Here is a 72,089-nt window from a genome sequence, read left to right on the forward strand (position 1 = left end):
AAAAAAGCATGCATATTAATTTTGCCACTAATGAAACCGAAACTGAAAGGGATGCTAATAATGATAATTATATTTTTGTTCATACCCTGGTTAGACTTTCGTGATGGTCATACCTTTTAAACGACTTGCCCTTGCACACCTACGAGAAACAAGCATTGAGACTTGGTTTACAGCTACAAGGAAACGCAAAGAAAAGTAAATACTACAGTAACTGGAGTTTTCGCCGTTACTCTTATGTTAATGTAACGGATCAGAGCCAGAGCCGCAGGTCACAGCTCAGTCCTCGGCAAATAAAAGAGGAAAGCATCTCAACCTGTTGCTTTTGAGGAAAGCTGTTTGTCGGTTTTGCAGCCACTCAGAGCGACAATACCAGGAAACATGAGGCGGCAGCTGCTGTTGTGAGGAGGGCTGGCCTCACGGTAATGACTGGAGTCAGGTAACCGCCGGACAGACCGACTCTGGTCCTCCTCACACACGCATACACTCCAAAAAAGCGGGTTTGGAAGAGCAGGAGAGCGCCGAAAGGCAGGACTCTTTCACTTTTTCAAGCGCTTTCTGTTTGACGAGGACTTTATTTTCTTTCAAAGTAAAAAGTTTCACACATTTGACGACGCGTCGTCCAGCCTCCATGTGACGACTGTCACATTTTGGGGCCAGCTCCGCGCTGAAGCTACTCAGGTGTACAGTTACACTACCCGGGGAGTTTGTGTCGCATTTTTTGTAACTCTTCTTGCTCTCTTCATAAAATTGATTGAGCCGGAAGAAGGGTCACTTTTTTTTCTCCCCGCATTTTTTTTTAACTTTTCTATTTTGTGTAATTCAGCTTTCCCACCGTGTTGGACTTATAATATCATCAAGCGGGCAAGCCTGAGCTGGTGAGTAACAGCGTAATGTTTTCATTTTCCCCGTGAATATTCTTTGCATGATTTGCAACAAGTATTTGGTGTACGTGGTCGGTTGACACCTTTTGAGTTTGAGCCAAGAGGTGGAAGTGAGCCCAGCCACAGTGTTGGGACAGCCCATGCTGCTGTTGACTTGTCTGACCTCTGTTAAGCATTCTACATTAATGAGTTACATTTTGATTAAAGCCATTAAGAAATAATTTTAAAAGGGTCGCATATGTTATTTTTTTCGGACCCTCTTTAGTTTCTTTAATCCTGATCAAAAACATTAATACAACTCACAGAGAAAATTTTGGTCCTGCATATTAGGACTTTATCATTTAACCCCCCACCAAAAAAACCCCAACTTTTCACAGTTAAGTATCAGACTATTTGCGTCTCTGTTCTCCAATATCTTTCTATCAGTTTTGAGAGATAGGGTAATTACGCCCATGAGGCACAAGTCTGCAGTTCATTTAGAGTAGCTTCAAGAAATGTGGTTTGAGATAGAGGCTCCATCTTTTTGCATGTTTGTAGTTATTGTTGCAGCTGCATGTCACCAGCGGTGCTCGCAGACACCCCGCACACGGATACACAGCAGGCAGATTTTAAGGTGTGCATATCAGACCAACCACACATTTGTTTTTCTCGCTCTCATGACTCACTAACTTACAGCGGAACACATTGCTGTTTCATCATTTTCGCCAACAGCCATGCAGGATCTGTGTTCTGAGTTTCGCTTTTAAACAACCAGTATTTAACTTGCAGCCTATCAAACAAAGGCTGCTTAGCATGCAGCTGAGTATACTGATTTACAAGCCGAGCGCCCAGCAGGAGCTCCAGACATGGCTCGTCTTCTGTCAGGTTGAAGGACTGAGGGCCTTGAGGCCATTTGGAGAAAGAAGGAGACTGAAATGTCAACCAAGAGCAAGTTGTGCTGCATTCAGCTGCTGTCACATTTTCATCTGTTTGATTCCAACTTGTGTTTTTCTGCTCTTGCACAGTGACAGTTTTATTTTTATCTTAAATAACCATTAAACTCGCTAATATCTTCTGTGAGAAGCCAGACAGCACATCTGTCTAAGATAGCCTTCGAATGTTCCACATTATGTGGACACAAATGAAACATGCATGAAGGGTATTTTTTAATTTCATACTTTTAATGGTGTGGATGTCTTTGTTGCATTTTGGCTGTCACAGCAGTCTCTCTTGCTTTGTGTCATAGTAATAAAGCCAACTCCTGTGTAGCAAAAAGTGACGGCCTGTTTGTTGTTGTTCAGCTGAAAAGTTTTATCTTTGATGCACAAACAATATACCATAGCAGCCAGATCCGCATGCACGTCGCTTGCAGAGCATTTAGATTTTATATGAATCTGCAGAAATCTACACAAATGTGCAAAAAGGAAGAGAGAGCGGGCTGTTAAAGGCAGATAAAAGGACAGGAGAGACTGTGTGGTCGTCAGCACCACCAATCAGCAAGAGTTTTATCTTTTCAAATCCTGTTGAAAAGAGCATTGGAGAGTTAGACTCTGACAAGGCAGAGGGAGATTAAAAAACAGAAAGATAAAGGGGAGGAGACAAAAGTGTAGCTGGGAGTGATGAAACCCACCACTTCTTTGCTTGGCAAACTGGGTGATGGATGAATTTCCAGCAGGAGGGAAATTCCTCACTGTCAAATCGCCTCAAGCATTTCTCCGTGAAAGTCTGTCCATCCCTGGTTTAAGTGAGATTGGATTTACACATTTCTTTGCCCCTCACTGAAGCATTGACACCAGTAACCAACTCCTCCATGATTTTTAGCACATTGTCAAATTTTAGCTGAGCTTTTTACACAAGTGCAACTTTTTCCATTAAAAGTATGTTCTGTGGAGCTTTGCCTGATTAATGATTCCCTCTGCTCACTGTGTGGTACTGCTTGGGCGTACTACCTCACACACACTCTGTGCCTCATGCTTCTATCTCAGTGTGCAAAATGCACATCTTGCTTCAGGTTATTTTTTTGGCTAAACAGAGAATTAGACTCAGATTGCAGAGCATGGGCAGAGCTGGTTCCTGTGCAAACAACAGATTACTATGATAATGGTCACATGTAAAGCTTTTTTTTAGTCTTTCCTATTGCGAGAGAAAGGTCTCAGCATTCTAGTATTATTTGGTTTAGGTTTCATTTGCCAGTATTTAAATTTTAGCAACTGGAATTCGAATTTTAGGCAAAGCTGTTGTGTCCCACTATGACTTTATGACTCATACTGCAGTTCCTCCACCAATTAGGTATTGCATCAAAGACATCATACATGGATAGATTCTTACTTAGTTCCTAATATGGGCCAAGCTTTAAAACAGAACTTAAAAGCGTCCCTGGTTAGAGCCTTCCAGCTTTTTGCACTGCTATGTTTTTAAAACTTGACATGCCCTGTTTGTAACACAGGCTTTCTTGTTAGAAATCTTTTTGCCCAAGCCAGCATAACCTTCAAGATATAACCTAGTTTAACTTTTCCGATTTTAGTAGTGAAGATATTGATTTGTGTAAAAGGATGGATTCTCCCTTTAAGAAGAGTTCATCCTAGAATATTGTTTCCTAGTTTGCTTACATGACCTTGGAGGATGTTTCAGCGATATGTCACCATGTCACTTCGAAGATGCCTCACATGGCAACCATTCCCTAATACTGAGCTATCAACAGTGGTATAAGATTCATCTTTTTGTCAGGTCTCTTTAGCTTGTCTTGTTTAGGCACAGACGACTGTTTTTCTCTTCAAATCAACGCCTGTGTGTGGTATTCCTTTCTTTTGCAATAATAATGACTTAAAGCCTCAGAAAATCCTCGCTGACAGTACGAACAGGGAGGGGGTGGATGGAAAAACATTTACTATCTTCAGTTTACTGGGTAAAGAGTAAAGATCCCTTCTTTTGTCTGCACAAGAAAAGTATTAATCAAGCGGTCAAGGATTAGGGAGTTAAGTAATGTGTTATGGCAGCGAAGGAGTCTGAGGAGATAACAAGAAATATCAGAGCTGCCTGAAAGCTGTCTGAATACTTTAGCTTCTTAGCTTGCCAGCATTTAAAACATCCCTCTAATGCATTTCTTTTTAAATTGTGGTGTAAGATTGCAGTCTTCATTAAGATGTCACCTGTGCCTTTGTGGCTTTTATCATATATTAAACGTTGGAGGAAAGTCAACTTGTAAAATTCAAATTTATACATAGAAAAGGAATGTTAATGAACCGCCACAGGATAATCTGGCCTTTCTGATGGACATACAATGGTAATTAACAGCAAATTAAGCTGCTGCTTGTGCAAAACTGTTGATCATTTAAGTACATTTTCAAGCAAAAATCCAAAAATTTTATCTGAATCAGTGTCTCAGTTGTGATTTTTCTTTGTGTTACTCTTTATATGATAATAAATTAACAACACAAGCGCTCCATGACAAACCTTGTGCTTTTAGAAATGTGGGAGGGTGATACGAACCAAACAACTGATCAATAATGGAGAACAATGAGAGTAACTGCTAGCTGCAGCTCTGTTCCAGAAACTAGAATGATTTGGTGTTTCTATCTGCAAATGAAACAAAGATGATAACATAAGTAATACAACCACAAGACATCAGAAAAAAAAAAAAAAAAAAAGCCCACAGTTGTGGTTACTAGGTTACAAAGTCAGGTTGGCCATCAAGCAATGCACAGATGTAACAAAAGAATCCCACTAATGCACACTGTACGCAACAATTACTCTGAACAATGTGGTAATCTTTATCTGAAGTATTGGATGTTTAAAACACTGGAATAGCATGGTTGCAAAACAGGAACTGGATATGTTTTAGATTATGTGCACTAAAGTGGTTTAACAAAACAGCCCAATTAAAAAAAACAAAACTGAAAGGACTGTGTCCACATTTTTGGTGAGTCTGTGTCTTTGTGGTGGGAGAAGCTGAAGTCTTCTCACATTTTTGTGATTCCAGAAATCAGTCTAATGTTAGGCATCCTTCCATAGCTGCAGCCAATGTGTGATGCTCTTGTCTAGTCAATTATATGGTAAACCACATCTTCTCACTGGCACTTCACAACTAATTTTGGAAGAACCTCACCTGTAGCTGAACTGCACAAACTGCCAGTGACAGATCTACATCCCACACTGAAAATATAACTGATGTACCAAGCATAGTTTGTCTGTAGGGGCTTGGTGGCTGTGGTTTAGTCCTGGCAGAAATGCTTATTGCAATCACAGCATAAACACGGTATTTTCATCATCAGAGGGGGTTGACATGTGTTGTTTTCTTTTGCTGCCTAGAGGTATGTGTCCTTGTCCGCTATTCAGTAAAATACAATTAGTACAACTACTGCTAGGTCAAGAAAGGTCCTATGCTCTTACGTCTGCCCCTCCCAGTAAAGAAAGGTCCAGAACACATGATGATGTCTGTACCTGGAAACCCATCCATATTACTTGTTCCCTTATTATTGAAGTTTATTTTGTATAATTGTTTGCAGTCACGAGTTTTTATACCAATTAATGTTCAACATGTTGTTTTGAAGTTGCATTTAAACCCCTTTTCCGTGTCTAATGGCAACCATGAGAGATTGTGAGCTGTAACCTTTCTGGATATTTGAAGAAACGTGTGTATCATACCTGCTCTGAAAGGTTTTGTTCTTACTGGACTCTTCACTCTTACTGGATTTCTGTCAATAAGTCTAACTAGACACAGAGCTTGTGATGGAGTTGCAGGTGTTACGTGCCAGACTTTAATGGCCAACTCCAAAGTTTGGCTCTGTAGATAAAGAGAGTTATTACCTTCATACATTGACTAATAGCCTGTTTAGTGTGGTAAAGTGTTATTGAGTCAGCTGCTATTGAAACCCTTGCCAAGCCTATACTTCTGCTACAAAAGACTTTTCAAGCATATATGGTTGGAAATAATATTCATTTACACCATTTTAATAGATTTCAGTACTGCAAAGAACCAAACATTCTTGTACAGAATAAGGTGGTGTAGTTAAGTTTTGGCCGTACGTAAAACATTTTCCAACCAGGTAGGCTCAGTCCACAAACTGACAAGCTAAGGGACCAAAATCATTTCACAACTTGCTGCCACTAAATTAACAAACAACGGGGATACAATGAGTCAGTGATGGAAAACTATTTATTCGTTGACCTCCTCTCCCCTCCAAAAGTATGCAGTTTGCAGCCAGTCACAGAGGCGTCCTTCCTAATCAGTTGATTATGTCTGTTTGTGTCAGCAGGTCTGATTCTGCATCCCCAGCAGATCACAGCAAAGTATACTGCACTCACTAATGGACTTTTGGAAGAAATCTCCAACATTTTGCTGCTTGTATTAAAGGATCTGAATTTCCTTAAGAAACAGAGCCTGCTCATCTCGTTCTTGTATGCAGCCTTAACTTGTATACAGCACTGGTCTTCCAGCCCGTTGTTGATGTGGACGCCCAGGTACTTGTACTCTTCCACCATATCAACATCCTGCGCCAGGATAGACATGGGTTGTGTAGCTGTCCTCTTCCTTCTGAGGTCATCTCTCTGGTCTTATTCACATTCATAAGCAGATTATTTCTCCCAGACCACTCCACAAAACCACCCACTAGTGTTGTATACTTCTTCTCATGCCCATAACTAATGCATCCAACCACTGCAGACACCTTAAAGGACAGTCTGTGAAAATATTGTCGGGCATAAACCGGTCCGTGGCGCAAAAAAGGTTGGGGACCGCTGGTTTAAGTGACAGATTTCCCTAACTGTCTATGACTATGTTTAAAAAATATTTAAAAATGTTAGACTCTTTGGTAGGGTAAACCAGGTTTGTCAAACATAATGCCCCAGGGCTAGAATCGGCCCGGCAAGGACACTTTGAAAAATGTGAAGCTTAAATTGTAGACTTTTTCATTTTTCCCCACCATCTACTATAGAAATTTAACTATAGTACATGTTTTGTTTTCTACAACGGGCCCCCATTTAACAAAACAGAAAAAGAAGGGATTTTTCTTCTGTGAAATAACAAAAACTAGCTATGTTACCAGAACTTCACCTGTAATTTTATGCATTTGTTTGTTACAATTTAAGCACAAATGACGGATGTCTTTCATTCACTGCCATGACACAGCATTTTAATGTGTAGTTAAACATCTTTACAAGTTTGACTCATCTGGCCGTCCTTAGATCAAAGTAAGCTGTATGTGGCCCTCTGTGTAAAACGAGTTTGACATCCGGGGATAAACTATACCATAATAACTAAATCAGCCTAGCTAAGTCTGGCACTGATAATGCCCAAATGAAATGCAGCAAAATCATGTCACATTTCTAACATTGTGTTTACACAATGGTAAGCTGAGAGTGTTGACAGCTATGGATTGAAGGATCAGTGTATTGTCTTTAACGTATTTAATGATTGGTTGAAATTGTGTTTGCTTGTCCACAATGATTACAAGGAAGGAGGGAAGTTAAACATTAAGTTGCCTGACTAGACATTTGCAAGGTGACTGGATATCCTCCAGAACAAATTTAAACAAACACCACTTTGAAACTCCAAGGTCATTTTGTTACCTTAGTGAACTGTATCCTTAGGTTATTTCAAAACTTGAAATTTAAAGATCTTTTAAGAGTTCTTTTCACTGTATCTACAGATTGCTTTTCTAATGATGTGTTGTCCCGTTGTTGTTTTAAAAACGATTTAGGCTGCAGTACTATATGTGAGAATATGTCTGTAGTCATGACTGAGCTATGGGGCCCTGTGGCAAACAGGCCTACAGGCTTTTGACTCGGTGACAATAGCGAAAATGAACCGAGACTGGATTACAACAGTCCTGCATTCCTCTCCAAACCTGCCTGACACACACACATACACGCACTAATCCGGCACACAAGCAGACAGATCACAGAAGCAAGCCAATACATGTCTAACACACTCTTGCCTAAAGTGCAAAGAGAGTACTTAGGACAAGAATTGTGTGGGAATAGAAAGTCTGAAAATACTTGAGTAGAACATCCTAAAATAACACAATCATAAGTCTTAGTAACCAAAAAGAGGTCAAATCATTGATAACGATCATTAGATGTGTTTCACTGTACTCGCTCAGTTCTACTCCCAGACTTTTCTGTGCTGACTTGAAAATAAATGAAGTCCTGGCCCAGTCTGCATCATCAGTACGCTAGCCAAGAAATACATTTTAAAATTGATTAGTATTTAATTCAGAATTTGTTCGCAGCCTTTGTTTATTAGATTCTGCTGCATGAATGCCACCTGTCACGACCTGCTTTCAGTTAACACAGTCGACAGTTTCCTAATGCACAGAGTGGTGAATGATTAAACCACAAAGCAGCACAAACAGATAACCTGAAGGCAGCAATATAAATGAACATCCTCACTGCCTGCGTGCAGAGGAGGCAGAGCCACTTTGGGCTGGGGAGAAAAGAGTCTTCTCCTTCATTTTGATGACATTTTGCCAGTGCACAAGGCTTCTAAAGTGCTCTTTGAAAAGAACAAGCCCAGTCTGTCCAAGCCTAGTTGAAGGCTCCTTTTCACATCAGCTCCTAAATGAAGTCTAAACAAAACAAGAGTAATTGTATTTTCAAACCCAATATGGTTTTATCAGGTTCTAATGAATGAATAGTCAAAAGTACCCAGTATGTTTTCCAAACTAAATTTATGCTTAGTGAACAGTTTCGGTATATAAGCTTGTGTCAAGTTTAAAACTCAGTTTTAGTCCAATATTTTTTATGGAATAGAGCGTTTATAAGAGGATATCATCAAAGGTTATTTCAGGATATTCAGTAATTTACTTACAATGTGAATGTCACTTTTGTATTTCTAGGAAAAATGACTATTTTACAGTTTTAACTGTTAGTGCACTATTGCAGGTGAAATTACTATCGCATTCCTAGTTTTGTTCTAGCTTTGTTGTGAATGTGTCTGCACAGAATGAAGACAGGGGCGTTATAAAGAGTCTTGGTGTGAACTTAATGTGTGCGGGTAGACTGTTAAAAGTGGTGTTACTGCCTCAAGTGTCTTGTCAGGACTTGTCAGAACAGGTGTCTGAAACTCTGATCCCCCTCTTAACTTCACTTCCTCTAATTCTTGTTCTCCCGCTTGTTTTAACCTCTCTACTTCCTTTTATGTCTCCGTCTCATCTGTCTTTTATGCTTTCTTTAATCTCCCCTTACTTTTTTCATTTCTGAAGCTCGCCCTGCTCCTCCAAGTTAGGAGGTTTTAGTCATTTTAAAATTACAGATTCATTTCAAGTTTACACTTCTAGAGCTATTATGTAAACAGTATACGTCTTGCAATGACACTGGCACCATGTACCAAAGTGAAATATATACTGTAAAAGGTTATAATGACTGTAATGACATCGAGTTACCCTCTCTCGCTTTCCTGTGAAGCCTCATCTAACATATAATCTTCACTCATCTGAGTGTAACACCACCCACTCGGTGCATTCCACCTCAGGGTTAAAAACCAGTGGTTTCCTACTTATCGGGAAAACTAATACGTACCTTGACTACCTGTGCACAGTGTTTTGTAGCTGCAGATAGAGGGAATTTGTGCATACCAAAACACTGAAAGCACAGTGATTACGCATCTTACAGTTTAAGGGTGACACTTTATAACTGTCATGCAGGGTCATGACTTAGTCTACATGCAAACAAAAAGCTGGGTGGTAACCCAGCTATTAGCCAGTGCTTTCATGATGGTCATTTTGCAAACATCTTCCTTGTCAATTCGATGGGTTTCACCTAGGCCAGGGAAACACGGCTGAAACCTTTAGTGATATTAATAGGGATATTTTATTAGACCCACATGCTGAACAGTGTGTTGCATTCCTTTGCAGTTTCTGCTGGCCCTGCAGTGGGACAGTGGCTATAGTGTTTGGAAGTGCGTGGGCTTAATTGCAAGCTGTCCACAGCTAAGAAGATGTGGATAAAGGCACACCTTGGGTGGTTTTAGATGGCCACTCATCATGCTCTCATAGCTGTGTTTTTCAAAGCAGTGACTAAGTTGCACTGTCATCGACTGCAGTAAACCAAACAAAACTAGCTGTAAAACTAAAAGTTTAACTACTGGTTTTGTTTTAATTGAAGCTTGAGGCTGGGATTAGGCTCACTTGTGGATGCACACAAACAGCTACAGGCACCACGGATGAGCAGTTACTGTTGTTCACTTTTTCAAGTCCCTGAAGAGTACATCTCGAGTACTGGAGTACAAATTTGAGGGCGCTGATCCTCTGATGACAAAATTCGCATCACTCAAACTGAATCAAGCCTTTATTTATTCATTGAGATGAAAACTCTTAACACATTTTCTGTCATTTGCACAAAAATGTCACAAATAGTAGCAAAAAATGTATATTAAAAATAATTTGTTCAATGTTCAAAAGGTCAATTTAACATTTTGTGCTTCGTTTTAGGTTCAATTCGATTTTCATTTATACAGTCACAGTTCTCAAAAGTTAATGGTTTTCAGTGGTGGCTTAAGGGAAGTGTTCAGTGCATCATGGATGATAAATGAAATGCAATTATTTTATCTTTTTAATAGCCCAATCGCAAAGTCGTTACATTGTATAATGTTAACTTTCCTTAGAGACGTCCAACCCAACATACCATAATTTAAGGCGTGAAGAGATTCACTGACTTTACAGACCAAATAAAAAATACTGAAATTTTACCTTAATCTAGTCCAAATTTAAATATAATCTTTGTGAACATTATGAAATCTTCAGTACAAAATAATAATCCCCTGTTAGCTCTTAATTACATTAAGACTGCCTGAGCTGACTTCACACAAACCTTCAGATCACAGAGGTGTTTCCGCACACTGACACTTCTAAAACTGAGCCATTCTATAAAGTGCGTACAGTTAGACTCTTACAGCAATCTGACTTCTTCACATTTGGATAAAACAGATAATCCTGCATGTTAATCATGCTCAGTAAGCCACGATGACTCATCCAAGCTGCGTCGCGCATTATTCTTCAGCTTCATCATACATATGTATGTTCTGGATGACCGTGTTAATCTCTGCAGCCCCTCTGCTGATTTGATGAGTGGATGACAAGGTCTTAACAAAGGCCTCGCCATGCTGTCGCTTTTGATCAGTCGCTCAGCCTAATGGCTGTGGAACTGATATTTCTCACCCCAAATCCATCTAGACTTAATATTTTAAATGTGTGTGGCAGATGGTGAGTTTGACATAGCCAGTGATCAGAAGCTTGCCCGTCTTGAGAACCACTCGGAGGGCAGCATCGAGCAGTAGGTAGCCATATACGGTATTTAGTATTCTTTCAGCCATCTGTGTTTGCCTGAAGACATAATGGCTGCACAAACTGTAGTTTAACAGCACAGAATATGTCAGTAGGCACAGCAAGGCAGACTTGGTAGATCATTTTGTCAGATACAGGATAACACTATTCAGTCAAGCTGCAGTATTGACTAAAATTGTTCCCAATAAGTATTTCCTGTACCTTTCTGAGCTATTTGTGACACAAAAGAAACTAAACCTTCCATAAAGAAAGAGCCCCCTATCATTCGCTTTGCTTCATTTCTGTACATGGATCCATGTAGCACTGACATTCCAGGTCTAATAGGTTACAGTGTGTAACTTTTTCTCCCTGCTTCAAACCAAGTGAACCAAACTCCAGTTGGGAAAGAGAATCACAACCGGAGTTCATGAATCAGCCGAGGATTATGAATATGATTCACTTTCTGCCCACCTAATCTGCCCAGGAACAGGTTACGTTCAAGATAAGAGACCAGCACATATGAAAATCACTTCCAATTGACCAGTTACCTCTTTGAAAATTGCATCATCATTCATTCCTTCTCAGAATATCCTGCAGCCCTGCGTAAGAGATAGTGAGGTGTATAGATTTCAGAGACTGCTTAAAATCTTTGTCTTTCCTGGCGAGCATCATGAGGAATATAGATTCCAGCAGAGTCAGCCCTTTTTTCATGCAATCTATAAATTTCTTTTTAACCACTGACTGCAAGTATTTTTAAACCCTTGCTGTTGTTCTTTTTCTCACAGATGTGACTTATCTGTTTCCATCGTTTCATGTCCAACTCTTTGTAGTTGTTGACCTTTTGTATAAGCGTAGGTTTTCTTGCTGGTTGTTTATTTGTTCTTTACTTGCTTTCAGACAGTTTAATATTACGATCTGAACACTGAACACTTTTCCTAAAACACACGCATTCACACAGTGCTGCTAGGGCTGGAACAACGCTGCTGTTTTTAGCATGTAACGTATTTAACCTTGTCATAGTTCATATATATAGTTTGCTCTTTGTAAAATGTGTCTGCTCTGCTGCTAGTAGATCTTTCCTGACTTGTGACTGGTCATAAGTTCATAAGCTGACAACATCACCCATTTAATTTGAATGTGGTCGTAGCTATATTGACAAATCTTTGGTAGATTCAAATATTTTATAAGCAGCTTTGTATTTGCCCTTACTGCAGAAATTAGGTTTAGTGGAGCAAGATCGCAAAAACATATCTTTGAACTTGCTTTGAGGTACAACCCCGGATGGAGTTCTGTGGGTGTGTGCTATGTTGGAGCAGGATACTGCGGGCAGAACGAAGACCAGCCCACTACCTGCTCAACAGAGACTCTATTGTGTGTGTGTGTGTGTGTCTGTGCGCACACATGCACTTGTGAGTGTATTACCTGACAGGATCCTATTGATCCCGCTGAATCTTTTTCACTGCTGTAAAACTTAAGAGACCAAATGAGAGCAAAGAGATTTGCTCCTTGGAGGTGCTTTTGTTCCATCACTGTCTCCTCTCTCAACACTGTTTAGTCAGATTGTCAGTGCATTAAACTCACTTTAGTCTTAGCCACTGGAACATGTCTTTTGATATCCTCCTGCAGTGAGTCCTTTGATGCTTTCAAGCAAATGCGTTCCCTTGTGATGACTTGTGCAAGCTTACTGTTCGCATCTGCAAAGGTAACCCTCTGATAAATCTGAGATTCGTAGGTGGATGATTTTCTCTGCGCTTTTATATTCACAAATTGTTTTATCCTCTTTGTTACGTAGATGCTAGGTTGTAGTTGGAGTTATGAAGTGGATAAATGACTTGGAGTGGCTCTGTGATGTCTGCTGTTGATTCTGATAATCCTCAACATGCTCCGGTGTCTACTACACTGTTAGCTCTGTGATTTAGAATGCACACACAAATTGCACATTAAACTTTTTTTTTTTGTGATTTGTGCGCAGACACACACACACGCGCGCGTGTGCACACACACACACAGAGCAGTGGAATGTGGTGTTTTCATTTCCCTGGCCTGGACTGTCAATCAGAGGATGTTGGCCGTGTGCTTTTGAGACAGAACGATCCAAGCTACACAAATTCCACTCATACCACCCACTCATGTACAGCACACACACACACACACACATAACCCACATAAACACACCTTCCCACTGCGTGTCAGATTTATTTCCATCTAGATATGCAGGATGTCCATCTCCAATAAGTAATTTCTGCTGCTGGGTCTGCAAAGCAACCAAAAGTCAATAGCTGATGAAAAAGCACTTTACTACAGTTTGCTCTGTCCATCCCTCAAGCTAAAGAATAATTGCTTCTTTGACTGACTCGTCTCCAAATGAAGTTCAGTCTGCTAATTTGTTTTACAGTAAGTTTGCAGGCTCTTTAAATCTGCCTCTTCCTGAGCAAGAGCCGGTGACGAAAGCAGAGGATGCATCGGTTCAGAGATCAGGGTCGGTGAGATTGCACGCTCTCCTGCCGAAGGATGATGTTTTCGCTCTTCCTGTTCCCAAGCACTTTGGTGGAAGGATATTTTGAACTTGCGGTGGCCTTGAAATACTTTGTCTGTCTCTCTTTGTTTCACAGATTAGAAAATGTGAAACTTTCCAGATTGAACTTTTAGTCCCAGTGTGTTTTTGAACCTTTTTTTTTTTGCTCCTGTCATCTTTGACTATTCCTTTCTGCAGTTTAAATGCTACAGTTGAAGACTCTATTCCCCAAGGCTGAAAAGAACTACAGCAATACTGAACAGAAACACAAATAGGACATTTAGAAGCAATATTGTAAATGAGCCTCAAGCTGATGCAATAAACTTTATACTTGATTTCAGCGTATGAGGTTTGCTTTTATGAAAGAAAAAAAGCTAACACTGTTAGTACTTAGGTAAGCTTATAGTAATTGAGGACACACGATACCGCACACTTATCTGCTCCCCACTCCTCTCAGTCGGCACCTTCTTTTATATTATTTTTATTTTTTTGATCTCCCATCTCCATCCCCACATCTCTTCAAAGCCCCTTTCACATAGTCATACATTGCCATTATGCATTTTTATGTGATTATTGTTGCCTTTAAGCCTGTAACAGAGCCAGTCACAGAGCTGAATCAACATCTGTGTGAAACAGGGAGCCAGCATAGCAGGACGCCATCCTGCACACCTACACTGCTGTGTTAGTCGTCAACCCTCTTTGTTTGCTTCGGGTTGAACCAGGAAAAGCAGTTTAATGAGGGGGTATTCTTAGCGTCATTATAGGATGAACTGTGAAAGGAGCTTTAAAAAAAATGGAGCAGAAACTTGCGGTGCTGGCCACCCTGCTTCTCTGTATTTCTGTCAGCAGCATGATTTCATCCTCACCCACAATCAAAATGTAAATGGGCAGCCTCGCCTCTGTCAGTGCGCCCCAGGGTGGCTGTGGCTACAATGTAGCTTGCCATCACCAGTGTGTGAATGTGTGTGTGAATGGGTGGATGACTGGATATGTAAAGCGCTTTGGGGTCCTTAGGGACTAGTAAAAGCGCTATATAAATACAGGCCATTTACCATTTCAGTGACTCCCTCTCCTCACCGTCCTCCCCTATAATCTCAGTTTTTGACTAAATTGATGCAATTTCCCCAAAATATATTTAGGGTGTTATAGTGCTCCTGTTTAAGCCAGTTGTTCATCACAGGAGCTTTGTCAGTCATTTATCCCAATGTAGCAATGTCTGGACTCAAAGTGCACCATGTCACAATCTTGCTAGTCTCATACCAAAAGTTCAGTTTCCATGCTTCACTGCAGTTGCTGCTCTCATGTTTGAGTCATTTATTATTTTTAAAAAAGGTTCTGAGCTCAGAAACATCCTTTAGATTTCTATGACACCCATGTAGCAAGCTTATAGACATTGCATCTTTCCTACCACTATAGGTTGTATTCCACCTAATAGAGACCAACATGAGGCATTGATGCATGTGATGACTGCCTATCAGGTAACACTGACTGTGCTGATTGCATCCCACGCAGACTCTTTAGAGACTTTCTTTTTAAAGTGGTTTTTGTGGTATTTTCTCAGACTTTTCTTTACATTCGCCCTGTGATTTAGCTGAACATCAAAGTTTGTAGGGAAGTTGTTCTGGTCTTTTGATTAAGTGCCTTGCCTTTTAGAAATAACACTACCCAACTTTCCCATTTTTCAGTCTCATATGCAGTCAATTGTGCACTCCCCGTCGGTGTGGATCAGAGAACAGCACAAACTGCGAGCTGTAATTCTATAATACTTGTAGTTTGCATTGCAGACACCCTACTGTTCCTCCATCTGTTCCCACAGAGCTAATGTCACTACACAAGCACTTGGTATACAGACTTCATGACTCCCCACTAGGCAAATATACATTTTTACATACACATGCATGCACGGCAAATATGCACCACATTCTTTTGCAACGGGGCAGGAGGAATGTTTGTAAAGAAACCCTGCTGGGGTAATGCTGAATGACGGTGACGCAACTCGACTTCCTCAGCCTTCCAATGAACACATCAATTAGCAGTTCATTGAAGTGTCCAAGAAGGGCCAACAGGCTGATGCAAGTCAGCGTGAATCGGTCAACTGGCGCTAAGCAAATGTATGGTTGCATCCCTTGAAGCTGCCATTTATTTCTGATAGTGGATAGTTGACCCTTACATTTCTCAAGAGAGATCTTTTCTATACCAGCCATTTTTATATGTCACAGAGGGGAAAGCACTACGACATCTAGAACTTTGAAAAACAAAGTTATTGATGGCTGAATTCTGCTCTTCAACCTGTCCTTGTATTGTTTATGTTGGCCCACATTCACACTGCTTTGGTTCACTGGCAAAATGGTTATTGTTAACGATATCTCAGCATTGCTAGACACACACAGACTACTGTGTGTGAGTGTGTGTGTGTGTCTGTGTGTGTGGTAGAGGGTCATACCACTGAGAGCAGATAGCTTCAATTGGCAAGCTTTGTGTTCGACGCAAATTACAGCATTCAAAACCAAATCTGGTTTAATGGAACTGATCTAAGCTGGCATGTAGCAGGTGTTACAGGTGAAGCATTATCTGTAATTAAATGCTGTAGTGGCAAAACTATGATTATGACCACATGACTTAATTATGCCTCTCAGCCTGCTTGGAAAAACCTTTGGTGTCCTCCTGGAAGAGATGGCAAGGGAGGAGGAAGTCAGGTTGTTTCTGCTTAGACTGCTGTCCCCACAAATCAGATTTTTGTTTTTGTTTTACCATTTCTATCTATTCTAATATGACCTACACATCTTCCCATCATGCACATCGTGCTGTTTTTTATCCTTTTAAAATATGCTTGTAGCGCATTTGCTTTAAGGTTCTACAGTTAGACAGTGTCAGTGGATTTGATTTGGAGCTGTATTAACAAAATTGACTTAGCTTGACTGATTGGTTTTGAAATCCTCCTCACCAGAGGGCATGGAAATCAGTTCTCCAGATGTTGGATGTTTTTCTTTGCGCCACTTCCAGGCTTTTAAAATTCCAGATTACAAATTTATTCTTTGGTTTAGCTGCAAACCCACTGACCTGAGTTTGATGACAATCAGGATCTGTTCTTCTAAATCCTTTGTTTTCTCTCTGGCTCTTTGTGTTACAGGTCAGTCACATTGACAATAAGTCGCAGTGACAATAAGAAATCACAATCCCTAAGCAGTTGCTACATTTGCACATGTCACCTCCGTCCCCTTACATCTTTTCCGTTTCTGTAGCTTCAGCCAGCTTGACTTTCCTAGTCTCTTAACTTTTTGACTTTGTCAGCCTTCCCTTCTCTACCCTCTTGTATCATGTCTAATTATCGAAGTCTGTGTGTCTACGGGGAGCTCCTCAATACCTCCTCATCAAAGCTCTTGTTTGTGTTTGCTTGTTTATCTCTGGCTGCTATTCTAGGCGCTCTCCTGGAGCCCTGATGAGACACAAGCCGCCGCTCCCCACGGAGGGTTATACTGTAAGCTGTCACTGCACCTTCAGTCATTCAAAACCCTGGCACAATAAGATTTTGTCTCTTTCTACCTCTTTTGCTCTTTTGCTCTTGAAGGCTGCATTCTATGTTGTCTCTGTATATATAGCATATGTATATACTTTCCCATGTCTTTCTGCTGATGCTTTTACTTTGTGCACATTTTAGAGAACGGCAGAATAATGAGAGCCATGCTGGAGGTTGTGTCCTCATCAAAATTTTTCTCTTTCCTCCTTTTTTCCATCTTTCTCTGTTTCCCCTCTCCATACAAAGTGCATGCACATTTTCATATATTTTATTTGAGTCCCGCTCCCGCTCCCCCTCCACCACCACTACCTTCCCCACTCCTGGAGGGTGCCAAAAGGAATCCTTCAGGTGTTGGTAAGAGAAAGTTTCTTGCTATGATAAGCCCTGAAAGATCTACCATATTTTAGGAGCAACATAAGCTAAAGTGCTAGGTTGCCTTCTGGGAAGAAAGAAAAGAGACCTGATTTGCAATGTGCGTGTATCAGGATGGGGAGGGCATTTTGGGGAAAAACAAGCAATGTGTCCAAGAGTTGATGTGTCAAGGCTTATTCTGGCAGCTTCTTTAATTTTATTGAATTTGATGTGCCAGGATAAAGTTTTATTTTAGTCTCAAATCTGGCATCATCTCTGAAATGTAACCTTCCTGTTGGTGTGCTTATTGCCATCTTTATGAGGTTTTACAGGTTATGCATCTGGAAAGTGTTTTGCGAGTGCATGTTGTGCATTGGTAAGCACATATTTTGCGCTTCAAAGTGCTGTGATGGCGATTAGCAGCAGTAGTTGTGACAGCGTGGCATTTGGTATAGAAACGGCTCCCTGCATTAGTCAGATCTGTCCCAGTGTGACATCTCAGTTACCCTGGTGGCTAAATGTTTACTGGTGTAGGACAGCACTCCTAGCATACCACACAGGATTGACGGTGACAAGCAAAATGTTGCTGTCATTTTGTGGGGTAAAAACCCCCAAAAACTTCAATTTCCAATAACTGTTTTAATTATGTTTCCTATATTTTTATGGAACCTAGTCAGTGCTGAATTACATGCGGGTCAGAAATACGTGTTGTTTTTCTCCTAGGAAGTTAACTTTATTTTTAAATTTTATTTTAAGAGTTTCACTCTGTGGAGAGCAAAATATGGAGAGTTATGGCTTGTGATGGCAGGAAGTCGGTAATGACTGAGTTGCCGTGAGCTGGTTGCTATGTGTGGCTCTGCTCCTAGTTTGGGGTAACTCAAATATTATCCCACAGAGTGTCAGCTGCAAGGGAAAACAAATATTGTCTGTGCTTATCTTCTTGCAGATGCCTGAGGCTGCGTCATGACAAAAACAAAAAGCTTAATGGGGGTACTGGAAAGACATTTTGGGCGGATGATCGTGAGTCATATTGGGTCCGATAATGAGGATACATAGTAATGCTAGTCCAGCTGCATACTTCACAAATAGCAAAGGCTAAATTCCTGCCTTTGACTTTTGATACCGCTCATTAGCTGCCGCTGTCCTCTGATGTAGAGACTCAACTGCACTCCGAGAGTTGGGGACCAATGCAGAAATGTTGTTTGATTCTCATCTTTATACACTCTTCAAACCAGTGTTTCTCAACTGGGGGTACTAGAACCCCTAGTGTTAGTCTAAATAGAGCTGAGGGTTCTTATGATTTTTATGTTAATTTAAAACCTATCAGTTATGCATGTTTTTTAAACAAAACTGTTGTAAGTTGATATAAAAATGTTTGACAAGCCACATTTTTATGTTCAGTATTTCTGTTTCCGATGCACTTTGTAACTGTCATTAGCCAGTTTCTAAACCAGACAGAGGAAGAAAAACAATGCTACAACACAGCAAAAATAAAGTCATGAAAATACTGTTTATCACTAACTTAGTGATGGATTTAAACAGCTAATGAGTAGTATTTTAAGTCTTTTTTTATGTTCAATGACACATATTATGCAGATGTCTTCTTTTTTTTTACTAGAAAATGCTTTGAGCTGCTCGGGCTTACTTCCCTTAGAGAAGACAATTCAAAGGAGGAACATTATTGAGAAAAGTTTGAAAAAAGTTTATGAAATACTGCTTCAGGCAAGAGACATTTTTTGCAAGAACACAAAAACCTCGTCAAAAACTGCATAACATGGACATCTCAACAAAAGGAAACGCATAATAGGAATCCAGAGCATTCATCCAAAATAAGTGCTGAAGCTCATTCTCTCAATTCAGTGAATATGGTACATTTTGAGCATAAATGCATCCAGCTGACTCGCCTCATATTTGTTTAACCTCTGATCTTTAACCTTTGCTCCTATCCCGTCTTGTTTTTGTCCCAGGTGCCGAGATGGATGAGGCTGAGAAATACAAACAGCGCATTGAGGCCATCGCTGTGAGTCCACACACACACACACACACACACACACACACACACATATATATTTGTCTGCATACACGGAAAAAAAGAGGGTGAAGAGACCGTGCTCTTAGAGCTGTCCTTAACTCTTAAATATTTTAATGAGTGTGCTGCGTGCTGAGCCAGTCTGTCCCCGGTCCCACGAAAACAACACCAGTTTGCCAGGCAACAGCTGCTTTGAGCGTTATGTAAAATAGAGTACACCTAATGTTCACAGTGACAGTGTCCTATGACATGATGGGTGGTTAGATATGTGTCCTCATTTCACTTCTCCTCTCCATTAACTTCTTCTTCATGGCTGCTTCTCACCTTTCTTTATTTCTGATGTGTTATTTACTCTTCCAAATCATCTTCCTGCTGCCTCTCTTCATTTCTACTAAACTCTCTAAGTATGTCCATATTTATTCTCTTTCCTTGCCATATTTCGCATTCCTCCACTTCTTTTTTGTAGGAGAAGCGTCGGTTGCAGGAAGAGCAGGACAGATCCAGAAGAGAGAAGGAGGATGAGAAGCTCAGACTACGGCAGTTCAAGGTCTGACACACACGTATTCAGGATGAGCTAACCTGTCTCATTCATTTACACACTTACTCACACAGAGAGACACAGCCTTAATTTCACTCAGCTAAAATCCTCCGTAGGCTCATTCCAGCTCATTCCAGCTTGTTAACAAGCAGATTGCCTCCAAATTTATTTCCTTTTCACATTCAGTATCTCACACATAGACACACGGATGAGCTGTAAGTACAGACTTGCACATTTCCTCGCCCTGTCACTCTCTCACAAGGTTAGCGGCAAGCCTTCCTTTGTTGAAATCAGTTTTTATGTGTGTGTTTACACACTCACATAGTTACAGAGCTGCTCTATTGTTTTCACATCATTTCCACACTGGTGTTCCAACTTCCTACTCCACTGTGTTATGCTGCCCTGGGGCACATTCCTCAAATTTTGTGAAATTTGTGCAGAAAGTGTTTGTGTGCATGCAGGTATGCATGTGTGTGCCAGTATAAATCCTGTAGCAGAATATTGTGTGTGCCTGTGAATTTGTGCAGAGTGCTCCAAATGTGCGTTTTTGAGATCAAAAGTCTATGTGCAAGAGGCTTCAGCGATTAATCTTACATGATTGTATTGCCGTCTCGCAGGAGTTATTATCGTTACAGCTTTTAGCACATTCATTAGCTTTGACATTGACTCTAACCTCTGGTTAGATGCAAGGATTTGATAAGTGGGAGTAGCAGCTTATATGCAGTTCCTGACCTGCAGAGAAGTTTAGAGGGGCCTGCCTAGCTAGCCAAAGGCACAGGGAGGGGAACAGAGCTAGGCTTGTCCTGCACAGCAGGAGAAAACACAGAGATGGTATTGTGACGTTTACTTTTGAGTAGGAAACTACTGGCCAACGGTGGCCAGATTATGAACACATGGGCCAATAATCTGGAACAGAGCGGTTTCTGAGAAGATTGCAGACATCGCCTCGTATTACAGAGTGAGCGATATCACTTTTACAAGATTTATATCACATTGAGGACTGTGATAGAGCTCACCCGGTGTCAGCTGGAATTGATTTGACCAGACATTTTAATAGAGAGACATGACACTCAATAGAAATCTATGCCTTCTATATGCCATGCTTTATTTCGAGGTAAGGTTTGAGCAGTTTTTATCAGATATGTGCTTTTAAATTAAGGTTATTTGATGTAATGCTTCGATTAACTGCACAAGCAGGTGCCTAGAGACATGTTAAGCAGAGATTCACAAGTTGCAATTTTCTTGGCCAACTGGGATTTCCTTTAAAATATGGTAATATTGACTTTTGCCAATTTCAGAATATACAGTACATGTCAACAAAATCTGTCTATTATCATAACATTATCAAATGTTAGTTTTTGTAGTAAAACAAGATTAAATTTTAAATGTCCCCAAACTGCATTAAATATATTAGCGCAAGTGTTAATGAAATATTACTGCACTGTTTTCCTGTTTTATTATACTGCCACCTGCAGTTAGTTCAGAGGCCTTGAGTTTCAGTTAAACGTCTGTTGCTGGTAGCAACCACTACTAGCAATATGCTAACTCGGTTCCATAACCTAACAGCACAGTAAGAGTAACCTAACAGTAAGCTAGCTTAACTCTATTGCTTTCACTACGTTCCAGATATAACTTATCTAACCTTGCTGAACCACTATCTGTAGGTATTTCATTTTCTGAAGCTGTTTTATTAATATTCTTGTAGTCTATTAATTTCTACTAGCCCAGGTTAGCCTCGTGCTAAATAGGCTAGTAGCGGTGTGCTAACTGTCATTTGTTAAACTTTCTGACTGTGCTGTTAAACTTATATGTGGACTGCTGTAGTATAATATAATCACATTAGTAAGAATATTTTTATTTAATATTTCATATCTATATGTATACAAAACATAATAAATCAGAATAATAAAAAAATAAAAGACAGAAGATAAATATAAATTCATACAGCTCTGTTCCCCTGTGCTAACAAGTAGCAAAAAAAAAGTCTCTTGGTTTCTGGCCAATCCACCAAATGAAATACTCAACAAATGCAAAAATAAAATATCACAGAGCTTTTCAAACCTGTCAATAATTTGACTGTTTGGATACCATGTTTTCTTTAAAAATCATGCTAAATCCAGTAGTACAATATTAGAAAGCTTTTCAACTTCACTGATTCAAACATATGTCCCAAGTCACATTTATTTGTTTTCATCATTTTATTACCATACCTTCGAAGTAAAAGTTGTGAAGCATCTAAAAGATCTTCCTACAGAGTTATTAGTTGTGCGCACACCTCTTGTGTCAGGTCTTGTGTTGGTATCTTAAGGTGGCAGAAGAGTTGAAATTATATACAGTGTGTTGATTGTGTGCCTAGACAATAGACGGTCTGTTTTTTTTTAAAGGATGTAGTCACCATGATTTCAGCTGCTGGTTTGTCCTGTTACGAAACCTGACCACTTTATTGTGGGATTTTGAAATTAGACACGATGGATACGAAGCTGCATGTTTACTGGCTAACCACTTGTGAGTGACATATTGTTAACTAATCAGCAGTACCCTTTATAATCCTCCTGTCTGAGTCTTAAAATTACTATAATTTATAAAATGAATAATGTTCCATTTAATGTGACCTGTAACAGTGTTTGAGTCCAGTAAAGTCATCAGGAAAGTGTTTACTGAGGTCAAAGACCGAGGGGGCAGAGGACTGTTTTCCCATAAACCTCTATGCAACGATAAGTCTTGGAGCCACGTCCCTCTTTTATTATGTCTGTGGTGTAGACTGTGTTTCATGGATGGTTTGGCAAAGTGAATATCATTAGACACACAATGATAATGCTGGGAGTCTTAAAATACAGGAGAAAACATGAAAAAACTGAATGTTGGCAGGCCTCCAGTGCTGCTAATAAGCTAGTTTATCTATTGATTTGCAGTGCTGCTTAAACATATGACTGAAAATGATCTGAGATATAATCAGGATATATATAAAATATTTGCAGTCTATTTCTCCATATTATTACCCTCTAAACCCATCAGTAATATAATTACATTAATGAACTACAATACTAATGAAAGTTGGTTCACTGTTTTTCCCCCTTCATCTCCTTCACCCCTTCTTTGTTCCTGTAGAGGAAGTCGCTGAGAGAGCAGTGGTTAATGGAAGGAGCTCCCTTATCCCCAACCTCTCTGGACGCTGAGAGCCTTCACTCACCTCCATCGAGTGCCCAGGCCCAGCATATGGAAGAGCACATTGAAAAGTATATCCACAGTTTGTGGGATTTTGTGTGTGTGCATCTGTGTGTTAGTGCTAGAAGACAAGGAAGACATTTTGTGTTTGTCTGAGACAGTTAGCAAAGCAGAGAATGAGAGAAGTGTCACAATTCAGTTGTTTTTGCATAGTTGAAACTTCATGTATATTGCAGAATACCCTCTTCTGTTTCAGTCTTCTAATAGTTTTCTTCTCTTTTTTTGCTTTTGTTGTACATAATGTATTCTTTGGCAAAACTGAATTTTAATCCTGCCAGTACTGAACTCACGCAGAGAAGGAGCCACACACGAAGAGATTTTTCTGAACTGTAGTGCACAAAGTTGTCAAAGCTCTGAAAATTACAAAGATCCCACTCTAATTATTCCAAAGGTCCACAGCTTTGTATCACTTTCCTATAAGTTTTCCAGCACATGTTGTACATGGCCTTTGAGGAAATGTAAACTAAAATTTTGGGGGAAAGTGCTTGTAGTAGTGATGCCTACTATTATTCAGTTAGGGTAATGTAATATTTACCCAAGTTCTTTTAGACCTTACCCAGTATGACGATGTTGTTATCATAGGTTTGATTGTGTTTGTTCTTTCTTTGTACGTTTGTGTCCATCTCAGGTCGCAGTCAGAGAATAAGCAGTTGGCAGACGAGCAAGAAAAGCTGGAGCAAAGGACAGAGGATGGTGAAACGGTGCGGTAGTTGTGTGCTCACACACACTCACACTCACCCACTCACCCAGTCACTATGTGGACACAAAAGGGGTTGGTATATGTGTTGAACAAGCTTGCTCCATCATCTTCCATTAAGCAGAAAATTTCCCACAACCTCTGTCTGTGGCTTTTTGCCATGCATAATGCATTCCACTCTTAATGTACCTTTGATGTAGCACCTCTTGTTCAAAAGCAGGAACTTTATAAATGCAAGCAACCCCGTTATGTAAACAATACGGCATTAGATCCTCTCTTGAATTATTGTTTTAGCTCAAGCCAAGGCCGTGTATGTGTACTTCACGTCCGAAGGCCTTTATAGTCGGACAAAAGTTGTCTGTCCTCATCTACTGCCTGCTCCAGGGTCTTTTAGTAAAGTTTGTCATACTTGTATATCTTAACCTTGGCTTTTGGAGCTCAACTAAAATCAGTAGGAGACGTAAACAGAAGATTCCACTTTTAATAGGTTTTACAGCCTATTAGCCATGCTGGCTGTGATAGAGGAACCTTTGAATGCTTGACCTTATCTTCTGTGAAAATTAAATGTTTTAAACAAGCTCAGCCAATAAGGCTTTGATTTTAGTGGGCCAGACTGGGAGTGAGTGAAAGGTACAGTACATCTGATAAACCAAATTCACATTTTTCTTCACTTCTTGCGTGTTTGATGTGGTTAAGTACTTTAGATGGGGTCAACTTTCACCGGTTACAGCAAAACCACATAAATTTTGCTCATCAGCTGCAGCAGCAGCTTGTTTATAGGGAGCTGGCAAAATAAATTGTGTCGAACGCTAAATCTAGAGGAGGACTGGGACGTAGCTTATTAATGACTCATCCAGCAAACATAAAATCATTATCTCAGTGCAAATCATCAGCTAGTCTCTCCATCCATGTTACATCAGCATGATTACGTTGGCCAAAAACATCTGAACAGACAGCGGTGCTGTGCTAGCTTTACACTGATTGAGTGGTGCTGACTAACACAGCAGGGGTGAAAGCTCAAGCCACAGCAACAAGTAGATAAGTTAGTCAGTATGTGAATAAATGCCATTAACACTGCAATCATTCTGCAAGCACATTCACACACCACAGAAAATAATATGTGGTGACCTTTAAAAAAAACTGTAGAGCGAAGTTTTAGGCTAAAATGCCAAAATTTAAGTCACTAAAAGTGGAGAATGAGCTTCTTGGATGGTCTGCAATTAGGTAATTGCATTAGAAATGCCCCAAAGGGCATCAACATCACAATAACGGTTGAGAGAGTCAGTGACTCGAATTAGCAGAGGTGACGCCAGCAGGCAGCTGCTGGCTACAGCCACAGTCTGTTCAGAAATAAAGCTTCATTTCTTTCTTTCATGCTATTGTGGTTGTTGCTTTTTTAATGTTTGTATTTTATGACAGAGCATTGACTTTAAGTACACTTAAAATGTGCATCATCTTTTTTTGGCTGCTCCCTTTAGTGGTTGCCATAGCGGATCATCTGTCTCAATCTCATCAGATCTCACCCATTTGAAGGGGGAAGTTTAGTCAGTTTAGATCAGTTTAAACTGCACTTGTCTTAACTGATTATAGTGTTGGGTAGAAATTAGCAAACTTTATAAAGTCAACACTTCACAATGTCACCATTTGAGTACAATACATTTCATTTGTCCCCTGTTCCTTTTTACCCAACAGGTAAAAATGTTACATGCTGGAGATGGTAAGTAGATGAACATCTCTTTGGGAATTAAGAAATGTAAAAATTTGGTGCTTTGCTTTTCATTGTCTTTTTAATCAAAGAAAGTGATAAATTCAGTAAATCAACCCTGAAAAATAGTTTAAATTCATAAAGAATTTGTATGTATAAATGTAGAGTGAGGTATTGCTGTCATCCATCTGCCTGCTTCACTTAACACTCACATGGTATTCTGTCCAAAACCTTTTAATGTGTGCGTGCACACTTTTCTGGCACCTACCAACTATCAGTCAACAGCTGCGCTACTAATTCTGCTTTTACTTAATTGCATCAGTCCATACTGGTTAGATTTCATTTCTTTAATTCTGGGACTTCTTCCAGCTTCTCTTTCTTTACTTGCAATGGATTGTGAATGGATGCCATCCTATAGAAAAGAATAACGTTATTTAGTCAGGACATGACAGCTTATCCAAAGCACAGGTGTAATAACTGATGCACTACACCTTATACTGTAAATTCTGGTTAATTATTGCTCCATCATGTTCAGCATGCTCAAGTTACACATTACATGTCTATTAATAACTAATTATTTTGTCCTTAGAAGTGGTCAGTGATGTTGCACAGAATGGAGAAAACAATTCAACTGGATCAGGTGGGCATAGGACATTCACCTCAACAGAATATCATCCAGAAACATCCAGGCTTTTATTAAAATCTCCGTCATCATCCTGAGCCTGATAAAATCTTATCCTTTCTCTGTCCTTCCTCTTGTTAATTCTTATCTAATCACCAGCTTGTGCTGACCCTGTTTATCTCACCTCAAAGACCACGTAATTCCCTGCAGATGTGCTTGTCTATATGAGTTGTATACACTGATAGAAATTTGCATTATAAAGGACAGAGTGGCACACGCGTACCTATGCTGTACTGGAAGATCATATATTCTGTTATGAATAATTACACATGTTGGATAAGGGTTTGAATTTAAATATATGCTAAAAGAAACCTAAGTACATAACTTGCATTTTTATAGTTCAGCAGGTTCATGGACATGTCCGTTGGGATGCTACTCAAGCTGTTAAAGTAGACAAAAGAGTTGGTGAAATGTAATCAACCCATCCATTTATATTGAAATCATCCAGTGCCTAAAACTTTCTTGTCCAGACTGCAGAATTTAAATGGCTTCAAAAACATTAGTTGGCATACGTATCTAGTTTAAGTCCAGTCCTTTTTCCATTCTCGTGTCTCCAACTCTTTATAAAGCTAGTACTTCTTTACCTCATGGCCGAGCCTAAAAGGTTTAGCATATATTTATTTTTTTACTATTTGATATATACACTATTTCAACATCAGCTAAAAAATATATCTATATTATTATTATTTTTCTTTTTTAATGTATTTTTAGCTGATGTTGAAATGGTCAATATGTTCTGCTTCATTCAAATGGATACCTCTCTTCATTAGTATGCACTTCATGGAGCAGGTCAATAATTTTTCCATCTAATGGATCATTCATGGATAGAAAACCGTTTGGTTAAATGTTGCACATGAATTGGCTGCACTGAGCTAATGATGTAAAAAGCAACCTCTAACTGTATTGAAAAGCTGCTTCTACACCAGCCATTATGAATGTTTATAATCAATGTAAAAGGTTCAGTTCAATACTGATGAATGAAGAACATTTTTTAACGAATTTTGTTGACCTTTATTGATATGTATTTGTTGGTTTCTTCAGAAAAAAGTGAAAGTGATACGGAGGTATACCAAGAAGCACTACTGGATGAAAATGGAGTCATTGTAACCAATGGTGTGGAAAACACTGAAGTTAGTGCTTCAGATGAAAATAATCAGTCACTCACTAATGGGCCAACCAGTGATGTTAGTGTGGAGATGGGAAAGAATTTGGATGTTTCTGAGGAAGATCCAGTCAAGGTTCCAAATACCAATGTTAAAGAAGAGGAGGAAGAAGAAGGGACTCTGGTGATGAGAGCAGAATGCATCTTCATCACAGATGATGGGGATGATGTTTCTGGAGAGGTTGTGCCGCAGGCAGATCAACAGGAGTCCGTGCAGTCAGACCAGATCCTTCTGCCAAATCCAGAAGCAGAAGCCAGCAAAGAGGGAGGGGAGGCTGCAGAGGAGGATGTACAAACAGAAACTTTTACAGAGCCAGAGAGTGAGCCATTGGGAGACATAGATGATAGCATAAAGGCAAATCCAGGTGAAGATGAAGATAGAGATGTAAAAACTGAGGGCCAGGACAACGAATTGAAAGATCCAGCCTGTGTGCAGTCGCAGTCCCTAATCAGTCCTCCAGAGAGCACTGTGGTGGCTTTGTTGCCTGTCTATACTGAGGCACAACCTTCTAATCTTAGTCCCAATCTACAGGTTCAAGCTGAAGAATCAGCAGCAGTACCAGAGGAAACTGAGGCAGCATCAAAAGCACAAGAGGCTACCTGTCTTACTGATCAGTTCCAGGAGGTGCCTCTGGCTGATGCCCAAGAAAACCAAAGAACAGAGGCAGGGTCTGGGGAACAGGAACCCCTTCTGTTGAACGCCAAAGCCCCCAGCACCATGGTAGAGCCAGCAGGCGCTGACAGCCCAGCCAATGCTGGGGCACCGAGCCCAAACGCAGCTAGCCAAGGAGAGTCAACCAAGCCCAAAAAATGCGACTGCTGCTCTGTCATGTAAATGCCCTCTGTGTACATGCATTTACTCTCAACCTCTTCACTCTGCCAGTATCCTTCAGCCTGTGCATTGGCTGCTCAGTTCATAACAATTACTTCCCTCATCTCTTTGTTTTGTGCATCCATCCATTTTTTTTAATAAGAATGCCTGGAAGCTGCTTCCCTTTCCTCCACTGTCCACTGCCAACATTCCTAGTATTCCTCTTGAAATTTCCTCATCCCCAGTCTCAAGCTTTGATGCTGCAACAGGAAGTGTGCTCGCTCCAACATGAGGAGAGGAATCACATGGACTGAACTAGTTTTAAAGTGGAACTACAGTTTTAAAAAGAAAAACCACACAGTTTTTTTTTGGGCCACACTGTTTTGAGTTTGATAAAATTCTCTTGAGAGAACAAAAATGATTTCATGTATTTTACATTATTTGCTGAAGTCATTTTGTAGTTTTAAAAATCTGAGTTGTAACTGGAAAATTGCAATGTTATGGAAAGGTTCATAAATTTCTGGAGATATTCTGTTTTACTGACTTGAAGCTGGACTGTTATCGCTTTAGGCTTTTTAATAAATGTTTTTAATCCCACTACAGTAGCCTAAACAGGTTTAACCAACTGACTATTTGGTTAAATTGTGTCATTTATAAACAGTGTGCTCCATTGATAGTTAAAAAAATATTACCTAAAAGTATGATACATATGGGTTTTTTTAAAAAAAATTCTTAACATGGAAGGCCTGGAATTCCTGAGATGACTCTGTTACAAATGTACATACTGTATACAGAAAGCGTGTATAATTTTTTTTTTTTTTTTTGAAATGATTTAATGATTAAACTGTCATTTGCAATACTCTTCTTAACATAACTTGGTCTGCATTCAGAGTGTTTGTTCTTCAAATACTGGATTTATCCCAAAACATCATCCATGCTTCATGCAAAAGAAATGCAAAAACGGCTGTATTACATTTTTTCTCTGTTCATGGTTTTTTACCTAGTTATATAGACACCACTAGGAAACAGAATTTAAGATTCAGATTGAGAAATCCCACGACACAAAACTTAACTTTGCATGTATTACTACATGCAGTTTACTTTTAGATTGTATTTATTGGTTTTTATTTTGGACATACTGCTTAGAAAAAGATATGTTAAAGCATTGAAAGGTGAATCATGAGTGCACACTGGACCAGTCTTCCAAATGTATGCACATGAAGCTTTTTATTATGAAAGAAATAAGGGAACTAGTCATCACCTTTTGGCAGTAGCTGGTGTTCCCTTCAACATGTCTCACTGCATGTGCTTCTCCCAGGTCTTGGGATAGTCCCATGGATAACAGCAGGGTCTTCTTATTGACCAGACTAAAGCTGGAGTCTTTGGAGAAAGGACTGCAGCATGTCCTCGAACTGAAAAGAAGTCCTGCTGAGCTGAGAGCTCCCAGAATCTCTGCTCCATCTGACAACAAAGACATTTCAAAAAGTTATTGCATGGGGATCCTGTACCTCTCTAAACTAGGTTGAAACATCACTGTGCAGATTGGCTGTGCATGGATATATTTGTCCAAGCTATAAATTACATATTTACAAATTTGCTATTATAGCCAACCCTTTCTTTCAACACCAAGATTAAGTCTACTGACCTACACGCTTATTTCTTTCAATTTAAGATTTCTTTCATTTATTATTGTAGCATTTCTTTATCATGTATGGTCATTTTATACAGAGATATTTCAGTGATTAAATGTGCAGTTTAAAGTCTTCACACTGGCAGAAGGCAAAGTTTCACTGGTCCGGCCCACACATCCATGTCACACCTAGGACAGGTTACTAGTCTGTTGCAGAGCTAACAAAGAGAGACAGACAATAAATTTCCACCTACAGCCAATTTGGAATTATTGGTTGAGCTAATATGCACATGTCTGGACTTCAGAAAGAAGACAGAGTGCCTCAGAGAGCCCACTTAGGCACACGGAGAACATATGACCTCCAGACAGACATGAGCCAGCCAACTGCAGCATTCAAACCCAGGAAATTCCTGCCGGGAGGTAACAGTGCTAGTCACTGCTGTTGTGCATAGCATTGCAAAACAGGCAGATATTCCTCCATCGCCATCACTCTTTCCTTTCAATAACAGACTTAACGAGACTTAATGAGATATTGCCCAAACGGTGTTATTACTTGGCTTAACTCTGGTTAAGAATGCCTTAAAAAGCAAAGTTGTTCAGTTACTTGGTGCAAACCACAAGTTGTCTTCTCATCTCAAGAGCTCAGTGTTAGATTTGGTAATATGTAGGGGAGCATCTGAGAAAGAACTTCTCATTTATGATTTAATAGCCTGAAACCTGAACAATTAAAAAACTTGCACACAATATATTGGAACAGCCTGTATCGTGTTAACATTATTACTAGATTTTCATATTTAAGATTTTCTCTCTATGGGGAGAGCAGATGATGAATTTTACGCTTAAAGCAGCCACGCTGGCAAAGGTACTTAAACCAACCCAAAAGCTTTCAAACGTCTCTGCTAAATAAAGCAAAAGTGAGGTTTTAATATTTTTCCATTTCTTCTCAATTTAAAACAGATTTATCACAACTGATAAAATGAAGAGTGCATACAACTTGAGGTCATTGACCATTTGTTACTCAAATATTGCATTAGACTGAATGTTGAGTTTACCAAACGTGGTGTAAACAACACACAATCCTTTCACCCATCCTGGAATTTCCAGCACTAAAAAACTGAGAATGTGAAAGAATTGAACTAGAAGGAAAACCTCTTTACCAGACACATTTTCAGTGAGACCCCACGGTGCGACGGACATCATGTTTGCGATACTTCTCACACTTCTCTGTTTGGTGTCTGTGAGCCGTTCAGCTCCTGTGGCCTGTGAAAAGTTGGTCAAGCCTTTGGAACAGTTTGATATTCACAATGTGACAGGAAGGTGGTCTTTAGTCGCTGTCAGTCTGAAATTTGATTCCATTGCCAGAAGAAGAGCCAGTGTAGTTGTTGATATCCGCAACTCCTCGTACATCACAGCTGAACGAGTTGCTGGCAGATGCCAGTATGAACTCCTTGACTTTACTTTGGAAGGCCACGTCTTAACCATGACGGCGAGAAATGTCAACCTCACTGGAACTTTGTTTTATACATCCTGTGCAGACTGTATGGTGCTCACCATGCACATCAAGTCCCCCACTTACCGCGCAGTGGAGTTCTACGTGCTTAGCCGGAGGAGACAGCTGGAGCAGAAGGAGATGGAGGAGTTCAGTGCTCAAGTGCTGTGTCTCAGCATGCCTCCACCTATTGTGATGGATCCTAAAATGGAGCTTTGTCCTGTACAGACAACCAACCAACAAACTGACCAGAGAACGATAGAAGTCCCATAAAGGGAGCAAGGGGAAAGAAGAAGAAGGAGGCGAAGAAGACAGTTAACTTCAATGTGCCAAATGTCAGCGTATAGTGTGACAAAAAGAATAACAATTGATGATCATGTGTTGGAAGCTATAAAAACGAGTTCTAATTCTCCATTTTTTTAATCTGTGTTTTTTTTTTTATGTTTAAGGACCAACAACAGCTTGTTGAACCTGTTCTTGTTGGATGGTTTTATGAGTTTTATGTGATCCATTATATAGTGCATTTAATCATATCTTGCAAATGACATACTGCACATCAAAAAATGTCTATATTTTTGCTTGTAAATTACCATGCTAGACCAAGACTGTAAAATGATTTTTATTGTAAATTTATAACTTTAATCTCAGAAGTTCTCAGTCTTTTCTCTGCACATTACCCCACTATACCACTTCATCATTTTTAAATTACCTTGATAAGCCCTTTTACACAGAAGTAAATAGAAGCTCTCTGAAAAATGTATTCAAATACATAGTATACTGAGAGGTTAACCAAAGTATTTTGTTTAACCAAGAGCATCAGAATAGTAGCTTTAGCTAACGGTATTGCTCCATATCTTTGGGTGTACTAATGTTATATTACTAACCTACTGAAATTGCTAGTGCATCAAATATAGCACGCTAGTACATTTTCATATGCTGTTAATTAAATTCCTATGTTGCGTATTATGATGATACCTTTTTTCCCCTTGTCCTCGGGAAGAGCAAAGTGGGAAACTGTAGCATCATAATAAACCAAACTAAAGCAATTATGGGTTCACATGGAAGTATTCATAGTCTGCTTCAGTATTCCCAGTGTGCAAAGAAAGATAAAGTCTGTTTAGTTTTGTTGTGCAGTGGGAAATTGTGAAACTTGAGATTAATGACATCCAGTTTACCGTAACAAAAATGACTATCCACACACGGTTTCATGATATTTCATGTTCGTCATGTTGCATATTTGGTAAGCAGTAGGTCACACCTTTTAAAATGTGTGCTTGTCTTTAAGGTAGAATAAGAATGTGAAAATATTGTCACGGAGGAGCAGGGAGGACTCGGCGCAGACAGAAGTCTCAGAAAAACAGGTTTATTTACACACTCCAGGTGCACTATATACAGGTGAGGGAGAAGGGGGCCAGGGTTCCCAGGGGTGCAGAGCGGGGTCGGGAAAAGCGTCCAGAGTCTCCAAACCAAAACACGAGAAATCTGCATACAGAGAACAAGGGTTAGCACGGAACTTTTACGGACAGAGCTCAAAACTGGCTGAGGCTAAAGTAGCACTGACGAGCGTTATTCAATAGTCCAGCGGCGAGGTGCTCTCAGTCACTGCCTTAAGTAGCGGGAGCAAACAGGGTGAGGAGCCACAGGTGATTGCCTACAGGTGGTGGAGGCCGGGAGCTCACAATGAGCTCCGCCCAGGCAGCGAGCAGAGAGAGAGGAGAGAGAGAAAAGACAAAACATAACATGTAGCCACACAGGGCCAGCCGAGCAGGCACGGGGACCGTGACAAATATAGCTTTCAATCAGCATCAATTCATGACAAAAATTAGTTCACTGTTTGACTTTTTTTTTTCATTATTTTGTTGATGATAGAATAAAAGTGTATCCCTATTCAGTAACTGAATCTGATTTTGCTACAGTTCACAGAAATTTCTGCTATTTCAAAATCATAGAACCTGTTATTGCCAGTGTTGCATAACTGGAGGGTTCTGATCCAACTAAATAGTTGTACACAGTACAGAAGAGGGTAACTGGCTTCAGCACTATTTTATAGCAGTTTATATCATTTTAAAGAAATATATGTACGTCTATTTTGACGTTCTTATTCAGTAAACTTCTCTTATTTAGTTTGGAGCTTTTATATGCTGTGAACTGTTCTAACATAACATCCAGCTAATTGCAAAAATATGCCAAACTGAAAATATTTTTAGCCCTTCAGAAGCTACCTTAAATACCAATCGAAAATGAGTGCTGCAGCTTTCAGTAGCAGACTACATATTGTCAATAAATGCAGTCTGCTAAATACATTGAACCCTTTCATTTATATTTATATCATCCAGTGTCTAGAACTTTCTGTCCAGACTGCACAATTCACCAAGAGTTGTGTTCAACTCTTCAATCAGCCATTGCTTCTTTGCTTTGCGACGTAGCATAAAGGTTTAGAACATTTTATAATTCTTCTCTTTTTGTTTTGTTTATTATTTGCTGTTTTTGAAGTGGTTGATACATTTTGTTAAACAGCAGAATGAACTCATCCTAACCAATAGTAGGGAAAACCTTGCTCGAGGGCAGAATAATCAGTCAGTTGCTAACAGGTCAATGACACCCACTGTTCTTAGCATGAGGATGGAAATGGATTTGGGTTTTCCTGAGGCAGATCCTGCTCGGGTTTCAAATGACAATGTTAAAGAGTGGGAGGAAGAAAGGGGCACTCTGATGATGAGAGCAGACGATGATGGGCATGATGTTTATGGAGACGTTATATAGCAGGCAGATCAACCGGAGTCCACGCAGTCAGATTAAATCCTTCTGCTAAATCCAGAAGCAGGCGACGAGGGAGTGAGGAAAGGGGGGTAAGACTGTGTGGGAGAAAGTAAAAACAGAAACTTTTACAGAGAAGAGTGAGTCACTCACAGGCATAGATGGTAGCATTACGACAAATCAAGATGACGATTGAGAGATAAAAACTGAATCAGGACAGAAAATTGGAAGGCCCAGAGTGTCTGTTGTTTTTCGGTGTCTGTGCCTTTTGTTCCCTTCAGCATGTATCACTGCATGTGTCTCTACCAGCTCCTGGGATTGTCCCATGGATAACAGCAGGGTCCTTATGTGGATCAAACCAAAGTCAGAGGCTCTGGACTCGCCTGGAGTAAGGGAATGCAGCATGTCTTCTACGTGAAAATAACTCCTGCTGAGCTGAGAACTCCCAGGACGTCTGTCCTGCCTGACGACTGGATTTCAAAGGGCAATTACATATGGATCCTGCGCCAGCAGCTAGATAGTGGTCAACCTGCTGCTTTATACGAAAGCAGAGATTAGAAGCCCAGTTTCCAATGAAGATGGCTGTGAATAGTCATTTTTTTAATTAAACTGAATTTTTTTCCGCACCTAGATTCAGGTTGTAGTTTAATTTTAATGAACCCTGGTAGAGAAGACTTTTTTCCCCTACTCAGACTTTAATTCATTATAAAACAATAGCCAGATTTGCTTCCACCGCCTTTCTTTTAGTGTTTTGTTTTAGTTTTTTTTTTTTTTTACATTTGCCTCAATACAAAGTATTGTACAACTATTGCTGTAACCAAATCTGTCAATCTGGATAAAAATTATTAAGACATTTAACGCGGAAACTAACACAAAATCAAGTCAAGTGAAACTGAAGCGGAAGAAAGGGTGAATAAAGACCACCTATTTGTGACCTATAGGTTCAACATGAAGCTTTGATGTCTTACCATTTTATGAGTTTTTATACAGTTTATTTTACATCTTGGTAGAGCTAATGTGGCTATGTTAGAATCTCTGCCCACACAAGACATTACTGTCAGACAAATGTGTGAGACACAACAAAGTAGACCTGATGTCTCAACAACTAAACACAAGCTATATAATATAAAGTTAAATTCTCTGTGGAAGTGCATTTGATCTACTTAATAAGTTTATTTAAGTCTAACTGCTCACATTGCATGTTTGCAGAATGTATGCACATTTTGTGCAAGTGAGCTTTTTCATTAGTATGCATGCAAATATATCCATATGTATTAATCACAAGAAGAGTACAACTCATATTTGTTCCCCAAATATTACAAATATCACACTGAATACTGAATTTACAAAATTTCACAAAAACACTACACTTCTGTTTTTGTAATTTAATTTAATTTCATAAACAATATGCGACTAACCAAGACCAAACAGCCAGTGTAAATAACGCACAGTCCATGCCCTTTGGTCTGACAGTTCCCAAATCAACATATCCAGGATCTTTTGAATTCCTGAGCTAAATATGTGAAACTGAACTATGAAACCTGAACGTCTTTACCAGACACAGTATCAGTGAGAAGCACAGTACGGAGAGTACATTACACACTGGCGCTCTTCCTCATGAAACTGAATAGCTTCACCTTTACTCTAACATTCTTTCATACATGTCCAAACTGCGCTGCTGGCATCATGACCTCCACTTACAAGTCAGTTAACTTTTTCAACCAGAGGAGAGCTGGAGCAGAAGGAGATGGAGGAATTCAGTGCTCAAGTGGGGTGCCACCACCTACTGTGACAGATCCTACCAAGGAGCTTTGTTACTAAGCAGAAATCTCTCTAAGTTTACCAAATCAAGGTCATGTGTTGGAAACCATAACAGATGGCTGTATATGAAGTGAATTCATTTATATGATGCTACTTTTTGAAATGTATGCTTTTTGTTTTTTCACCGATTGCAATATTTGTTGCTGATTCTGACTTGCATTATTTATATCTTGGACATAATATACTACAGATAAAAAAATATGCAAACACCCACATACTAAATGGTTTTCATTATAAACTGACAGTATAAACTTTAATCTTGGAATGTTTTTCCTTCACATTTTTATCATCCTACTCTCGCTTCATAAATATGTAGTTTAGCTCTAATACACAAAAATAATCAATATGAGCTCATATTGGCTCATATTGTTGGGTCTGACTGTCCTTTTTGATTAAATAATTGATTTAATTTGTTAAGCTGTGGGAATTTAGGATATAATTTTAATTAGAAATAACAGGCCTTTAATAAATCCATTATATAATCTTACAGCTTTAGATAACATTATTAAATTATTTTCTTAGTTTGCTCATTTAAATGGATAGTTCAGCCACTTATATTTTTGGGTTACAGATACCAAAATACACAAGAATATCCCACTTTTTTTTTTTTTGATGTATACAAATTAAAAAGGTTTTATTAAATAAACTCCTACAAATCATGAACTGAATAAAAAACTTTGAACAGATGTGATGCAGTCAGACACAAAAATATGCATGTCATGTTGTAGCCACTGGGTTGTTTGTACCTGCTTACATCTTCTTTAACAAAATAAAGATATCATAAGAATATAACAATGTTGCTTTTAAACACAAATTAATGAAGGAAGTGTGCTCATTCTTTGAAATTAGGGATTTTTCTTCTTTTTTTATGATGAAGCAAATCCCAGTTATGTAATTACATCAGAATTCGAAATGGTTTCAGAAAAATGTCAGAGAATCTGCATGTAGAGGGAGGACTCTGCCCTCTGGCTCTGGTAGTGTTGCATAACTGTGGGGTTTCTGACCAAATCAAATAGTTGCACACAAAGTGCAACAGAGGGTAAGTAAATATCGCCACCATTACCTCCACCCATCTTTCTTATACTTCATAGTTCATTGTACTATAACAGAATATTATGTAAAGTTGCTTTATCAGTAAATAAAACAATAAAGTTCAGCATCTAAATTTATTATAATCAGAGTAGATGAAGATGAATAGAAGAAGAAGAATTTGACTTGACAGACTTTGACAGATTTTGAATTTTATTCATTTGGAATATTTTATATACTCCAAATTTTCAGCATACAATTAATTGTAGAAAATATGCAACACCAAGCTGATTTTTATACTTTCCCAACCAGGGTAAGTTTACCAAAGTGCAATAAAAAAGAATAAGGTTTTGCAGCTTTCATTAGCGCACCACCTGTTGTTAATATGTGCTGTTTATTCAACTCCTGGCATTTCATGCCTTACAATATGTTTGGACAGCCGGAATCTGGGAACAGTAAATAAAAACAATATGACTTCACAGTGTTACACCACAGGTACTGGAATAGAGAAACCAGTCAGCGGGTAAAACTTATCTGTGAACAATCAATAGTCACAGGCAGGACTTCAAAATATTGTTTAGTTTTACAATCACGGAAACCACAGGTGAAAAATTACCGTGCTTTTTTCTCCTGTGTTGTGAAACTACATGTTTCCGAACAACTATAAAACGACCCGGCACACTTCACCGTCTCCAGAGGTTTGAAACTGCAGTGTGACTGACAACATTCCACTGACTGCCTATTAATAGCTCAACATGATTTTTGCTGCGCTTTCTCTTCTTTGTTTGGTGGCTGGGAGTCATTCAGCTCCCCTGACCTGCGAGGAGTTGGTCCGTCCATTAGACCGACTCAATCTTCATCATTTGAAGGGGAAATGGGCTTTAGTTGCAGGCAGTTTGAGCCACCCACCATTCCTGGAGCGATTTAAACAAAGAGACAGTGCCTCTGTGAACTTCTACAGCAACACCAGTGAAACTCATATTTCCTACACCCGCAGCATCAGCTTACACAACGAGTGCCAGTATCACACCTACAACATCACTCTGAATGGCAGCAGTTACACCTTTGACGGGACAGAGAACGACAACTTCAGTGCAAACTTTGCCCATACGTCTTGCCATGACTGCATGCTGATGCACATGAGAATGGAGTCGGGGGAAAGGCAGCATTTTTACCTGTTCAGTCGGAGGAGACAGCTGGAGCAGAAGGAGATGGAGGAGTTCAGGGCTCAGGTGGAGTGTCTTAACATGCCTCCACCTGCTGTGATGGATCCCACCAAGGCGCTTTGTCCCGAAGAGACTGCCAGCGATCCAGCAGCACAGCCTGAAGAAAAAACAGAGGGACAGAAGGAATAAGAGAAAGTGAAAACTCTCACTCTGATGTGGTGGATGAACATACAGCAATAAAAATTATTTGTGTGTGTGAAGTGCATTTCACACTTCTTAGTGTAGAAAGATCAAAAGTCTGATATTTGATTTTGTAACTTGAAATAAATGATTGTTATTTCTATGATACAGTGTTTTGTTTTTCAACTCATTTGAAGATTATCTGAGAATACACGTTTTAGCTTTCACCTTCACCACCATATTATTCTCTGTTTCATAGGTTGTTGTATCTCAGGCATGTTTGAGAAGATATTTTAAGGTGCAAATTTAAATTCTAAATTCACAACCCAAATAAAGTAATTAATTAAAAACATGAAAACTGTTAAAATCACAAAAACTATCATTTCTTAACTTTTACCTCAGGAGTTCCCATCAAACAGTGAGTTGACTTTTTTTGTTTTGTTTTAATAATGACACATTATTAATTAATAAATTATTATTAATCAAATGATCATACCTTAATCATAATATATATACATGCTTAGCCTTTATAAATGATAAAATGAGCATGTTATGAGCTTATTAAACAAGAATAAACATTTATATCTGTATTTAAATAAACTGCATACTAAGGAGGAGTATTGCTCTATAAATGATGAATTGAGCACTTACTTATTTTTATTAATGTTTAGTAGTGTGTCATTATTATAAAGTTTGACCCCGTTTGGTTTCGTTTGCAAGCTGAGCGAGCATCCATTTGTCACAAGGGTGTCAATTCCAAACCAGGGCCCTTGCTGCATGTTTTCCCACGTGCTCTTTTCCCTGCTTTCCCGTCACTCTTCACTGTGTTATCTAATAAAGGTGAAATGGCCCATAAAAAATGAATTTCAAAAAGCTTGCCAACTTCTGTGATGTGAACTGTATGAAGACAGTTACATAGAGGCATTTTTGTGTCTTCATTATCTTTCAGTTTGAGATGGACAGTTGAATAATGTAGCTGTGTGAAACGATGGAAAATGTACCACTGCAAGATGGTATATTTTGTCATTTGTTTCATTTTATTCATACAGCACATTTCATCACATGCAAACTCAATGTGCTCAACACAGAAGGTAAAAACCTTTATTGGTCATGGTGTGTTTTCTGGCATATAAAAAAACCCATACAGATCCTAACAAGGCTTAAAATTAAAATTTCATCAGAGGGCCTTTAAGACATTCTTGAAAGGGAAAAATTAGATGCTTTGAACACATAAGACTCATTTCATCATAAGTGCCTGTAATATTATCAAATAAAATGTAGTTTTCCAAACAAACATATTAGAAGTACTTTGCTAGTAAAAAGGACCGGACCCTTTGCCTTCACAACTGCTTTCATTTTTCGTGGCATAGATTCAGTTCAACTCACTTATATATTGCTAGTTAACAATAAAAGCAGTCACATAAAGGATCAGCAAGGTGCTGGAAACATTCCTCAGAGATTTTGGTCCATGGTGACAACAAAGCCTCACACAGTTGCTGCAGCGTTGGTGAGCCCGTGTGAATTGTAGCCTCCGTTTCCCGCTCTTAAGTGTCAGGGATTGGACCTGGTGTGGTCTTCCGCTGCTGTAGCCCATTATCAATGTGTTGCACATTGAAAGATGCTCTTCTGCTACCTGCTTCAGATGCTTCTGCATACCTTGTTAGCAACAAGTGGTTTGTTGAGTTACTGTTTCCTTCCTATTATTTCAAAATGGTCTAGTCATCCTCCCCTGACTTCAATCAATAAGGCACTTAGCCTCTTAAGCCCCAACGCCCCGGGGCTTAAGGGGGGGGGGGGGGGGGGGGTGTTATTACAGATTGTACTTGTTATGCTTCTTTTAACAGATTACTGATTGATGGATGAATTGTATAAGATCAGCGTGGTGTACTTATTTACAAAGCAGTGTCCCATTTATTTATTGTGTAATCAAAGAAACCACAGATGAAAAAGGGACTCTGCTCCCTGGTATTTTCAGTATTGTGAAAGTAATGTTTGTTAAGCAACTATAAAACCAATATATATTTATTAACCAACCTTTCTGATACAAACTGAGACTTAACAAATCAACACAATCCTGCAGAGAGACGGTACTGTGTCAGAAAGAGCCATGTTAGCTGTGTGTGCCGTTGCTGTCATCTACTTGATGTCTGTGAGCCATGCTGCGCCTCTAGCATGTGAATATTTGCTCCGGCCTTTGAATGAGCTGGACCACCATCATTTGGAGGGCAGATGGGCTATGATTGCTGGCAGCCTGAGTGAACTACCCCTGATTGAGCATTTAAGACTTAGAGACAGTGCTACTGCTAAGTTTTCCAGCGCCAGTGAAACCAACGTCTCCTTTAGACGTACCATGAGTTTAAATAATACATGCTCTTATAAGTCCTTCAACATCTCGCTGGAGGGCAGCACCTTCACCTTTGACAACGGCAGAGTCAACACAACCTTCATCCAGACATCCTGTGACGACTGCATACTACTGAGTTTTGATGTAAAATCGGGGACCCGGCGACATTTTTACCTATACAGCAGGAGGAGACAGTTGGAGCAAAGGGAGATCGAGGAGTTCAGAGTTCAGGTGGAGTGTGTGAACATGCCTCCGCCTGTTGTGATGGATCCCACCAAAGAGCTTTGTCCTGAAGAGAAAACAGCTAAAGATGCTAGAAAAGCAGAGGAAAGGAAGTACTGAAAGACAATGAGATAATAGCTCGGTAAAATTAAACTGTCACTGATGGAAACCATCTCATTAATATCTGTTTTCTTCAACCAGTCTGTAACTAGAAGTATATTCATTTTTAAGCCTCTGGCTTCAAAGAAAACTTTCTCTTGCAGCGTCTTGAGCTTTTAATTTAAGCTTCGTGACAACAGGAACCGTGCTGCTAATATTCTGCGATAGGAGAAAACAATGACTGAAAACATCACCGAAAATAAGTGCCAACACGGTATCTGTAAAAACTCATCACAGAATATTTGACGGATTTCTTTTAAAGTTACTGCTTTGTAATCAGTAAAACTCTACAGAGCCTGATTTGTTTCTTCTCTGTATTTACATGAATCAACTGTCGTCTAACACGGTGACGCCGTTACACTCGTACAGATTGTGTTCACAGCCTGTAATGTTACGGCACATTCATCCTTTTTAACCATTTTTTCAGGGGCTTTTAACTTCAAATACACATAATAACAAAATAATAACAAAATTACACAACAAACGATGCCAACACCATCATTATCCCGACCTGATAAAATTAATTATTATGTTAAATTGTTTAATTTTAAACTGCAAAAAGTCTTAAGTCATGGTTTGGTCTTTCTCTCACCCCAGGCATCTGATTATTTGTATGTTCTTAACACTGAATTTAATTTATGTATGTTCAAATGTTTGTTTTATAAGTCTATTTATATGAGTGGATTAATTTTCCTCCAATATTTCATCTTGTTTCTGCAAGCTGGCAAATTCTTACACGATGAAAAGAGAAGGTGAGCTGTTTTGGGACTTTTTTTTCCTTTTCTCTTTTTCTTTTCTTTTTGCCTTCACTTTGATCTTTAATCACAGAAATTGCATAATTTATAACAGGAACCAGAGTTGTGCTGTGAGTAAAAGTGTATGTAACTATACTGACAATCAACCCAAAGAGAGGGTTTAAAAAGCGTGTCTCATGAAAATAATACAAGTATTGTATCTAAATATTTGCATTTTATAAAATAAATGCATTAAAACCCCCTGAAGTTTCCCACAATGTACAAACCCTAGAACAGCCGAGTCACAGTTGACCCAACAGTGAACCAAATGCTGCATCACATGTAATGCAAGAGAGAGGCGAGCACTGTTAATATTAGATAGTCCCAGAACGCTCATTTCACAATCACAAAATAAACAGACACACAAAAGAAAAGGACTCTGCTCTTCAGAGCTTGCAAAAAAAACAAACAAACTGGATGAAAACCCCCTGAGCTGCATTCCCAGGCTCATTTTCAGTCTGATGCTAACTTGTGACAGTTAATATCTGAACACTGCCAACATAAAGAGGGCCACATATCACACATAAGACATGTTTGCTGTTTATATCATCGTTTTCATCTGCTGGAAGTCTGTGAGCCATGCAGCTCCTTCTGCCTGTGAAAACTTGCTCCATCCTTTGGAACAACTGGATTTTCACCATTTGGAGGGCAGCTGGGCCTTGGTTGCAGGAAGCGTGAGTGATCCGGCGCACCTGGAAAGCCTCAAGAGCAGAGACAGTGCCAGGATTATTTTTGCCGGTAACAATGACACCTCCAAAATATCCTTCACGCGCGTTTTCAGTTCTCACGACAGCTGTCAATACATGCATTCTAATATCACACTACAAGGCAGCGGCTTCACCTTTGAACAGCTAAACGTCACTGTGACGGCCCTCAATACATCTTGTTCAGACTGTGTGGCGATGCGTTTTGACAAGTCAAAGCAAGTCCAGCGTTTCTACCTGTTCAGCAGGAGTAGGGAGGTGGGACAGACGGAGATGGAGGAGTTTAAGGCCCAGGCGGCATGTCTGAACATTACTGCACCGTTCGTGATGGATCCTTCCAAGGAACTTTGCCCTGAAAAGATATCCGGCAATCCAGAGGGTCAAAATGCCTAAGACACTCTGGCTTTTGACATATTGTGACAAAGAGCTGAATGAATACAAATGTGGACATAATGTGCAAAAACGAAATTGATGCAGATTTTCTGTATTTTTCTTGTTGCTTGGACACGAATCCTTAAATCACCCTTCAGACTGCAAACACATGACTGACTGGATAACGTTAGGTAGAGGGTTTTATGGTTTCATTGGTTGCCATTGAAAACAGCGTAAAACATCCTAAGATTAGAAAGACAAAGTGTAAGAAAATGAATTGCATCACTCTGTGCTCTTGAATAATAAAAAAAATGTTAATGTCTCGACATTTTTCAATTACTTCCTCAAAAGAAAACGTAACCAACCATCAAACAACTGAAATGATGTGCAGTGGGAATCGTCCATTTAAAAGCACATGTTTGAACTTGATTTGCTCATTCTGTAAAAATAATGAACCACTTAAATAAAATTTAAAAAACAACTCTGTGAAATCTGGCCTAATATTTGCATTTGCTAAATGATTTTTAAGTGTCTTTTATTTGGCTTTTTTTTTTTGTCTCATTATGATGTGCCTGGCTCTATTTCTCTTCCACCATTATTTATTTGAATGGCACAGAGACGCAGCTATGGAGAAAACTCGGATTTCTTTAATCCCTGAATGTCTGCCAATAGTTTCCAAATCCACATCCCCTCACAGTTCAAGTTTACTTAGGGAAGAGTAACGAAATACAGCTGTCAAAACTGTATTTTTAAAGCATATTACCAATAAATACCAACTTTTTTATTTACACAAGTATATAAAGGAAACTTTGAATAACTGTTATTTTTCAAACCACACATTTTGTACCCTTTTGGCTATATATATATATATACATGTACATAATTTTATACTGTGAGAAACCTTTGGCAATATTCGTTATTTCAGGACAACCAACAGATTTTTTTAATCAAGGCACAGTAATGACAAAACAACAGAGGGGTTTTTGTGTTATCCGCGTCTTTATCTTTATTGTATGAGTCCATGAGTGGGCTGATTTTATTTTATTTTTAAAAAAAAGGAAATTTCATAAAATAAAAGAGGACTCTGCTCTCTTACATTTCCAGTATTATGTCACTTGCGGTTAATTATAAACTAAGACAGGCTTTTTTACTGTTGGTCGCATACAAGATTGAAACTCAAGTCTGTGACCACTAAAGGTGTCTACAAAGATAACCATGCTTGCTGCATGTGCCGTCGTTCTCCTGTGGTTGATGCCTGTGAGCTATTCGACTCTTCTCACCTGCGAAGAATTGGTCAGGCCTTTAAATGACCTGGATCCTCGTCATCTGGAGGGCAGATGGGCTCTACTTGCAGGCAGTTTCAGCGACCCAGCACACCTGAAGTTCTTCAAACTCAGAGACAGCAGCAGCATTCACTTCTCAAATACTAATGTCACCTCGAACGTTTCCTATACACCCAGCGTTTATTACGGTGGAGAGTGTCATCATAAGACTCATAGCGTCTCACTGGACGGCAGCACGTTGAACTTTGATGAAAGAGAGCAGGTGAACCTCACCCTGACCTTCCTCTTCACATCCTGTTCAGACTGTCTGGTGATGCGATTTGACAATGAGTCAAAGAAAATAGAGCGCTTGCTTCTGTTCAGCAAGAGAAGGGCGGCCGAGCCAGAAGAGCTGGAGGAATACAGAGTTCAGGCGAGGTGCCTGAATCTGCTTCCAACTGCTGTGATGGACCCTACCAAGGAGCTTTGTCAAGGCCAGAGCGCTCAGACTGAACGTGAACAACAAGCTTGAGACGACATCAATTTGTGGATAAATAATTACTGAAAATATGCATAAATCTCCAATGCAGTTTTTGATATCTTTAATTAGTTATCCTATTTTCGTTCTCAAATTTGAGATTGTCAAGATAAAATTGATGGTGCACTGTATGAATATGTTTTTAAATTTCTCTTTATCTGTGTTTCTGTATAGCATTAAATTTAAACTCTTTAAAGGTTCAAGGTTCAAGGTTCTTTATTTGTCACATAACACACAGTGAAATGTAGCCTGACACTATATATATATATATATATATATATATATATATATATATATATATATATATATATATATATATATATATATATATTCACCCAGTGTATATATAGTATATACACTGGGTGAATGTGCAGTAGTAGCAGCAAGCAGGTGAATTCTGTACATTAATATGAATAGACATCTGACTATTTTACAGGATAGACAATATAAACATATTTAAAATTAAAGGAATTGAAATGTACATTGTGCCTTGGTTTAGTGTCTGGAAGAGAGTCCTGTCTCAGTCAATTATAGATGATGTGAGAGGGCGGGTGTGTGTGTTTAGGGCACGGATGGCTTGGGGATAGAAGCTCCTCTTGAGTCTCTCTGTCCTTGCCCGGAAGATGCGGAACCTTGCAAACAGGTTCGAGTTTTACAGTAAAAATCAGCATTTTCAATGATTTAATTTCTATGGTGATGTTTTTATTTCTTATTGTTTTTAAATTTCGATTGGAAGACAAAATCATTTGTAGATTTAATTTAATTAAACACAAAATATAACCTGCAGCAACAGTGTTGTACTGATAATCAGACAAATTAAATCTGAATAAAACACACAGACATTATGTTTTTTCTCCTATTTCCCCCTTTTAATAGGCCTTTATAAATGATGTAGGGCTAATTGTTGGATTTTAAAATAATTATAAAGTCTACTTTCTGAGAGCCAAAAAGATACAAAAACAATGCATAACAGATGCATTTTACTCAAATACAATAATAAATTAGGTAAAATGTCAATTTTAATCTCTTACCCAGTTTTAGAGTTTTCCTGTTTTCTAAAAGTTTAAGTTTTATTTAACTGTCTTGTACTCTGTACAAAAGTGTTTGGCCATATTAACAGTGGGGTTGGTCTGTGCCTCTTGGTTTCTGTCCATAAAAGCATGGTTGGATGTGTTTGGTGTGGAAGAATGTGTGTGGTGCACAAATAACTCTCAAATCAAACCCCTAACCAACAACACTGTCTAGATTTTCTGCTCTTCTAGATGAACTGGCAAAAAATATCCAAACTCCAAAATCTTATAGAAGGCCATCTTGGTAAAGAGGAAGTAGCTTAGCTGCATTTAGCTGTAATGTGCAGGTGGCCCAGTATTTTTGCATATATAGTGTATATCAACAGCATGACGGTGCCGTGCCGCAGAACCTTTTAAGGACTTTTGTTCTCCTCTTGCTTGATGGGCTTGCTCGGGTGCTCCGATTTCTTCTCACAATGCAAAAACATCCATGTGAGGTGAATATGTGATTTTAAATTAGCCTTAGGCACAGATATGAATTAGGTGAAGCTTTTAGTAAGACTACAAAAAGTGCTTAATTAATGCCAGTCCATTTCCAGTAGCACGAAAAAATAATCTTAATAATATAAAATATAAAGTAAATTAATGGGTACCCACTGTCCTTCTTGAAAGAATATTATGTTATATGAAGGTACAAAAAGTTTCCAGAGGTTCAAAGATTGGTGTCCACAGTTTATAATAATTATACATCATCAAGGATATAAGATTAGTAAGAGGAGACAGCTCCACTGGCAAGGTGTTACTTTATTACGTTACTTTATTTTCTGAAAGTCTATGTTAATTTATCCATTTGTAACCCCAACCCTTCTGAGAAAACCCACAGTTGCTGCACTTCCACCCGAGATTCCAAGAACACATGAAAATTATTGACTTTGTCAATCTGTAGCTGTACTTACTTAAATCCAGGATAAACAAGGCAGTGTGACGGGACATGGCAGTGCAAATATTGATCAAACTGAAAAAAACCCCAGTGGCATTATTAGTAAAGCTAAAAATTAAAGGCAACAATAAAGCAGTTCAATGAGAAATTGTCACCTAAAAGTATGATTTCTGCACACACAGACATGTTACCTCTGTTTTCCATCACTCTGTTTGATGTCTGTGAGCATCTCAGCTCCTCTGTCCTCGGAAGTCTTGGAATAGTCTTTGGATCAGCTGGATTCTCATCATCTGCCAGGAAGATGGGCTTTAACCGCAGCTAGCATGGCTCTCCCACATGACCTGCAAGACCTGAAACACAGAAGCAGCACGATTGTGTACTTCTCCAACTCTAGTGAAACTTCACTCTATACCTACACCCATGTCAGTCATTTAGATGACAAGTGCTATTATCTGTCTTACAGCTTCACAGCAGAAAGTAGCACTTCTGTCTCTGATTTAGACTGGTACTTCAGTTTGACCTGGTCCTTCCACTACACAGCCTGTCAAGACTTGATTTGCTCTTTCCTGGAGAGGGAAAAACTTGACTTAATACTATTTTGTCAAATGTAGTATTTTTGCATTTGCAAGATAAAAAATCCTCTTTTGCTCCTCATAATTCTGCTGCTATAACAGAAACCCCACTCCTAAATCATTCTTTGGACTGTTTATTTAGTTTGTTTGACTACTCTTTTGTACTTTCTTCTAATAATGCTGACGTATCCCAAATAAAAGAAGAAATGAGTTTAAAAAGTCAGTTTTAAGGTCTTTATAAAAACATGTCAGGACTTGCAGCCTTAACTGGTGCCTTCTTGCATGCAAGGTGGACTATAACAATATTTCAAGAGTATTTATTTGTTTTTTACCCTCTGACCCTATAAAGGATAAGAAGCTATAACTAGTGATACTTGACTCTCTTGACAAGAATTAAAAAGAGAAGAAAACAAGGGAACAAGGTTTACCTTGCTTGTCTCTTCAGAAAGTTTAAACTTTTATCAGTTGTTTTTTTTTTTTTTCAATTTGAATGCCCATCATTTTCCAGAGTCTTTTAAGCTGCTCACAGAGATTCACACATATTATACAAAACACTCTAAGGACCTTCAACTTCCATCTTGTTGGACTTCACTTAATCATACACATTGACAGACAGACATCAATCTCACTACAATCAACATTTCACAATTTCTTCTTTTCAATAACTTCACAGGTTATTACTGGTAAAACAACATATGTGACCTTGATAGCGAACGCATCTTGGGTCAAGACATATGGACAGATGATGGATGCTCACCATAGTATAACCTCATTAATTGCTTGCTCTATGTAATTTTTTCCTGTATCTTTTTTTTTTTTTTTTTTTACTAATTTAAATACAGGCTTTATGCAACAGTTGTTATTTAGATTGGCGGTATTGAGAGCTTCATAGTACGGTGACCCTGAGAGGCCAAATAGACTGCAACTTAAGAAAACACCAGCAATAAGAAAAACGCTGCAAAAGCACACAAAACACAAGGGAAATAGGAAGGAAAAAAAACGGAAATAGGAAAAACTGATTTCCAAAAGCACAAAGGAAGTGTTTCTGGGGAGACAATAACCTGACAGACCAGTTGCAGGAACCCAAAACATGGTAGGTGTGTTTGATCATGATTCATACAATACTGATGACAGATTTTTAGGCTAATAGTTAGGCTAGCACACTTGCTTCTCATCTTTTCTTTCCCCACAAATCCTCCACTTCTTTTAAGTGTCTCCCAGCGCAATTCTTAGCATATTTTGGTTCCTGCAACTGATCCCCTAAAACATTTCCGTTGTGCTTTGTGTGCTTTTGCAGCGTTTTTCTTATTGCTGGTGTTTTCTTAAGTTGCAGTCCATTTGGCCTGCAGGGCCACCGTACTAACCTCCACGGCACAATATAATCTCCATTGCCTTTCAAAAAAACTAAAACTAAAACTAAACTAAACTATATAAATATGAAACAGTAGTATAGCTCAGCATGAAAAAAACAGAAGAAACCCACTAGCTAGCATAGCTCTGTTTAGTAGCTTAATAAGGAACTGTGCAAACCAGAATAATAAATAACTTAGTTTGTTAATCAAATCTGTACCAAAAAAATGACATGTTTTAAAAAATACGTGTTTAAATTGGGATTATGTGGCTGGGGTTTTGTTTCTACCCAACTGACAAAGACTCCATATATTAATACCTGCTAATAAGTAATCAGATCATTCCAACTTCATTCAAACTGTTGCTGTTTTTAAAGTTGCATTGCAGATTCAACCAAGTAGAAATATAATAAGCACTAGAAGAGCTGTTATGTGGATTTGTAACCTTTGGACAGAGTTAAGCTAACTGGCCCTGCCTCTTAAGCTAAGCTAAGCTAACAGGCTACAAGTTGAAGTAAGCATGTCAAACTATTACAAACTAGTTTAATAATCATAGTTATTTTCATGTCAGATGTATTTACTTAGGCTCTATAAGTATAGTGTTGAGGTATTTCTACTTTACCTAACTTTCGTCAAACGGTATTTTATGCTTGTACTTAAAAAATATACTTGTACATTTTGGGGCTATTGAATTAACATTGTATTTGTATACTTATCTGACTTTTGGAAATTTCTTCTTCTTCTTAAGTTTTAACGTCAAAAACATTTTAACATCATGAAGATCTGAGAATCCCTCACATGCTGCATGGTTAAGACTGAACCAGTGACAAAAACGTGACGTATTACATGAGCATATTAGAGTCTCTAATGGCCTCTGCTGAAAAGAAAAGTTAAATCTACTCCAAGTGTTTGAATAATCTTTGAAGGAGCTTTTTAACTTTGATTTAGAAAAGGCAAAGAAAATAAGACAGGAAAGCTGGGAGAAAGAGCAGGGGAAGGCATGCAGTAAATAGCCTCAGGCAGATTTAAAACCAGGTCTCTGCAATAGCCTTATGGCTATCGATCGTCTGCCCAATCTGTTCAGCTACACTGAAACCATCTGATTTTTAACCAAACTTTTTGTGTGGCAATATGTAATATTTCTAAAAATAGAAAAAAAATTGATTTGATCACATGCAAGTCACAGACATGAGCAGAGGATATAATATTTAACTTTGTTGGTAACAATTTGTGCCTCTTGCACTACTGTCAAATTAATGAAGTGATCACCAACGTCAGTACTTCCTACAGTACATCCTGTTAATAAACATCTTCTCCATCTGGTGCATTTGTTCATTCATTAGCATGGTGCAATAATTAAAACACTGTTCATCACAATAATCTAGTTAATAATAAATGTAAAACAACAACCACCAAGAAGAAGTGGAACATTCAGATTTTGGTAGACAAGATTTACTGTGATAACAACAAAAATATATGCAATATTTAAAGTGTCATTTGAATATGTGCTGCTCACACATGTGTTTCTAAAATCTTCTGCAATGGTGAAGACAGAAAGGACGATTTTACTAAAAAAAAACTTTCAGTTCAGTGCCAACAGTTGTGCCCTTTTTATCTTAAGTTCCAACCAATGATTGCATGCATTGCTGCTGTTAATGTGTATTTATAGAATTTTAAAATTGGTGAAAGAGTTCGTCAGCACCGACAGTCTGGCGTATATTGCTTTTAATGTTTAGCCTCAGCTCAATATCTACAGCAAACAAAGACAAAGTTCAAGTCTGGACATGATGTTCCAAGATAAATAGCCACTCAAAATTCAATTTAATGTGGATAAGAATCACAAAACTTTCCACTATTTCAAAATGTCTTTGATGTCACAATAATGGAATCCACATTTAGATAACAGATAATGAACCTATCCTGTGTTGAAAAGGTGGATTTTTTTGATGCAGGTTTTTGTTATAAAAAGACAAGCCTGCTAATTGAATTCCAGTCTTGGTGAGAAAATAAAATAAATGAAAGGTTGGAGAATAAAAGGCAAACATTTAACCACAGAATGGGAAAACCTTCAAGAAACAGCTTGGTTGCTGTGTGTGCAGTCACTCTCATTTATTTGATGTGTGGGAGTCAGGCAGCTCCTCTAGTCTGTGAAAGATTGGTTCACCCACTGGATCAGCTGGTTCCTCATCATTTCGAGGGCAGCTGGGCTCTAGTCGCAGGCAGTCTCAATCACTCACCATCTATGGAGGCTCTGAGACGTCGAGACAGCATCACGATGTACTTCTCCAACTCCAGCGAAGCTTCAACATTGTCTTATACCCAGATCAACCGCTTTGGTGATCAATGCCAATACCTGCGGTACAACATCTCAGCTGAAGGCAGCACTTTTACCTTTGATGTGCAGAGTCGTTTCAGCCTCAGCATGTATTTCCTCCACACGTCCTGCCCAGACTGTGTGGTAATGAGGTGGCTTGTGAAGTCAAGCAGGAGGATTTCTACGGACTTGTACCTGCTGAGTAGAAGGAGGGAGGTGGAGCAGAAAGAGCTGGAAGAGTTCAGAGCTCAGCTGAAGTGTTATCAATTGCCTGAGCCTGTTGTGATGGATCCTACCAAGGAGCTTTGTCCAGAGCAGCCTGAGAACCAACCAACAGCAGCAGCAGCTCCTCAGGCTGAGGAGACAGTGGCTCAAAAGGCATAAAGGACACTGGCACATTGTAATCAGTTACTCAGAGAATTACTCTTACAGTGTTAGTAAGTTCTTCTTACAGACTGGATGTTTTTAATTTAATCAAAAGTTATACTTTAAACAACAGTTTTCATTGGAGGGAGATGTTGCGAGTAGATTAAATATTTGTTTTATTATGGACACCTTGGTATTTGCATTTATTGCCTATTAACTCTCAATTGAAGCTTTTGTAAAAATATATCTTGCTCCTTTTAGATTTCTAAAGGTAAAGTGATTTAGAGCATCTAGAGGGTATACTAGTGTTGTCAAGATTGCAAAGTGCTAAAACAAGCTTGTTACTTCATGTTCTTTCATGAAAAGTTAAACTGATGCACAATTAAATTCCCTATTGCTGAATCCAGTAACCTCAGAGTTTTGGACGTACAGTACAATATGACCTTATTTGGTCTGGAAAAAAATCTTTTAATACATCACCACCTAGTGTTTTTTTTTTCTGGCCAGTTTGTGTGGAAACCTGTGCTAAACTGACCTATGACTAGGGACAGGAATTGATGCACTTTTACTGATACAGTACCAATGTTATTGTTTCTGCCACTGATTAGAATCAATACTGCATATTGATCTGGTTCTTTATTGATTGCCTTACCAATTCTGACCCCGTTTTGCTTCAGGAGAGAAGTACACCTACATAGGTTTTTAGCATCTATAGCATTGCTTTATCACCTAAAATTCCCAAACAGAATAATGCCCAGTGCTAACTGTAGCATTAATTTCTCCATCAGCATCTAAAATAGGGAAACTGAAAGAATGATTGCATGACATTTGTTTGCATTTACGCAAACCGATAAAGAAACGGTTCCCAGTGTTAGTCTGCTTGCCTATTGGTCCTGCTTATCGGTGCACTTGTGCTACAATTAGCTGATTTCAGTTCATGTCCCAGAGGAGTCCATAGCATGGATATGGGCATTACTTTTATTTTTATTGCACAGATCAGAGTACGATGATAAAGTGAAAACCAGAATACAAACATGTGCATTATCCTCCTAACACAACTTCAGCTCTTTGCAAGCATCTGCACAGATAGCATGCTAACGCTAAGCCAGCCAAGAATCCAGAGCGATAATAAAGCTCAGTGAATGCTGACCCCAGCCCAGCAGCCACACCCTGAACTTCAGCAGCTGACAAACGCAGCGATGAGCAGTCAGGCTGGAACCTCTGTTTATACTTGTTCATGTTTCTAAAGATAGTTTTCATCTTTGCTGTGTGTTCATACCTAAATACTGAGAGAAAGATTGTATGTGTGTCCTCATTAGGACAGGGACTTGGTTTTATTGGTTTGTGGGACTGTAAACTATGGGTTTATATTGTTTTGAGTAATGAAGCCAACACAGCACAACAAAGAAAGGAAATACCTTCAATATGCACAGAAATTTGGCCACGCAGCATGTAATCACTATGAAAGTCTTTAAGTCATTCCTGCAGTTTAACAAATTGGTGTGTGCCATCTGGCTTCATGGAAAGATAAAGATTAGTTTTAGTAGGATCTTTACCTTGAGGCCACTCTTGTTGTGATTTGGCACTATATAAACTGAATGAAATGTCTGTCTCTGCAAAGCACAGTCTATTTATTCATAAGGCTAACCAAGCCTACTCTTGTTAGCTAGTAGCTTAACACTATTGTCTTAAATGCGATGCAACTCCAATCCAGTCCAATAGGATTATTACTACATATCATATTTTCAAATCCATGACAGCAGAGTAAGCCTGGAGCACATGTGTTTAAGCAGACTCTCATGCATATTTGTCCACGTATTAGTGATTGTGGGTGAATGAAATGCAAATGTGGGCGTGCACAATTGTTGGACTGATGGTGTTGGTGTGCACAAATGAGGAGAGCCGGGCTCTGAGGCATTGTGAGAGCCGAGAGCAGACAGAGTCCTGTTCTGCTGATTACACATCAGTGAATTGAAGCAAGACAAGTGTGTATTACACAGGAATCTATCATTTGGAGGGCATCTTCAAGACAGGTATGTGCAACAGGTATGTGTAGCTGTATATTCAGTTCCTGTAGTATGTTCTTGTTGAGTAGGAAACTGCTCTAAATACATACATGAAATATTTTCTAGGGTAAGTAATTACCACTGGGAAAAAACAAACAAGCGTAGTACAGAAATTTGGAGCAGCTGAGCCTATTGGGATAAATTTCTCAAATATGACACTTATGCCTGGAAAATGTTAAAAGAACATAGTCAGCAACTATTAGACAGCAACAACACTAGGGATGAATTTGGCTGAATTTATTCAAATTCATTTCAATTTTTTTGTCTAAAGTCGTTAGATCTTTAACAGTTTTAGGACATTGCTGACCACGAAAAGGAGGTTTATTTGTTTGAGCTGACACAGATGTTTTTTCCCCAATGATGATAATGATTATTCTGTTCTTTTGATAATGTAAGAGCCTTTGTGGATATAATGAACAAAACATAAGTCTGTTATGTAATTAAGTTTAATCCGCAACCTTACCTTTGGTAAAATTCTGCCAGATTCCTCTGAAAATAAAAAAGAATCCAATAATCAATTGTCAGAGTTTATGCTTAGAGTGGTTAAATTACATCAACATGCCCCAGAATGAATGAGCAGCTTGTTTTACTACCGTAGCGTTGGAGGCTACAAAGTTTAAACTATTATAACAAATTTCTTTCTCACTGTGGCAAAATGTTCCTTTTCATGCTCAATTTCACAATGAAGCTTAGTGTTGGGAACTCTCCGTTAGTAAGCGACTTATTATTCTGACTTTATGAATTTCAGGGGTTTCTGTCAGTTATTCTGTAACATAGGTGGTAGAGTCATGTGTGCAGGTAACAGCTGAGCCTGTGTTTCTGTGTCTGATCAGTTAAAAAGCAGCATGCATAAACTGAGTTAATGACTGAGGTTATTGCTCATTTAGGCACAGTAATAACTCCGTGGGAATGCCAGTTACCCAAATCTCACTGCCCCCTCATTACAAAACACCCGGCCTGACGTTAGCCAGGGTACATTTCATAATGGGCACTGAATAGGGCATTCAGTGAACACACTAATAAGCTGCTTATTAAACTGGTATATGAAACAAAACAAATAATGTTCTGGCTTGAAATCTTTTTACATTTCGGAAACAAGAAAGAAACCTTGAGTTAGTATGTGTGTCTTAGCTGGAAGCTGATAATAATGTTAGCCCAGATACATCAAACGCAGCTGGAGATTGGCTTCCCAAACCAGTTTCTGTCTTATCTCTCATATCTCACTGTTTCCTCTCCCTGATCTCATACTAATTTACCCGCACTAGGCTACATTGTTCTGCTGTTGCATCCACATGTTCAGCCAGTATGCCACAGCGATCCCCATTCTTCCCACCGTGTCCTCATGCTGTCACTCCTTATAATCTGTACACGAAGGGGGTGTACCTCATTTGTCCGTCCGTCCCAGTTCATCAAAGACCCTTGATCCCCAGTGCTGTGGTCTACATTCCCCTAATGATCAGTCACAGTTGGAGTCCAGCCTAGTCAGAATGGCTTGGAAGTGATAATAGTGATGGGAAAGGGAGTTTTTCAGAACGCAAGCTGAACAAGAGATGACAGTGTGTGTGTGTGTGTGTGTGTGTGTGTGTGTGTGTGTGTGTGTGTGTGTGTGTGTGTGTGTGTGTGAGAGAGAGAGAGAGAGAGAGAGAGAGAGAGAGAAAGAAAGAAAGAAAGAAAGAAAGAAAGAAAGAAAGAAAGAAAGAAAAAGCAATAATACAGATTCAGGGCAAGCTTGAAATACAGGAGTGTGTATTAAAGAAAAAGAGATATTGGATGAGTTGGACTCCACTTTAGTCAGTATATCCCGCAGACAATCCTATTGTCTGTGTGTGTGTGTGTGTGTGTGTGTGTGTGTGTGTGTGTGTGTGTGTGTGTGTGTGTGTGTGTGTGTGTGTGTGTGTTACTGAGCCATTTCCCAGCCTGTAAGCTGATTAAAGAAAAGGTGTGCTCAGCAGAAAACTTTAGTTAGGCTCTGCACAGAGTAGTTGCCACCTTACAGCCAAAGTCAGGCACAGCTTTATAAACACCCTGCGTGTCATATAATAACATAAGCGCACTAAAGCTGCCGTTAAAGAGAGAGAAAAGGAATGCAGTACACTTTAACTGGATTTGCAGTGCTCTAATCCAACACAGTTATTTAAGCATATACAGAAGACAGTAACAAATTAAAAGAGATACTAGTCCGCCATGCGCCCCAGAACAGTTTTAGTGATCTTTGCTCAGATGTCTGGATTCATACAATAAAAAAAAAAGCACCCCTCCACAGCAAAACCCATCTGTTCTTTGATTGGATAGGTAAATTTGTGATTGACATGACATTGGCCAATCAGATGAAAGGAAGAAAAATAGAGTCAAAATTCGTACTTGTAACTTGAAACTTGAGTGCAGACTTTCTCACATAGTTTTTTGGCTAAGTCCACACACAAATTCTTTTTACACATTCAAATCCTGATTTACAAGTACAAAACTGATTTACAAGTACAAAATATTTATGACCACAATTTGAGCCCATACAGATGAGTGCAATGAGTTCTGAGGACTGCAGCGTCGTCTGATTCATCCTCATTTTCATACTCGTATGGCCTGTTTTTAGATGTCATCACTTCAAGTATATTCCATTTTTTCTTTCATTTGTTTCTCACTTGCATAATAATGAACATATATTTATTTTTTTTAAAAAACCTTTATACCATTATTTTTTAAAACCTCTGATAGCTGAAAGGGAAACAGAAGCTGACATTATCTTTTAAAAACAACAAATCCTGCTATGCAAATGCCAAGTGTCCTAACATGTTTTTTTCCCTCTTAACAATTATTTAAAAATGTTCTTTCTTGTCTGTTCGCTGTAGTATTTCAACAGAGATGAGAAAGAGTTATGAAAATACAAATGAAAACATGTCAGTATAGCCCTCAGCGTTTCGCACAGTGAAAACAGACAATGATTCATTGCAGCAGTAATATGAATGAGTTGTTTGAAATGCTCTAAAATATTAGTGTATAAAATAAACAATGCTAAACAATGTCAATCACTCTGCCATTCCCCTCTCCTCCATCTGTGCTCTTTTGCTTTCATTCAGACTGACTGGCTGGAGGCCAAACAACCTGACTGCTCCAAACACTTCTACATCAGCAGACCTGTCACCATGGCAACAAGACCCACGGCCTGGCAGGAGCAGTGCCCTGTCAACTTACTTGACGAGTCGGTCAATGAGTCTTGGGCGAGGGGTGACAACTTCCCTCTGAAAGGCTTAAAGGCACCCAAGGCAGAACCCGAGGAGGATATAGACACCCTGGAGCCTGATGCTCAGGTCAATACTCAGCGGGAGAAAGAGACTATCTCAAAAATCAAAACAGCTGATGCGACTAAAATGGAAAATGAAGGAGCTGCGAGAATAAGGGAGACAGAGGAAGCAGTGATGGGATCAGAGCAAGTTCCTAATAACCTATCAGGAGGACTAAAGACTCAAGAGGAACCTGAAGTTGAGTTATGCGAGGAAGTTTTCCCGCCTACACTTTCCTTGGGTGCCTTATCAGCAGGAGTACACCGTGACAAAGAGGGCTTTTCCAGCCCTGAGGGTGAGGTGGCAGAGTGTATCAGTGATGTTGATGTCATTTCAGACCCAACAGAAGACATTACTTCTTTAGATAGCCAGAATAGTCGAGAATGGTTAAAGGCATCTCAGATGACTGAACCAGCTGATCAGAAGACATATAAACCATCTGTAACAGATGTAATAAGTACCGGTATAGTGGAAAATAATGTGTTACGACCTGCTCACCCTTCTTGCTCTGACATTAACATTACAGATGACGCGCATACTGTGAGTTCCCCTCCTTTTGCAGATGAAAGTGAGGAAGAAGAGGAAGTGGGCATTGCTATTATGGAACTGAACACATTAAATATCAACAGCAAGTCTTTCCAACCTTTATATTTAGCTTCCACTAATCAAGAGACAGACTCAGCTTTGCATGCAAAACCCTCAGATAAACACCAGGAGGGGCTGTTGTTAAAGAACCAACGTGAACCTGCCCTCAGAGGTGTAAACCAGGAAGCAGGACAACAGGTGCCTGGCCAGGGATCTCCACCTTTGTCGACCGTTGCCATGGAGCCGTCCAATCCAGGTGGGGCTGCTTCTGCTACAGGCTTTGCTTGCGTTGTTGCTGTGAGAGAAAGGCACAGCAGGGCGGGGGAAAGAACAGAGGGAGAAAATGAGCAAACAGGTGGGGAGGAAGGGCAGAAAGAGAGCGGACTTAAAAGGAACAAGCCAGCTGGGCAGCAACACAGCGGGGGACTGTTGAGATATTCACAAACAGTCCAAATACAAGAGCCGGAGATAGAAAAATATAGCTGTGGTGTGTCTCTGAAGCACAGCAACCACACCAGGATGGAGAATGACTCATGTGACGATAGCCAGAGTGACAGTGGCGTATCAGCTGATTTCTCCCCGTCCAACACTTTGGAGAGCTTTCCATCAACTGTATCCAGAGAGACTCCCATTGAGAGGGAGATCCGAAGGGCTATAGAGCGGGAACATAGCCTGAGAAGATCCAGAGGGCTTCCAAATCTACGCATCACTCCAGAGTATGTAGAGGTTCCCTTAAGAAAAACTGTTCTTTCCAATTCAGTAGCTGCGAAGACTGAGTGGTGTCAGGACAAAGATAGAGAGTTTGCTGGCAAAAAGATGCTGTATGAGATTCAAACGGAGACCCAGAGGGAGCAGGATCTGGTCAAGCTTGGGAAAATTCCAGGTTTTTATGATAAAGGCACAGTTCGACAAATAAGGGAGAAGAAACAGATCTATGAGACCTTTCAGACACCCAGTGACTCAACTTTTACAGCCTCAACCAGTCGCAGGGCCCCATCGGTTTCTTCTGTCAGCAATGGTTCAACTCCCAAGAAACAGGAAGACATCTCATCACAGGTGTCCACCACAGAAGACACACGTGTCGAGAAGAGACACAGTTTGGATCTTCTTAGCCCGACACAGACCCCAAACTCTCCCATAGGACGGAGTGTAACCAAAAACACTCTTCAAGGACCGGGTATCTCACAGGGGACAAGTCGACAAGTCATAATCTTAGAGAACAACCTGAAGAACACAACACCGAAGAAACACCAAGACAAATCAGAGGGTATTACTGTTGTCGACTCTGGAAGTCCTTACATCTTATTGTCACAGAAAGGAGGGAATGAAAAAGTAACAGAAAAAAGACAAGAAAAGGAGGAGGTGGAGGATTTAGTACCCAAGGAGAACCCCTTTTTCAAGCTGCGCTCTTCAAATAATTTAGTGAAAGTGAAGGAGGATATCCAGGAGGCCCAGAAGAGGGAGAAGGAGCTTCGCAAGCAGAGGATTAGTCTGTATGGGGGCAGTGGTGGTGTTGGTGGTACACAAGGACAAGGAGGGGGAGAAAGAGAGGGAGGAAGGCCAGTCAGCATGGAGTTAAAGAGTCCTGTGCTGTCATTAAACGGACTGTCCGTTGCTGACGCACCTGGGTCATCATCCAAAGGAGAAACTGGACCCTCAGCAGGTTAGTGTAGGCCTGTGTTGGTCTCTGGGTGAGCATGTGTGTAAGGGTGTAATTGATTCTGTTTGTGCCCGCCTGCTCACATAGGCTGGTGTGTGTGTATGACTGGTTGAGCGTGGGTGTGTGTGTCATTTTTATATCCGTGGCTAGATGATGAAAACCCCCTGAAACAGCTCAGTGAGCACATTATTTCATTTTCCTTATGGTCAGTGGAAAACCTCAAAACAGCTTTCGAATCTACTGTTAGCTATTATGAGCAATAACTTTGCACCGGAGCCCATAAGCTGGCCGGCCAGAAAATAAAATTCTGTAACTCAACAAAAAATGTAGCACCTAACCTGTCATATTAATTGTGAAAAGCTGAGGCAGGGAAAAACCTGGCTCATATTTCAACGCTATTGTGTCAGGGAAGAAAGGAGCTGGCTGAAAGAGTCCAATCTGGGAATTAAGTCCGAAATCAGCATTCAAAAAGTGGATATAATCTGATACAGAGTTTGTGCATGTGTGTGCGTGTGTGTAGACTATTGCTGTCTATAGTGTATCTCTGGGAAATTTTGTTTGCCTGTATTATACAGTAGTGATTTCCAGGTGGGGTACTTGCTATTGTGTCAGCAATCCAGGGATCTTTATATGCTTGGTTTAAATAGTCAAGTAAGAAAATGGGCTAAATAGTTTAAATAATAAGTTAGTGACCTTAAATAAAGGGAGAAAAACAACTGCTAAATAGCCAATTTAGCCAAAGATAAATAGCTGAAATCAATACAGTTACAATAAAGATGAAACATATATTTATATATTTATAGATATTTATATATTATTTTTAAAGATATGGGTTTCGGTAGAGAGTTTAGTTTTGAGCTATATATATGTCTGTAACGTACATCTATACTATTAGATGGGTGGATATTCATATTAAACATAGTTTGAGTTAGTAACGTTAGCTTATAGCTTTAGCTAAGATGAAAGCTAAGGTTAGCTTAAAGCTTTTTCACCTGAGCCAAAATTTCAGGCTCCTCTGAACGCTTGATTTCAAACTTCTGTTTTTCCTTCTCCAGCTCTGCATGATGTTAAAAACAGGATACTGTTATATGGTCATTTCAAAACCAGCCCTGGCAGTGAGCATCGCCCTGCTAACAGAAGGCTCAAACCTTCTGTTGGGGCAAAGATTAAGATAGAGAATAAGGATTATTTTGAACTGTGAATGACGCAAAGCTACTCCAGTAGAGTCCAAGAATAAAAATATGAATAACACAAGTAGAGATTTATAAAAACAGTGCTTAATAATTCAAATTACAAACATTTGATACATGATTTTGAAGGGCATTTTGAAAGAGTGCTTGGCTGTGATACATCAGAAAAAAAAGACTGGGAGGCGTTGCTCTACAGTATGTTTCAGTGTGTTTTTTTGTCTGTGTTGTGTTGCCATGAAGGCTGATTTGTGATTACGTCAGAATGAATGACTTAAAACATTGTTGGTTTAACAATGAGTGACATAAACTGACCAGGGTGTGTCCACAAAGCACGCCGGACGGTAACTGAAGGTCGTGCAAAGTGCAGCTGCATATTGCTTTACACATCAGGCTTTATTGCCCTTCTGTTTCTTAATTACCGCTGCCTGCTTTTAGTTTCTGTTTCTCCACGTTCATGAACAGATTTCTTTCCGTCTGTTCCCTCTGCAATCCTCTGTCTCTTCTCATTTCTCTCTGCTGCCTCACGATGTTCAATCTTAATTTGATTCAGTGTTCACACTGTGGTGCTCAAACAACATCACAGGGGCACTTCTCCCTCACTGCTGTTCTTTCTTCATCTGCTTTTCTCTTCTCTTCCAGCACGCCTGTCAGTCAGCAAGTCATTTGTGTGGCCCCCGGTCCAGGCTGAAGACGAGAAGATTAACCGGCCAGAGGTGTGTCAGTGTTACAGCTCATCCGTCACACTATTAATTTTTAGAGTTTGTATAAATTTTACCATCTGGTACTTAATAAAACTTCGCAGTGAGTTTTATTAAGTACTTTTGACTCTGAATTTTAACGTGCCAACCTCACCCGTCTAGTACACTTGGCATAGGACATGAAAATGTAGGCAAATCGCCATCCTGAGTCTCCCTGGAATGCAGACAAGAAGATATCAGGTTCCAAAATAATGATGCTTTGTTAGCTCTACATTTGACTTGCAATGTCGCATTAAGATGAGCTTTCAGGCAGGTGAATTAAAGGAAGATCCAACATAGAGTGTTCTTGTACGATGCTGGTCAACCAAGTGCCACGAGACCAGAGTCAATGGGTTTTGGAATTTATTGCACAAGAATTAAAGTCATAAAATGTTCTAAAGGTCTCAGCTACACCACATCCAATCAGGAAATAAATTAAGATATCTTAAAACAACTTTTTATTGATTAGCTGTGATCATTTCCATCAGAGAGGCTAAGTGGAGTCAAATAAATCCAGCAAAATTCCTCCCACAGTTTAACAGCTTCCCCTTTTCCCCATTTTCCTTTAATTTGTCACGCATCTGTCTGTTTAAAACTGCTCTGGACTGTAATGTGTCAAATGGAGAAAGTCTTGTGGGAGGATGTCAGCATCTCTTTTGCACCAAATATGGGACGCAAATATCTGATAACATGCTGAACACACAGTGAGGCTCTTATCTTTATAGATAAGGGATGAAGGCAAACAGCCCTGAGACTGAGAGAGAGCAAGAGAGAGAGGGAAGGAACGTGTCTGTAGAGTGTGTGTATGTGCGCACACTTGAGCAGTCAATAGCAGGCAAAGAGGAAAGTCAATTGACAATCCCACTGATTTGTGTTACCTTCCTTGTGGGTCTTGCATCTCTTTGATACTCTGGTATCTCTGATTAAAGCGGAGTGCTGCTTCGTGGCTTGAGCTGTTTAATTCAGTTTGGCATTGATGTGCTGGGGTTTAGCTGCATGGTTCAGTCTGACATTAGCAGCGTTTTGCCCTCTTTCCTCTCACTTCCTCATAGACCTCCCCTCTCTTTCTCTCTCTGCTGGTTGATTATCTGTGCACAGACCTAGTTCCTGATTAAAGTTCAGAGATACATGAAGGATTGCAGGGCAAATTGGCCTCACTTGTTGACTTAGTCATACAGAACATGGCCTTGGATCACAGTCGCATTAACCTTCCTTTGACTTACAGAGCTAATGATGCTCATCCAAAGATATGTCCTCAAGAGGAAGCAAATTCATCCCTTTCCTTTCTTTTCGCTCCCTCCGTGTTGGCTTTTTGGTTTGGTCTCCCACTCCAACATACTTTTGAATTCTCTTTCTTTTTCTGCTCCTATTCTTCCAACTTACTGCCTGCCTCTTCTTTTACCATGCAATCACCACTTACTCCTGTTCACTTTTTGTTCTCCTTTTCATTCAGCTCCCCCAGAGTCCTCGTACCCCTAGACAGAAGTCTCCTCTAGTGCTGCGCTGGGAATCAGGTCTGATCAATGGACACAACAACAAGGATTTGGACTGAGAAAGGTCTTTTTACAGAGACCTGCAGATGGGAATAAGGAACAACGATGAAGAGGAAGAAGGAGGGAACGTGGAGTGAGAAAGAGGTCAGGGATTGAGGCTAGAAAAGGGGTCAGGAGTATTGGGAGCAAGGAACATGATTTGTGGTGGACTAAAAAAAACCCTGAAGAGTCCTTCAGCAAAGAAGCAATGTGAATGGAGAACGTGGGGCACCTATAAGTAGATAAGCTCATGGCCTGCTTCAGGTGCTGAAAACCCTTAAGACTAATGAATGTAAAAAGACAATAAAAATAAAAATAATATGTAGGAGAAAAGAAGAATTTAGGAGATTTTCAAACAATCAGGAACTCCTTCATCTGTGGATTTCTTATGTTTTGAAAAAACAATGTGTCATCAAGAGTCTTATGTGCTTAACAATATCTACATAGAGGAAATAATTTAGTTTATTACACATGTAAACACCTTATGCAATCTGATACAACAGCCATGTAATAAACCCTATCTTTGCCTAGCTCTGTCTCCTGACTTTTTATTGACTCTGTCAGAATGCTGTTGGTTTTTTTTATTGAACTCTTTGGCCATTTTGAAGATTGCAGTTAGAGACCAGTGATATTTGATTGCATTATAAAATAATTACTTCAGCAATATATTTGCAATGACCAATCTTGAGCTAAAATACATGGCCACTCTACTGGGAACTCAGGATTTACTGGGATTTTTTTGCTGAGAACAGAATTTTCCAGTTCTACCATGGTTATCCAATACCCTTCAGAACACTGGAGCTTAATCATTCTCTCGACCCTTGACGAGTTCAAAGTACTGATAAAATATTATGTAACCGAAGAGTGCAAACTGCTATTCTGAATTTAGATTTCATATTTTGTACAAGTTGTACCTCCTTGGTTTTAATGTGCTCAAGTTTTCTGTTTTTATGTGATTGATTTTAATTTCCTTTTCATCTTTTTTAATTGAATCCTTGATTGAAAATATGCAAGCGATATAAATTAGCACCTCTCAGTGATAATTTGCTACAGGTTTATAGTATTTGATTACATACCCAAGGGGTTCCTAGTAAATTGCTAACTAAAAAATGTAGTGTGCATAGACCAGTGATCTGAGTCAGAGGTGGACTGAAACAATAAGTCTACCCAGACAACAGTGCTTGCAAACCAACAGACTTCTAATTTCAACACTATGTTGTGTTTTGAATGGGCTGTTGTAATATCAGAGTGTCATTTTGTGATTATTGTGTCCAGGTTTGACTTTAATGATATTATTGTAATTGTCCTTTATCATCTTATGGCACTGAAGATACAAGTGAAGGGAGGTGTAGCCTGGGTCTGAATCCCAGCTGTCAAATCTCACAGTTATTGTCAATACAGGTACACAGCGCCAACCTTGGTGCTATTTGTTCACTATTTACATAGGATAAAAGTCATTCAGTTTACAAAAGCAAATATTTGGCACTAACAAACCTCAACACTGAGTTATTAAGGTATGCTGAGCCCTTAATGAGCCTTTAAACACTCAGGAATACATCAAACAGAGCACGTACTACACAGATGTAAGTCCAGACATCAGAAATTTTAAGGCCAAAATGTCCCTTAGGCCACAGGTAAAAATATCTACGACATTCCTCCAGCAATCTATTTTATTGCACCAAATATCTCACTCACATATAATTTTTCTTGTTACTATTCATGAATAAGTACTGGAAGCTGAATTTAAGGGCAAAAAAAAGCATGTTTATAAAAAGTAGAAAGTTGTGAGTTTGTGAGCTGAATTATGACATAAAAGTCATTCACTGATGAGAGGACAGTGGAAAGAAAAATACTCAAATACATGCTCAAATACAGGTGTTCATTGTTCTACATGCGCATGCAAATTAGTCTGTAGTTCATACAAAACTTGTTCAAATTAAAGGGATTAACTGGTAAAGTGTCACGGTTAGCTGCTGTTTTAAGAATTTACCTGTCTTATAGGAATGCTTGGCATTTTCCGTTCATTTAAAAGGCCATTTTCTTTCCCACATTACCCTCATTATTCTTTGCATGTTTAAATCTGTGAAATACAATTTTAAAAATCTGTGAACGTTACCCTCTGTACTGCTCATCTATTCTACTGCGTTCATCTTCTTAACCCGACATGCCTCATAAATGCCAAAGAACTTCTGGGTTTGGAAGATCTTTTCTTGAATTAAGCAGCACGACTGCCCTGGTGGACCTTCCTGTGGGTGTAGATGAGTGTAGATGAGCTGAGATCATGCTTTAGTGACCTTCCAGTCTCCTTTAAATAATTTATCACCTCATTCTGACTGGACGCAGCCCAGTGACATTGCGGGCACATTATTATGGTGGAGCCACGGGAACTAAAGTGCTCAAAATTATTAATAAGTTCAACTTCTCACTGTGCTGCACAACGCTGGAAGAAACTACCTGATGTTCTTTGAAATGTCTCAATCATCTGTACATTATTAAATCATAACATTAAAAAAATATTTTTCAATCTGGATGGTGATATATAGCCATTAATATTACTTATTATTTTAATCTATGTGTTGTTTTCGTTCTTTAAAGTGCTTTTCTTGTTTTAAATTTAGTGATCAAACTTTCTTTATTATAAATCTTTCTTTCACTCTTCTATATGTTATTTTTTTAAGTATAATTATTTCACCTTTATACTTTATTCTAGTTTTTCTTATCATTATAAATCTTATTTATTTTTAATTTTGGCCTCTTTACCATTTCTTGTCCTTACAGGTTTTAGGCTTTATAAACATATATTTGAATTAATGTGTGTTAATTAATTCTTTTTTTGCAGTATGCTCATTCTGCCTTGGTGTACGGAAGGCACTCCACAAATAAAACCTTGCATTGCTTTGGCAACTTTCCTTGTTTTGCCATGTTGCCAAGCTGTTCTGGCGTATCACCAAAGGCTATGGTATTGAACTGAGGAGAAAACCTCCTACAAGATCAAAGATCAACACTATAATTAGATTTGTAAAACACAGTTTGCTTTGCTACCTCAGAATAAAAAGTAAACCATCAAAGATGTTTCTCTCTATGTTATGTGAAAGCGTCAAAGCCGGCCAGGCAAGTTTCATTTTACATTTTATCAGTCATTCTGATATGTAATCTGACTTTTTCGAAGTTGTGCTGCATACCCATGTATCACAAGCTCATTATCAAGTCATTTCCATGATATTTCGTTATCTCTGGCTTCCAAAGTCCTCTTGGCACAAAGTCATCGTGGCAGCATTGTGTGAGACTGTCCATGTTTAGAGGATTAGTCACTGCTCTTGTAATAACTCTTTGTCAAGAGGACAAAAGTATAAGAAGACATGAAGGGCATTATGAGCTATTTACCTTGTAAGAATTTGCTGCTTTATGCCCTTTAAACAAAAGTTTTTACATTTTGCCATTCATAGTTTTAGACTATGTCAAGTTTTCACACAAAATGCGATTACCTTATAGAACTGTTAGAAATAAACCCAGCCAATACTACATGGAGTGAACTTAGTCTAGACTAGCAACAACAATATTCCAGCTGTTTTAAAGCAAATCTATGTATTTAGTTCTTTATTAGCTCATCCAGCCAAATGACCCATACGCTCATGCCACAGCAAGGCCTTTAATAGAAGCCGTGGATTTAATCAAACATGCACACAAGGATCACCAAATGGGTTTTCAATCAAACTGCCCTTAAGATCAAAGTAAAATTTGTAATTGTACTGACAATAACAATAATAGATTCCACCTTTGCCTCGTCTTTTCTTAACAGCCCCTGTGGCTGTAGTCATGGAAAACATGAATTTACCTGGGTAGGATTATCCAGTGGGCATGGGTCCATGCACAGTTTGGGCCCACTCAATAAGCAAATTCTCTTAAACTTGAGATCTTGAAATCATATATTATTATTTTTTAAAAACATAGATATATTTCTTTATCATAAGAAAATTATATCATGGGTACAGTTGTTTGTATTTCATCTGCCTCTTTCTCCCCTGCACTCCCGAGCTGAATAGTTTCTCCCAAACTCAGCCGTGACTGGTAGAGTGTAACCAAAATGAATGAAACAAACAAAAATCAGATTTCCAAACTAGAAAAAATGAAAGCTTTTGTGGAAATTGCCATTTTTTAAAAAAATCAGGATGCAAATTTCCAGTTTACTTTAAAGGTGCTGAACACTTTAGCAGCAGCTCACAGTCACTGTGAACATCACCTGAGACTTTGGTTTGAGCAAGAGCTGCTAAGTAATGACTCTGGTTGGAGTGAAATGAAGAGGCCAGCCTGCCCTCATCAGTGGAAGTCCTTCTGCCCTTCACAACTGTAGGAATAAATATCCGGGGAGTATTTCTCTCTTTGTTTATTCCATTTCTAAGTGGATCCCAAAATGCTGCTTTTTAAGAGAAAAGCTCTCTGAGGTCTACTTGCACGTGAATAATTGTTTAAACACTTGAGGCTGTGAACATGAGCAGATTGAGGGAAAGAAGAGCTACTTTTCCTGTTAGGCAATGTGTAAACCACTACAGTTTGGAAAAGCTCAGGCTACTTCATTATCCAATCATTGACCACTTTAAAGCATACTTAATAAACACTTTAAAGAGTTCAACAAAGGCGTAACTGTTACTTTTTTGAGAAAAATACATTTATGACTATTCTGTATTGGCGTGGGCCCACCACACATTTTTGGCCAGGTTTGTGTAACTCGATGACCCGGGTGTGGACCTCACATGTGTACCAATTAGTCAGTTTAATACAATTCCCAATTCAAACACAATAGCGGGCGTTTGATGACAGATACTGGAGTCACCAGGCACAGTCTCTATGTGTCATACGTTTGTGTACCATGAATAGATAACGCAGAGGTTTCAGAAATTATTCTTTTGATTTCATTACATGCGGGCCTTTGGGTGGGTGTGTTCCATTGTTTTGATGTTTGGGAGAGGAGGGGATAAATGGCATAGCTGAGTCACAGAGAATAAACATTTATTTTACACCTTGATATTACATAAACCCACTTGATTTCGTTCCGTCTGTTTACCGAGAGGAGGAGTGGACCTATTTAATGTGTGTTCACTGCAAACACATCTCAGTCTTGAAATAAGATAGTCTTCTAATGAATGAGCAAGTAGGCTCATTACTCACGGGTTACTGATTAATATCTATTAATAAAGTTCACTGTGCTGTCAGTTAAAAATACTTTTAAAGGTTGTGGAATATAGTTAGGCTTAGCGACTCACATTTGCCTTTGGACTTGTAGCATACTGTAAAACATTAAATAAGTTGTGTTTTTGAGTGTTCCCATGAGTCACTGAAAGATACGGGTGAACTGGCAATCACTGGCCTTGAGCTAAATTAGTCAGAAAATGTCAGAAGCAGCAGCATATTGTTTTGGAATAATCTGTTGAAGGTAATCATGCACCGCTTACCTTACTTTACACCTCAAATACATATCAAGTGCATTGCATCACATTAAATGAAAATATGAACCTAAAGCTCCCTCATATTTGGTCCAGCATCTCCGAAAGGACAAATATCATTAGTATCAAGATTCAGGATGTCATTTCATATCAGCCTGACTCATAATTCACAGTGTTACATATGGTAACAAGGTGAGGCATGTGGGCAATTTAAGGTGCCACTTAAGTTCATGACCATGTTGAACTGGCATCACTGAGGCATCGAATTGTTATTCTGCCTCTCATTTGAACAGATTTGCTCAATGCTGTTGTCTGGATCTGAATATCTAAGCTGTACATGCACGCGCTTGCTTGTGACCACACGGGAGTAAGGTATGACTCAGATATTAATATGAGCCGGACAAACAGACAGCGTTTTCAGCCTTTGAGTCCATCCTCGCTTCTCATGTGTGTTTCCCAGGGTGCATGAAGGGGAAGTGAAATGATACATTCTCTGCTCTGTGCACGCTGTGGTAAAAATGTAATAAAACTAAGGTCTAAGACCGAGTTGGCTTCTCACCGCTTTCTGAGATACGGTGACAGCTTGTCTGTGCCAAATTATTGTCCACCATAAAACCTGCATAAACAGGTGAGAGGTGTAGCTCCCTCCTGAGGCCTTTTACTTTCTTGCTTTTACTTACTCTCAGCACGCTCACTCTCAAACATATATATGAGGGCTCATAATGATCATAGCCCTCGTCCTATCGTCACATGCCATAAAAGTAAGACTTGTAGTTCTCGAGTTACATGAGCGCTTGGCTTCATGCATGTCAGGCTCATAACCGGTCACATAACAGGTCCCGTGTTCGGGGACCTGTTATGTCACCATAAAGGAGATCGGCTTGACAAATTTCAGTTGTTCTGTTGTCCTGCAAGATGATTTAAACATTGAAAAGTTACAGAAACAGTGCCCTCTACAGAACATCTAACAAAACTACAGCAGATCAGTTAACTTTTTGGTTGCCTTTTCCTTCACACTCATTATGCAATGTATCATAAATACATGCAACACACCATTAGTCCGTGTCCTGACCTGTACCCGGTTATAAATGCAGATATATAACAAACCAAGGTTGCAAGATTAGGCAACCTGCTTGAATTTTTTACAGAGAAAAGTTTTGAGGATTTGGTAAGCTCTACACAAATAAACACCTTTTTTGAGAAAGTAAATATTGTGCTGGCATATACTGTAAGCCTGTCAAATGCACTATGAAATGCTGTAAATTATAATAAACGTGAAGCCTGTGCAGTCGGACACGGAAGATTATTATAAGATGACACAGATACACATGAGACATGGCATCTGTCAAAACAATCTCATATGACGAGCTTGAGTTTTAGACTAAACTCCATCTGATGGTGAAGATCCTGTATAATAATTCTAATCTCCAGAGCACTTTCCAAACAGACCTTGACGTGAGAGTTTTCTGTCAGCGGCTTTTTTCCAAGATCAAGGCTAAACTTTCAACGTAAAAACATCGCAGCTTGTGAAACAGTCGTGAGACGATATTTGTCAGTTTCTTTTATCATTATTATCATTATGATAATAAAAGACACATTTAAATCTTTTCAGTTTTGCTCTTATTTTATTACAATTATTTACAACCAAACATTAAAAAAAAAAAATCAAAAATGCTTCCAGAAGAAAACAAGCCTCATAACAGCAATAATAAAATCGCTATTTAGACTGGCTCAGTTATTAGAAACATTAAACAAGCATCACATCCTGTCTAATTGTACAATTACTGCTGCATTTGAAATAGGAACTGAGGAAATATCCTTTCCTGTCTTGCTGTGTAACCTTCAACTGATGCTACATCGATAAACTATGATAATAAACACACACACACGCAGGCACACTCACACACGCGCTCACGGAGAAAGAGGGGGAGGGGTGGCGGCAAACATTTCTAATGGATCTGTGTTGTGAATGTTGAAAGAGGGTTCCAGAGAGGGGCTCTGGATGTCGCTTCGGTGTCCCTGCTGACCCAGTCCTGCGCACAAACAAACACCAACAGACAACCTATTAAAGATCTAAGCTTGATGTAATTTCCTGTGGCATAGTTCATATCCTATCTACTGCTTTCACTGCTAAAAATATTTTCATGTTTGCTCATAGCTACCAGCAACTTAGCATGTCAGGATGGCTAAAACAGCACAACAAACACCTTAGGTGGTTTCACAATGGAATATATTATATTAGTCATTCCTCCAGATATAGTCCTCTTAAAAACCATATGTGGTCTGGCACTTTGTTGAATCCTGTGTAATTTGTGTTGTTTTCTTACAATCATTGATCTTTTCTCCTAAATTTGATCTTAAAATTTAAGAAAAATAAGGACAGATTTACGTGAATATTTTACCAAAGTGACTGACTTATCAGACTTCCAGATTGTGAATTTTGTGCCATATATTTCACAAGCACATATCACGCTGTTATATTAGAGATTTCATAATTTTTAGTCAGTTATACTCCTAAATCCCAGGACTAAACTCATGGTGTGGAAAGAAATGTTCAGCCTTGGTGGAGTTACGTTCCTTGCTTGTTCCTCATTTGTCCCTTGTTCTATCCCATGACATTAAAGTTCCCTTTTTCACAGTTTGGAACGTAGCCATATTTCAGATAAGCTGTTTGTGTTTTTGCAGTTCTGTGTTTCATTTCTGTCTTTCAGGCCTCCCCTCCTCCAGACTCATAGCTCCTTAGCTAATGAAACAGTTTCACATCAGAGGATTCTGACCAACATGAAATGATCATCTCTGTCTCGTTGTGCAGCAACAGAGTGTAATAATATGAGTCATAATCAAAATATAATACAAAAAAAAATCATTTCTGAATCCTGATTAAACTACTGCTGCTTAAGAAGCAGATGAGATGGAGACACATCTCCTTTTTGGTAATTCTGTCCTCTTAGATGGCTTCGGCGCATATCAGCGAGAGCCTGGAGAGAGACTTTAGCCTGATGAGAGCCCTTCATTAAGCTAATTAATGAAAGTGATTGCAGCTAATGAAACACATGCTCAAACACAGTGTAACAGCGCTAATGAGGAATACTGTAGGTGTGGGTTTGAGGTGACAGCATGCTTGGGAGGGGGTGTTGTTGATTAGCTATAGTGTGTGTGTGTGTGTGTGTGTGTGTGTGTGTGTGTGTGTGTGTGTGTGTGTGTGTGTGTGTGTGTGTGTGTGTGTGTGCGTGTGTTTAAAGCGACCAGATTCTTGAAGTTTACCATAGTTTGTCAGAGTAAATCTAGAGCAGAAACAAAAAAGTCCTGGAAATACCAGAAATTCCAAAAGAAAGAGGCAGAACTGCATTAGAGAGAGCTGAGTCTAAACTGACCTATTGCAAAGTCTACCATGATTAAAGGATTGGTTTACTGTGCAGTACATGGTATAGTGTATTTTATTTTTGTTAATAAATCCAATTTAAAGTATCAGATAATTCACATTTATAACAAACTTCATAGGTGTGAAAACTTGTCTCTATAAAAGCAGAAGTTTTGACTTTGTGTGGAGCATTCTAGTATGTTAACACAATGTTCCCAGCAGTGGAAGTCCCAGCAAAGTCACCCCAAGGTCAGACCACCAAAAGCTTTTCTACAGATCTCAATTGGCACATATGACTTGTTTGGAAGGGTTCATGGCATGGCTGCACAGCTTAGATTTGTTATGTTGCATCTGAAAAAACAAATGAGACCAAAGTGGAGATGTCTGACCATGGACAGCACCATCTTTGGCGAAAACCAAACCAAGAATATCAGAACGCACACCTAATACCGACTGTTAACCACAATGATGGAGGGTATATTTGCATATATTTGTATTTGCAGCCATGGGACCTGGACACCTTGGAGTCATTGAGTCAACTATGAATCTTTCTGTATACTGAAGTGTTGTAGAGTTAAATGCGAGGCCATCTGTCTGACAGCCAAAATATGGCTGAAAATGGTTCATGTAACAAGGCAATGATCCCAACAACAAGTAGTGGAAAAAGAAAAGACTCGAGGTTTTGAAGTAGCCCAGTCAAAGTGAAACATTGTGCCAGGCCCTTAAAAGAGCTGTTCATAAATAACTGCACAAAAACCTAACCATACTGAAAGAGCATTGTTAAAAAGAGTGAAACAAAATTCCCCCAGAGGAATGTGTGAGACTGATGAAGTAATATAGAAACTAGTTACTTCAAGTTATTTCTTCCTG

The 72,089-nt window shown here is 39.2% G+C and overlaps 4 protein-coding genes and 1 long non-coding RNA gene across 10 annotated transcripts in view; 3 read left to right on the plus strand and 2 right to left on the minus strand.

Annotated features, from left to right (window-relative positions):
• The first annotated feature begins 261 nt into the window (after positions 1-261).
• On the plus strand, positions 262-29,025 carry palm3 (paralemmin 3). Of its 6 annotated transcripts, none has more exons than XM_085354937.1 (9): positions 262-875; positions 17,055-17,112; positions 19,470-19,522; positions 19,998-20,078; positions 23,178-23,305; positions 23,923-23,995; positions 25,684-25,708; positions 26,286-26,336; positions 27,420-29,025. In XM_085354937.1, the coding sequence occupies exons 3-9, from the start codon at positions 19,478-19,480 to the stop codon at positions 28,373-28,375; spliced, it is 1,359 nt and encodes a 452-aa protein (XP_085211063.1). In that variant the 5' UTR covers positions 262-875; positions 17,055-17,112; positions 19,470-19,477; the 3' UTR covers positions 28,376-29,025. The 6 variants fall into 6 exon arrangements, with proteins under 6 accessions (XP_085211063.1, XP_085211064.1, XP_085211062.1 ...); XM_085354938.1 differs by lacking the exon at positions 17,055-17,112 and having other exon boundaries at positions 262-678; positions 824-875; XM_085354936.1 differs by lacking the exon at positions 17,055-17,112 and having other exon boundaries at positions 263-875.
• On the minus strand, positions 25,374-31,852 carry LOC146630730 (uncharacterized). Its single transcript, XR_014906239.1, has 3 exons — positions 31,139-31,852; positions 29,613-29,812; positions 25,374-26,108 (listed from the first exon to the last, which is right to left on the minus strand). It is a non-coding gene; the product is annotated as an uncharacterized LOC146630730 (long non-coding RNA).
• Positions 31,853-50,655: 18,803 nt separating this feature from the next.
• On the plus strand, positions 50,656-52,132 carry LOC146630731 (uncharacterized). The gene has a single exon (XM_085356064.1). It carries the CDS (start codon positions 50,746-50,748, stop codon positions 51,385-51,387), a length of 642 nt encoding a protein of 213 aa, XP_085212190.1. The 5' UTR covers positions 50,656-50,745; the 3' UTR covers positions 51,388-52,132.
• Positions 52,133-56,575: 4,443 nt separating this feature from the next.
• Positions 56,576-62,437, plus strand: misp3 (MISP family member 3). The gene is made up of 3 exons (XM_085356065.1): positions 56,576-58,961; positions 60,788-60,861; positions 62,339-62,437. Exons 1-3 carry the CDS (start codon positions 56,576-56,578, stop codon positions 62,435-62,437), a joined length of 2,559 nt encoding a protein of 852 aa, XP_085212191.1.
• Positions 62,438-69,789: 7,352 nt separating this feature from the next.
• The window catches only part of LOC146630733 (uncharacterized), a 6,305-nt gene continuing 4,005 nt past the window's right edge, over positions 69,790-72,089 (minus strand). The window contains exon 11 of the mRNA XM_085356066.1: positions 69,790-69,891. Within this exon, the coding sequence (XP_085212192.1) occupies positions 69,808-69,891 (84 nt within the window). The 3' untranslated portion in view covers positions 69,790-69,807. The remainder of the gene's footprint in view (positions 69,892-72,089) is intronic.

This window comes from Diplotaxodon limnothrissa, linkage group LG6, assembly GCF_057381915.1.
Source record: "Diplotaxodon limnothrissa isolate DT_005_m linkage group LG6, D_limnothrissa_male_GT1.1, whole genome shotgun sequence".
Lineage (NCBI taxonomy): Eukaryota > Metazoa > Chordata > Actinopteri > Cichliformes > Cichlidae > Diplotaxodon > Diplotaxodon limnothrissa.

Bases quoted from the DNA above. Each gene is read 5' to 3' on its own strand.
- LOC146630731 (XM_085356064.1), top strand. From the start codon at position 50,746: ATGGGAAAACCTTCAAGAAACAGCTTGGTTGCTGTGTGTGCAGTCACT.
- misp3 (XM_085356065.1), top strand. From the start codon at position 56,576: ATGGCAACAAGACCCACGGCCTGGCAGGAGCAGTGCCCTGTCAACTTA. The intron at 58,962-60,787 runs GTTAGTGTAGGC...CTTCTCTTCCAG, and splicing joins AGAAACTGGACCCTCAGCAG to CACGCCTGTCAGTCAGCAAG. The intron at 60,862-62,338 runs GTGTGTCAGTGT...CTTTTCATTCAG, and splicing joins AGAAGATTAACCGGCCAGAG to CTCCCCCAGAGTCCTCGTAC.
- palm3 (XM_085354933.1), top strand. From the start codon at position 17,307: ATGAGAGCCATGCTGGAGGTTGTGTCCTCATCAAAATTTTTCTCTTTC. The intron at 17,506-19,469 runs GTAAGAGAAAGT...TTTTTGTCCCAG, and splicing joins AAGGAATCCTTCAGGTGTTG to GTGCCGAGATGGATGAGGCT. The intron at 25,709-26,285 runs GTAAGTAGATGA...TTTTGTCCTTAG, and splicing joins AATGTTACATGCTGGAGATG to AAGTGGTCAGTGATGTTGCA.